We start from the raw sequence: 61422 nt of genomic DNA on the forward strand, positions 1-61422 counted from the left end.
TTGCAAATGCCAGACGCAAAGGTGGCCCACGTTGCTTTGGTACAACATGATTGATGTCGCTTGTGACACCTCACATGAACAGTCGACTGGAAGGTACCCCGACCCTACCAACCTACATCACTAAAGCAATGGGAAGGTGTGGAGGGACAAAAAGTGCTCCGATCTGGCAACAGGAAAGAAGCACACAGCAGAAGAGAAAGAGGTGCCAGTTGGGTCCAAGAAACAAAGATCGCAAAGCCACTGATTGCTGCTTTGTGACAGCTGCACACAGTGAAAGGAGATAAGATGTTTGTGTGTGTATATATACGTGGACAGGGTTATGGTCTCTGGACCTGTTGAATGTTCTCTGTTCGTCCTCCATATAGGGACACACAAACATGTTTTGACACCTAATTGACCTGATTGATGATTAAGTGCTAAAATGTGAAGGAAAGGAAAGAATTTACATGTCAAGTCTGCATGAAAGAATTTAAAGGAAGTCTAGAAATGCACTTCAGGACTCACTCAGGTAAGGAAGCAAAGGAATCAGTGGAAAGTGTCATTGTTAGGCTGCTTTTTTTATTCTTTACATCACTACCACTTTCCCACGCTGATAATCTCAATACTCTCCTTATTGAAACATCATTAATATTATGATATGACATAACCCCAATCACAGCTTGAACTAAATCCTTAACGTTTTGCTTGGTTTTGGAAATGAAGCTCTCTGCTACATTCTTATTCCAAAATGGATTTATTATTAAAAAACACAAAACAAAAACACAACATGTACATAAGTGTTTACTGCCTTTGCCAAGACACTCAAAACTGAGGTAATGATTTATAGGACCAGGATCAACAAAAAAAAACCCTTAACCTAAAAATTATAGTTCATACAAGTTTTTGGTTTATTGTCAACATATATAAAGTATTGTATAAAGATTTGAAATATCATGTGACCTCATGTGACCATGTAATGGATGATAAAATGTATTTTATCTCAGAATCTGTCACAGACACCCAGTGTTTGTTATTGTCTGACTAAATGCATTTTTCTCCCACATATTAAACATGTAACCAAAATTGGATTTTATCATCTAAAGCAGGGGTGCTCAATACGTCGATCGCGATCGACCAGTCGATCGCAAAGGTAGTATTGGTAGATCGCATGGCATTAAAAAAATAGATGCCAGCCTATCATCCATCCCGTCACTTGATTGATACAGGGAAGCCAGTCAGATGACATCAGATTTTTTCTGACGCTTAGGTCGCTGCGCATGCGCAAACAGCGGCGCGAAGTGTAGTAAAACTGACAAGCTAGTCAGCGAGTTAACTCCAATTTTTAGCTCTCGGTTTTTTCTCTTAAACCTGGCCGTCAGCAGCTACTGTCCGGACTATGCATCCCTGGCTGATTCAATTCAGTGCAAGTCATCAGAGTAAACTCAGGTAATGACAAAAAATTTACATAGTTAATTGTGTTGTGAAATATTGGATATTGCGGTTATGCATGTATATACATTGTAGATATAAAGAATCCTCAATATATTTATAAATAAGTATATGTTTTGGATTTTTGTAGTGGGTAGATCATTTTGACTTGGTCATTTTATAAGTAGCTCACATGCGGAAAAAGTGTGAGCACCCCTGATCTAAAGAATATAGCCAGAGTCCCGCCTATTCTCTCTCGGGCCAACATGGAGATGCTGATGCATGCTTTTATTACCAGTCGCATTGATTACTGTAATGCCCTGCTCTTTGGTCTTCCTAAAAAGAATATTCCACCTTTACAACTTTTACAAAACCCGGCAGCTCGTGTGCTGACGAAGACCAGAGGGCGGGCCCACATTACACCGGTTTTAGAATCGCTGCACTGGCTCCCCGTGTGTTTCAGGATCAATTTTAAAGTTCTTTTATTGGTTTTTAAATGTCTTAATGGTTTTGGGCCTTCTTATCTCTCAGATCTGCTTTTACCATATGAACCCTCGCGGACCCTGAGGTCCTCTGGTACTGGCCTTTTGATCGTCCCTAAAGTCAGGACACATACTCACGGAGAGGCAGCTTTTCAGTGGTATGGTCCTCGTCTGTGGAACAGCCTGCCGGAGGAGCTCAGGGCCGCAGAGAACGTACATGTTTTTAAGAACAGGCTCAAGACCCACCTTTTTAATTTAGCTTTTACTTAACGTTTATTTATTTTATGCTTATTTATTCTATCCTGTTATTCTATGATTAATTTAGGCTTTACCTAATATTTATTGATTTTATTCTTATTCATTTTTTAATCTTCTTACTCTATTTATATTTATATTGTATCCCGTTCTTATTTATTTTATCATTTTACTCTGTATATATCCTATTGTGTCATATCTCCAGTGTTTCCTCGGAGGGCGCTCTCTGTACCGGGGCTGTGACCGACCGTGGCTGCTGTGGCTCTGGGGTCCTTTCAGCCTGGCTGGGGGGCTTCTTTGCCTCCCTCCTGCTGTGTGCCCAGCCTGGAGGCTGTGGTCTGTGACCGGCTCCCGGTGCAGACGGCTCCCTGTTATAGTGTTTCCTCACTTGGCTCATGCGTACCCAGCCCAATTTTACTCTTTAAGTGTGCATGTGTGCGTGTGTGTGTGTGTGTGTGTGTGTGTGTGTGTGGGGGGGGGGGGTATGTGTGCATTCACATCGCTTATGTTAATGAGAGTGTGGGGAGTGAGTTGGAGGGGGGGGGGGGGTGGGCTGCTTTTAACCATGTAAAAGCACTTTATAAATAAAGATTGATTGATTGATGAGGACGAGGTGGACAGCAGCTTTAAATGGTCTAGTTTCAATTACAGATTGTTTAAACTGTGAAGGTCTGCCTTTAAGTACCAAGGCCTCAGAGAAGAGCTCGAGAAGATGTGGAGGGTGAACAGTGGTCCGTGTAGTAATCAGAGCAGTCCATGCAGCGACGCCCAAGCTAGACGAGTGACTTTGGCAGATCCCAGAAACAACATCTGAGATCTGTCCAGAAGAGCGCAGCTAAGATACTGCACGAGACTCTCAAGCCCTTGTAGAGCACCCGAGCTTGAAGGATAAAGACCGCCCGGCCTTTTATTAGTGTAATAAAATGTGTAAGAACCTTATTAAAAACACTCAGAAAGTGAAAGTTAAACGGTAAAGAAATGTAAAACAAAGAGGGGTTTTTTCTTTTCTTTACTGTTTTCCTATAACTTTGATCAGAATTGTTTGAGAATTCAATATTCCAAATATTTTAAAGTGGTAATGTTTTTTTTTCTTTCCAAACTTTGTTTCTTAATCAATAAATGACAACTGAAAAATAAATAAACAAAAGATGTGTTTTAGTTTGTAGGTGTATGACTGTCTGGAGGCTCCAGAAAAGAAAACCACATGTGAGAACTTTCAGCAACTTGTCACCCTGAAAAGGAACACCCTGAAATCAAGAGCAGCAGGAGTAATGATAGTAAATACTGAGACTTTATTCAGTTCACTGGTGTTTGTTTCATATATGAGCACACAAATCATTTTCTCTCACACTCTCCAAGATGACAATGAAGATGTGATGATGTGCTCATATGTCAGGTGTCTCCTTTAAAAGCTCCAAGGTGGTGATCAAATCCTCAGCTACAGATGTGCTTTGCACCTCTGGTTAGAAGAAAATATATTTTGTGAATAAATTACAAGTGTAAAAACAAAAAACAAGAACCCCCCCCCCCCCCCCCCCACCACCACCACCAAAAAAACAAACAAACAAAAAACCAAGATGTGTTTCTTCATATGAAAGCTCTTTAAATGACAGATCAGAGCAATAACAGCATTTCTTTTAAAGAGGAACACTCACCACTGCATGTTCCACCCTGTTACAACCTGTAAACAGTGATGCAGAAGCTCAGTGTGAACACTTCAGTTACTTAACATTTGCAGGTGAGGTGTGTTCAGTTTTCTACATGTCTACAAGCTGCTGACAGTTTTTATCAGGTTTGATAATTTGTTTAATCGACTTTACTGGGATACTGTTTAAATCACTGCATGAGGCAGAAGTTTCTATAGAAGTGGATATGGTTGTTTACTAAATAGTCACCTGTGTTTACACGAGGCACAAAGTAAACAACATATTTATCAGCCTCATTAAAGGTGATCACACAGTAAACTCTGTTTAAAGCTTTTTTGCATGTTTTAAAGAAATACATATTCATCAGGTCTATAAGATCTATTGTGATTCCACTAGAAATTGCCAAGTGGAAAAGGCAAGGATAACTTCAGGTTTAAATCATCACAGGCATTAGTGCAGGGAAAGGGAAGCTGTCAGGGCTGCAGCACGTGCTACAAGGAATCAGTGAATCAGCAGAGTTGCTGTAGTTTTTTCTGTGTTTAAAGGAGTTTAAAGTTGTAAAAGCTTGCTTGAATTTGACGACACTGAGAGACATTAAGTGCTCAGATCTTTTAAAAGTAGTTGTTATTAAAATGATTCATGTTCAGTTTTATTATTTGTTAAAAAAAATTCTTTCTTATAGGTAATAAAAACGTGTTAACATGTAGGCAACACAGCACTGAAAACTTTTCTGACTGACACGTTCAAACATAGAGTTTACAGTAATACTTACATTCAGTTGCCTCCACTCTTCCATTGATGCATCGAACCTTAGAATAATATTCAAACGACCAGCTGTGTGGTTTCACACACTCCACTCTCTCTTCCTCACCATTTTCTATGTGCACAGTTCCCACAGATATGTATGCAGGATTGTCATCAGTGTTGACAGCACAGAAGTTAGCTGGACACAAGAAACAACCATCAAATTAAAATTTCTCCCCAACGCTTTAAGAGATCCTTAAAAATGATTATCATTGATGTGTTTATACCTCTGCACTCAGGTAAGTCTGACCACGTGCCACTGCTGATACACTTCACTCTTTCTGGACCCACTAATCTGTACAAACGTTGGCATCGGTATATCAAATAGTATCGTGAAGTTTGCTGAGCAACAGCATTTTCAATAACAGGGAAGTTTCCGCAACTTTGAACTGAAATGAAAACGCAGGAATATTTCTGAAAACATACCAAACTGTCGCTGAGGTAATGCACTTAACATTCTGATTGGTCAGCATGAATAAATTCAAGGAGAAAATAATGTACTTATTTACTTGTTGTATAACGAAGACGTGTGTCTCCCTCATTTGAAGATCCTGAAAGATACAAAACAGTTATTTTGCTTTGAGATTAGGCCAATTTGAACATTTTCTCTATTATTATTTTATAAAGTTTGTCAGTCATTTTTATGTTAACAAGGTTCTACACACACTACATATGCATCCAAGAACTTTTACTGCTCAAAAACACCCAGAAATAAAAGGATAAAGTCACTGTAATATGTATTAAATATCTGTTTTTTTTGTATTTTTGTATTTTATTAAATTTCACTATGAACAGCAGAAAAGACTGTAAACAGACACTGACAGTCCACTTCCTGTTTAAACGTGCATCATTTGTAGACTGTAAACTTCGATTGATTGCAGACTACTTATTATTTTTTATTTATTATATTTCTGACCACCTGATCATTCACTAAACATTCTCATTCATTTGTGCACTGATACAAGTGTCATGTAATCAGTTGTTTTTAAACTTACTGTGGATTATTGCCAATTCATAAAAAGTAAATACATAAATGCAGATCTCAGTAAACAGTCAGCTTACTGCAGGTCGGGCCTTGTGTCCAGCTTCCTTGTGTACAAACAGATTTTGTGTTGTGTGCTCCCTCTGCAGTGTATCCATCCTCACACTCATACTGCACTTCTGAACCTGCAGCAAACACTTCCTGGTAGTCCTGATGAACGATGACTGCATGGGGGATTTTAGGAGGCACGCTGCACGCATTCATGCTTTCTGTAAAATTAGATTTAGACTCAAAAACGTTATTAATCCCAGAGCAGGGCCGTTTGTTTGTAGCTTTTTCACAGGATCAAACCCACAAAACCTACAGTCCTTAAACACTAATCATAAAAACTCCTGTGAGTTGAGTTATGGATCAAAGAAAAGTGAGGACCTGCTACTGTAAACAAATTACATAAAATGCCTTTATTAACAGCATTGGTCTCAAATTTGTTCTGTGTTGACCAGTATTAATTTGGTTGACCAATAGTTTTCATCATAGTGTGCAGACTGTGGTGTCCAACCGGATACTTACAGATACTTTGCAGTTAATCCAAATTGCTATAGCAAGAGTACTATCATCATATGTCTCCTGTATCATCTTCCCTTTATTGGCTCCTTTAAAATGCAGAATTAAATTTGACACTCCTCCTCTGACATAAAAGGTCTTAAATAAAGAGTTAAAGTTTCTAAAAGTAGAATGGGAGGCAGCACTTTCATCTATCAGGCCCTTCTTTTGTGGAACCTGCTCCCAGTTTAGATTGAGGAGACAGACACCCTCTCTACTTTTAAGATTAGCAGTTTAAGGATCTTGGAAAGAAGGCGACCAGATTTCTTTAAGTGGGTGAGCAAAGAAAGAAGAGCTATTGGCAGGACTTACCTATACACTGTAGCTGATGAGACCATTTTCCATTGTGACATGTGCTGGTTGCCCACCAACCCTTCATTGCTAGCGTACGTCCTTCGTTGCAGGTGTAGCTCAGCTTGGTGCCCTGAGAGTAAGTCTCTTGCTTTGGGGCAAAGAAGCCACCGTCCAGTGTGGGAGCATCACAGGCCTGTGTGGTGCTCTGTGCTGAAACACAACACTGAAGTAAGTGCAAAACATTATCAACCAGTGTAAATGTTTTTCTGTGAAGTTACTTGTTGTTCTCACCGTGCAGCACTCCAGGAAACCAAAGAAGAGCAAATGCAAAATATTTGATGCACATTTTTAAATCGTCCAACAACAAAGCAGCACCAGCAGTTAAAGGTAATCCACATGAGAACCAGCTACTTATCACAACTGTCACCCGAAAGTTTGTGCAATCACCTTGGCCCTTCCCATTTTGTGGGATGGAAAAAAGTTCGTACACATCCAAAACAACTTTTGAGAAAGAACGTGGAAAAAAATACTGTTTTCCCACAAACGTTTACTCAAATATGTGGTCACATTTTTTTTATTGAAGTTGTTTTTAAACATGAATAAAAGAAATATGGGAAAAATCTCAGCAACATCTATTTTTCATTGATTTTATTCGTTACACATTGGTTCGTATGTTTGGAGCAGTTCTGAGCATTTTCCCTGAAGCCAACCAGAATCATTTACTTTGAAACATCAAATCAATGAAACTATTTACTGTCCAAATTTCAAAGTCACTTCCCGGACTCGATGGATCAGAGGCTGTATGTTTGACCTGATTGTGCAATTCATTCAGCTGCTTCTAAAGGTATATCTAACATTGCTAACATTTTTATGGTTTCCATCAAAGTTTACACACTACTTGAAATGACTGTAAGAAACATATCTGTGTAGTAAGAAGCAACGATATGTGGGTGATATATTCACAGTGTACATGACTCTAATGTGAGGATTAATGCAAGAAGTCAAAGTGATGCAGTTGAACCTTGGTGAGGTAAATACAGTCACATTACTCCACCATTTTATTTTAAGCGAGCATCATTAAATTGCTAGGCTAGCATCGTGGTGAATGGAGGTGTAAGACTGGACTCATATTCTCTGCTCTAATACATCCCAAAGGTGTTCTGTCAGATTGAGGTCATGACTGTGAAGGTCAAAGTTGCTCATCTATGTCTTTATGGACCTTGCTTTCTGCACTGGTGCGCAGTCCTGTTCGAATAAGAAGCCTGTTCCATGAAACCTCTACGTGCTGTTCTTGAGCTGATCTAAAGCCGTCATGAAGGTTGGAGGTCTGTAACGATAAACTCTACAGAAAGTTGGTGACCTCTGCTGACTGTGTGCCTCAGCATTTGCCGGCCCTTTCTGTGTTTTTACGTGGTCTACCACTTTGTGGTTGAGTTGCTGTTGTTCCCAGTTGTTCCTAATTGTTGAATCATGAATCTGAACTCAACTGAGAAGTGAGACCTGAAGTTCTTAAGATGTTGTTCTGGGTTCTCGTGTGACTTCCTGCAAGGAACATAAAAACAGAGGGGAACGGGGACAGTGAGAAAGGACACTTAAAAAGAAAAAAAAATCTCCCGGATCACCTGTTGAGAGAAAAAGAAAGAAAAAAGAGAACAACATAATAAACACAGCACTATTGCATTAATCTAGCTAACAGTAAATAAGAGTAGTGCAGCACACAGGACTGACAGCGCACAATGTGCTTTGAGGTAGCAGCCAAGAAAGGTGTAGTTTGTGTCTGTGAACACCTGTGTGGATCAGCACACTTCTATTCAAAAGGTTTCTCCATGTAATGATCTGCTAGAGGGTGTGGGGAGACATAGACCCGTCCCCCAGGGCTTGAAGCAGGTATGGAGGAGATCCAGGCCCCATACATCCAGAGGTCCCAGAGTGCGAGAGCCCAAGGAGGACCACTGGAGGGGCATCCGTGCCACCCTCCTGCGAAGAGCTGAGGAGAGCCCCAGACGAGGGGTCACCCAGCAGCCACGGAGTAGAAGTCAGAGGGGGCTGCAGTGGCGTGCCCGCAGGCTCTGCCAGAGTGAACTGAGGCACAGGCCCAGAGGCCTGAGGGCCCCCACAGGCCAGAAGAGGCCTGGCCGGTACATACCTGAGCGCCCAGCCCCAGACACCAATAACCACCAAATTGGAGTAAATCTTTCCTGTGAAGGTTCACCCGTTTCTCAATTTCTAGACAAACCTTTTCTAGAAGAAACAGCTGAGAAACAAATTCACTGACATCTGTTTCTCAGCTGTTTCATCAGATCAGGACATGACATGTTTCTTGTCAGCCAGGTTCTATTTCAGTGATTTCTCGACCTGGTAGTAATCAGGTAAGTAGGCTGTGGCTTCTTGAAACTGAATTCACCTTTTGTGGTTAAAATGTGGTTAATTACTGTTTCATGGTTTAACAAGAGGAGCAATTACTCTTTCACACAGGGGCAGATTGATTTGAATAGCTTTATATCCCTTAATAAATGAAATCGTCATTTACAAACTGGATTTTGTATTTATTCAGGTTTGTTTGTTGAATATTACAAAAAACCAAAAATACTTTGTCAAACCACTGTTCCTGCTTTTTTTAAACAATACAGTAATCCAGGGTTTACTCTAATAAAATTCAACCTTTATGCTGAGTCTAAGAAATCATTGTCCTGTTAACATAAATTACAAATTGTAAATTAATGTCAAAAGTGTTGGGAAAAGTGATTTTGTTATGACTTCTTCTCAAATGAGATACAGCAACTATTTCAGTCAGACTTCAGAGCTTTTCCTGAAAAAGATTTGTTGAGGGTGATCAATTATTTGTGACTCACATTAGATTCAGGAGATATCACAGCCCTCATTCTTTTGGACATTAGCTGCTTTCTGCTTTTGATATTGTGAAGCACAAGAATCTTTGGGCTTGGCTCAAATGCTGGGTTGGATATAAGAACTTTCTCTGTGTCTGATGGTCAGTTCTTTAAATCTTCTGCCCCTGTTTTTTGTGTGTTTCTTGGACCAGGACACCAAATGAGGGTTTTTGTGCCGTCACAGACTGTTTGAAAATGTCAACCTGTGACAACTGTTAACTGTGTAACAGTGGATCAGTGTGTGTATGACACGTTTCTCTGTGATACTGTGGTGCATCAACTCATCATCACCTCATCTGTAAAAATGAGTTCAGCCAACCTTCAGACGAAGCTGTTTTCTGCAGCTTGTATCCACAATCTCATTCTCTCGGTCACTAACCAAAGCCAACACCATCATGAAGTAAAACAAATCAATAAACTTGTGCTTGTGTGCTTACTATAATGTTTCCGTTATTGTTATTTATTGAACAACATTTTGATGTGCATAGTAAAAGAACTGTTCTACACAGTTAGTAGACAAAGCAATACAAAGACGTCTCTGATGATGAAACATTTTATTCAGACCTCAGCCAGCCATCGACACTTTATGGATTCAGTGTACACATCATGTACTGAGTGCATGAAAAGTTCAAATCATTTATGGACAGTTTGGGTGTTTAAAGAACAATCAGCCCCAAAACTGGACAAAGAAAAGAAACATGTTTCATTGTTGCTCTGCAGGTTCTGGTTGAAGTGTTTCAGAAAGGTTGTGTTGTCAGTAGGGTCATTCTTCTGCAATCAGGCTGATTAAAACACAAACAAACAAACAACAGCTGAGTGAAAAACATCAAGCACATTTATTTCAAAGAAACTATATTTGTTTGAAAATAAATCAAAGAATAACACTTACAAAATGTTGAAATTCATATCCATCACAGCCTAAACAAGAAGCAGATAGTTTGTCAGTTAGAAGCTCAGATCCATAAACTTTATCAGTGAAGACTGATTCACTGCATTCAAAGATAAACCTACAGAGGAAAATCCTCTCTGTTCTTAAAGAGCCAGACTGCTTTTATTCCTCATGTTTTACTTTTATTCCATATTAACATTTGTTGAAGTTACTTCATTGTGTGTTTTGTAACCATAACAAACTGTTTTGTGGTGATTTGGGGGCAACTGGAACAAGTGTGGATGCTGCACACTAAATCACTTTGTTCCTGTGATAAAGAGTGAATCTCCTGCTTTGTGTGATGTGCTGGGACGAAGGCAGGTAGATGAGTTTGGCTGTTGGAAGCTGGGGACAACTCTACATAATACAACATGAAGTGAATGTGTCATTCCTATAGACAAACATCAGCTGCAGCTTTTAACAAATCAGCAATGCTCTTTCAGTGTGTTCCTGTGTGGGAAATGTTTATTTTTTTTATTTTTCTTTCACTATTCCTCTCGTTTGTGTATCAGGTCCCAGAGAAGAAATTTTCATACATGTTTGCTGCTAAAGGAAAATAGAAACTGAAAGAGTTAAAATGTAAAGAGATAAATACTTACATCTGCCCAAATATATTCTTCTGTTAGCACACTGAACATAAATATGTCTGTCTCTTCCAGTACAAGAAAAATATTTTTCTTCTCCTTCCCGCATGTAAGCAGGTTGAGCTACTGCAAAACCATAACCAGCATATCTAGCAGGATCCACCACACAGACCGCTCCTGCAAAAACAACAACAAGTAAAAAGAAACATAAGAAGAGTCTAAGGAGCTTGCAAAGAAAAGCGTCTGGAATTATTTAAGTTGCTTGAAGACGTTTCACCTCCTCTCATCCAAGAAGCTTCTTCAGTTCTAAGGTCAAATGGCGAAGAGTCCCAGATTTAAACCCAGTGGGAGTTTCCCCCCAAAGAGGGACAAAAGGACCCCCTTTGACTACGATGACCTGGATGACTGAGAACCTTCACAAACATATTGCCGTACATTTTGGGAGAAACACCCTTCAACTGCAGGAAATTTCACACCTTGCTTTCAAAAACACACACCCCTCATTCTGAACCTACACAACTCAGGGAAGAAAACACACCTGAAGACAGTCAGGAGAAATGGGTTAAGAACTTTTCAGACTGGAATCTCACTGAACCTGAAAAGAGAGTATTAGCCAAAGGACTCAATTTTTCCATTTCCCCGCAACAGTTGCCCATAGTGGACCTCATCACAGCCACAGAAACCGCCATACGGATTAATAAATTATCACAGACAGAAGCAGAGCAAATCAGGATGAAAGTCTCCGCCACCCTCTCCAGTGCCAAAGTCCCTCCGTCCACCCTCACAATACAGGAAAAGAAGGGCGTGAGCAAAGACCACAACATCACTGTTTTAACAGCTGATAAGGGAAGATGCACCGTGGTCCTAAACACTACAGATTACCATACAAAGATCACTACTCTCCTCAGTGACAACAATACCTACGAAGCCTTAAAGCGAGACCCCACAAGCAGCTACAAAAAGAAAGTTATAGCTTGCCTTCAAGAATCATTGACCGCCTTACATATCACCGCCTTTACCCAGGGGATGCCATACCCTGCATTTACGGACTTCCTAAAATCCACAAGGAAGCTGTCCCACTCAGACCCATAGTCAGTAGCATAAACTCAGCCACTTACAGCATTGCAAAACACCTTGCTACCATCCTTGCACCTCTCGTGGGGAACACCCCACACCACATCAAGAACTCCACCGACTTCACCGACAAAGTCCAGAAACTTACCCTGGACCCAGATGAAACCATGGTGTCCTTTGATGTAGTCTCTCTCTTCACTTGCATACCCACCACGGAGGCTGTGGAGACTATCAGAAAACGACTACAAGAAGACAGCTCCTTGGAGGACAGGACCAACTTCACACCCGATCAGATCTGCACACTGTTAGACCTCTGCCTCACCACTACATATTTCAAATACAACGAGGCTTTTACAGACAAAAACATGGCTGTGCCATGGGCTCCCCCGTGTCACCTATTGTAGCCAACCTTTACATGCAGGAAGTGGAAAGGAAGGCTCTTGGCTCTTTCAAAGGAAGAGTACCCAGCCACTGGTACAGATATGTAGACGACACCTGGGTCAAAATCAAGACACAAGAAGTGGAATCCTTCACTGCGCACATTAACGCTGTGGATAAGAACATCAAGTTCACCAGGGAAGACACAAAGGACGACTGTTTGCGTTTCCTGGACTGCGCTGTGCACATTGAAGAGAACGGCAACCTCAACATCGAAGTTTACCGGAAGCCCACACACACGGACCAGTACCTCCTGTTCGACTCCCATCACCCTCTGGAACACAAACTTGGAGTAATTAGGACCCTACACCACCGGGCAGAACATGTTCCCTCTAAGCCTGAAGGGAAAAAGAAGGAACACACACATGTAAAGGAAGCACTTAAAACATGCGGTTATCCTAATTGGGCGTTCTTAAAGTCAGCAAAGATGCACAGAAAAGAAGACCAGACACCAGCGAGGGAGGATAAGAAGGACAGACGCAACAACATTGTCATCCCCTATGTAGCCGGTGTATCAGAGAAACTCAGGAGAGTTTTCTCCAAGCACGACATCCCAGTGCATTTCAGACCCAGCAACACGCTCAGACAAAAACTGGTTCACCCGAAAGACAAAACTCCAAAACACAGACTTAACAATGTGGTGTATGCTGTACAGTGCAGCGAGGAATGCCCAGACCTCTACATTGGAGAGACCAAACAGCCACTTCACAAGCGCATGGCACAACACAGAAGAGCCACCTCCACAGGACAAGACTCAGCAGTCCATCTGCATCTTAAGGATAAAGGACACTCTTTCGAGGATGCCAATGTTCACATTTTGGACAGAGAGGACAGATGGTTTGAAAGAGGAGTGAAAGAAGCCATCTATGTCCACTGTGAGCGACCATCTTTGAACAGAGGCGGGGTTTACAACACCAACTCTCTGCCATCTATAATCCAGTTTTGAGATCCCTTCCCAGACGCCTTAACACCCACTCACATCCTGGGCCATCTGATCTCAGGAATTCGCATGATAAGGTGGGGCCAGGTTTCACAATGAACTCACCCGAAACTCTGGCTGATTGGGACCCACACCCAGTTTCACACCTTGGCTCATGTGATTAGAGGATCATCAGGGGGTCCTTTTGTCCCTCTGTGGGGGGAAACTCCCACTAGGTTTATATCTGGGACTCTCCACCATTTGACCTTAGAACTGAAGAAGCTTCTCGGATGAGAGGTGAAACGTCTTCAAGTAACTTAAAGAAGTCCAGACGCTTTTCTTTGCAAGCTCCTTTGACTACGATGACCTGGACGACTGAGAACCTTCACAGACAGATGGAGAGTAATGACATGATAATTTAGAGCTTCCTCAGATCTGTGATAAGGGTTGGGGTGAAAATTGAAGCCAAATAATCTGCAAAGCATTTGAAATTTACTAGTTTCCGTTTTCTTTTTTAATGCATGTCTTGCAATTCTTGTTTCTAAATCAAAAATGAGAGTCAAAAATAAATATCTGTATACAAAAATGCTGCAATAATCTGAGAGATGAGATGACTGGATCCACTAATTAATATGCTTCACTTACCCTCCGGTTGTTTACCACTGCCAGCTCCACTTTCTCTTCTGTCTAAATGAAAAACATGCTTTAGATTTAAAGTATACACAAACACAGAGATGAGGTGCACGGACAAAAGATTAAAAATGTACCTCCCCCCTCAGGCTGGACGTCTGTGTCTGATGCAGGGGGTCCCTGATCTGCTGATGATTCGTCTGCAGAACCGAAGATATTATTGAGACTATTCAGCTTAAAAGCAGCTTTAATGCTAACGTGCTCTGTCACATAAACTGTTGTTTACCTGCTGACTTGCAAATGAATTCAGAGCACAATTCAAGTAACAGTGGCAATCCTATCAGATTTATTCTCAAATTTTATACAAATTTTCAAACAAGACAAAAGTCCTACATCATCTCAGTTACTGCTGATAAAAGGTGTGGTTGTCATCCTATAAAAACTAAGCAGCCCATGTAAAGAAGAAAAAAGACCCAAAAAAAGGTAAATCTTCCCTGTTATGATGCTGACAGACTGTTGCCAAAGTAAAGTTTAATGTCTCTCAGACCTGGACTGCATTTAGATAATTATATGGATTTTTATTTTTTCCACTTTCAATTTAGTGAGACCTTGTTGTATTTATTATGCAGCTTTTGTTTTGTTTGTTTGTTTTGGATTGCAGGGTTCATTTTTATTGTCATAAGCAGAAATAAATATTCTTGCAGGTCATTTGTCATCTTGCAACATTTGATCAACCTGCACCAGGAAAAAGTAAACAAAAAGCTGTCCCAAAGTGCAACTGCAATTTCAAAAGCCAATAATTCAGTTTCTACACATGCTGTGCATGAATCTCTTCTGATGAACGTATACAGAAACTGGTTCCTTATAAACTTTTGTAACATTGTTTTAGGTTTTAGAAAGGTGAGAAAAAATAAAATTAAAGGGTATTTTTTACACACTTACTGCATGTTGGCCCTGCAGTCCATTGTCCATGTTCACAAATGATGATATTGTTGCCCTTTCGAGTATAACCTTCTTCACATTCATACTGCACTTCTGAACCTTCAGAAAACACTTCCTTGTATTGATGAATTATGACTGCATGAGAGATTTTTGGAGGCTCACTGCATGAATCCCTCCTTCCTGTGAGGAACAAATAAAACTTTCATTACAAGCCGACTGACGAAGGTGGTGAGAAAGTGATTTGTTTGTGTGGGATCTGGCAGACTTACTCTCACAGACAGGCAAAGGGCTCCAGGTTCCACTTCTACAGCTGGGACTACTGTTGCCTTTGCATTCATATCCATCGTCACATTGTACCAAAATAGAGTCCTGTTCTTTGTACCAACCGTCTTCTGCTTTATCATATTTCCCATGAGATATTGTTGGGGGGAGGCAGGCATTTTGATCTGAAGAAGATAAAAAACAACAAACTCATTTGATGACTTTCTTTAAACTGTATTTTACTTGTTTTCATATTATTCTTGTCCTCTAATTGATTCAAGATTCTTTATTTGTCACATGCATAGTTATACGACTACAACACGCAGTGAAATGTATCCTGACACGCTCCTCGATTGTTCTGATTTAGGACCCTGTTCTGTAAACAGAAGAAAGTAATATCACCCGTCAGACTCACACTAAGCTGTCAAGTAATTGCTGGGTTTGGTATGCATTACATTACTGTGTACTTTTAAATATTATACTACATATTAGAGTACAATTTAATAAAACAAATAACAAATAAGGATAATTTTTTATGGCTTCAAACTGAATGCATTACTTCTTTCATACAACAGCATCACTCCACATTGTTCTTTTAATGAACAGCTAACTGATGGTATTGAATAAAGTTCGCACTCCTGCAGATTTGTAGCGTCTAACTGAAACAAATTTGTTGAGATATTACTGAACACTTACCTATACACTGTGGTTTATGAACCCAATTCCCATCTTCACATCTGCTTGTCGCCCACCAACCCTCCACCACCGGTTTCCGTCCAGAATCACAAGCGTAAGTGAGCTCTTCTTTAAGAAAGTAAGTCTCTTTTTCAGGGACATAATAACCCTCATCCAGCACAGGAGCCCTGCAGACATTTTCATTTTGTGCTGAAAAAGTGATGAACAAGTAAGCAACTAGAGGAAAATGCACTTTTTAAAAGTGTGTTTTTAAGTATGAAAATAGCAGGAAGTGAATTTAATATTCTTACCATGCGTCACTCCTGCAAACCAAATCAGAAGCACAAATCCAAGATAGCGCGCACACATCCTGTCAGGAGCTCAAATACTGCAGAGTAACGCAACAAACATGAGAGCACAGAGACGAGATAAAATCAGAGGTGGTTAATAATTATTTAAGGAAATTCCCCCAAAATCTAACCATGCCTGTGGCATCATGCCGTAACTCTGCCCACATGCCCAAATGGAGCAAGCATCTAAAATCCAGTAAACTGGAGGGAAAAGTCAAACCTGTAGAGTTACATTTTTTCTTCCTTCAAATTGATTTCAGACGCACAGGAAAACTGTACGAGGAGGAATGTACTGACCAGCATTGCAAAAATACTTGCTTCTGTACAATTATAGTTGCAGACTCTCTGTGCACCTTTAGTTTGAGCTTCTAATTTCTAATTTAATGTTGACTTTTGGTTTTATAACTGTAATGCCAGCGTGTCTGTGTTTGTATGTGTGTGTGTGTGGTGGGCTGGGTTACTCTATATATCGTCCAGGATTCAGCCTTGTTTGGAACAGCTCTCACAACAGTTTGTTTAGAGTGCGCATTTCAAAATGATTTCCCGGACTGCCGTGATCAGAGGTCACGGTTTTGTTGTTTTGAAATACCAAACACAGCCAAGCCAAAGGTCAGGCTGGAGTAACACAGGTGAAAGGAAAAAAAGTGAAAACATGTTATAAAATAAGGAGGAATAATGATTTAGGGTTAGATTATTACTGATGACTGTAATGCGATCCTATAGTTTGTGTGTGATCACCATCTCCTGGATCTTCATGGGCTCTGCATTAAAGTGCTGGTGGGAAAATTGGATTTCTGGCTATAATTTCAAATGGCAAAGAAAACATAAAACATCCCATAAAAGAGCAAATATTTTTAACAGCGAATATGTTGACATCATTTTGTGTCACATGACATATGTAAAGGTTGTCCTGCTTTGACCTTATTCGCTGCTTCTGCTCCAACAAATTCAACTGATGTCATCAAATTAATCAGTTAAATATTATATATGTGCAATGCTGTAATACTTAGCTCAGGACAAGCATAGCAATGCTAGAGCTTGACCTGTAACTGCACACATTAGTACAAAAACTGAGGCTCAGCATCAGCCACTTGATGTTAGCTGACCCTGCAGATGCAATGATAGGATTTGTATAGAAAACAATGGCTGAATGAAAGCACTTTACCACCTTTACATTTTAATGAGGAGATTTTAGGATGGTACATTCTCAAAGAAAGGCAGGAAAATAAATGTATCATAATGTCATGCTCTTGGTTGATTTGAGTGTTTTTAAATGCAACTGTATTCTCGCATCGCCCTTTTTCTCCCTGTTGATGATCCAGGGAACATCTTCAGGCAACATTTCTGTTACTACTTTTGATTCTAATGAATCTGTAACTTTCTAATTTCAGGGCTGGAAAATGGCATACATGGTGTTTCAAAACGAGAAGAAATGAAAGAGCACAATTTCACTCTCTGAACTGCTTTTTTGGGATACTCCTTTATTTATTTATTTCATGGAAAAAGCTCTGCTATGATTTGAACATTACTTTTAAGTTCCTGAAACGGGTTCAAAGCTGCAGACAGACGCTGAGAACAAAACAACACCAGTTGCACAGAAGCATCGACAATGTGTGAAAAATATATTTGTATCCAGCGGAAACGGCTGACACTCAAAAACAACATTTTGCATGCATCCATCCATTTTCTTCTGTGCATCCGATTCAGGGTCGCTGACAGGCCGGAGCCTATCGCAACTGTCGCAGGGCGAGAGGCAGGGTGCACCCCGCACAGGTCACCAGCCAGTCACAAGGCCACAGAGGGGCCAACACGCTCAGATGTTCACATCTTGCCAATTTAGAATCACCAGTTCATATTTAATTGTCACTTTTGTAAAATCAATAAATAAAAATCATTCACTGTGAAAAAAAGAAAATAAATTGCGAGTAGAGTTTGATGGAAAGAATAGTCCAGACACTTCAATTTGATCCAAGGATCTGCTGGAAAATCTGCATCTCAGTGCCAAATTGCATGCATTTCCAGTCACAAAGAGACAAATTTAACTGGGATGGGAAGTGTTCCAAGTGTTCCAGCCTTTGCTGTCCAAAACGAACACTAGGGTGGAATAAACGGACTCAATAATCCTTTTCCTTCTAGTTGCAGCCACTCCTTCAGCCAGCACTCTATTCTCTGCCTTGTAGGCGCTTACTAACTATCACACATGTTCAAAGTCGAATAGCAGGAAAATAAGATGTTCAGTGTCTTGCTCAAGAACACTTCAGACTGAAGAATCAAATCACCAACCCTCCAAAAAGGTGGAGGAGCCACTCTACTCCTGTGCACAGCAAAACAATTGTTTGCCAATGAACATATAAGAAAACATTGGATTTTTCCCTCTGGATAGTTATGTGAGAAAAATCAGACTTTCAGTAGGATAATAATACTAATCTTAAATCCATGGCTCAAAAAGAAGAAAGGGAAGTTTACTGAATGGCAAAGGTCAAAGTTAAATATTCTAACTTGTAAGACGGCCTTGAAGGAAGTTTAACAAAGTGGTCAATGCAGATTGACTCCAGATGCCTCGTATTTGATGTTGTGTTACCACAGTCAGACAGAAACCTTTGGAGCAGCTCTTCAATCGCTCACAGTGTGGGCACTGGGTACTCTGACCGCTGCTGATAAAGTCCCCGTTGGTTCTCATTCACCTAGGAAGCATCCTCTATGTAGGTTTCATCCACCAATACAGCTGGAGGAGAAATACTGGGGTAGACAGGCCCACACTTAGTGGGATTTGCTGTAAATGAATTGCAGCTAGCCAGACGTTGAAAAAGTACAGAGATTCTGTATTTAAGTAGAAGTACAGATACTAGTGTTTAAAAATACTCCAGTAAAAGTTGAAGTACTGATTCCACTTCTTTACTCAAGTGAAAGTGAAAAAGTACTGAAATGTACTCAGAGTAAAAGTAGCTCTTTGAAACACATTTCTACCAGCTGCTTCTATGCAAAGCTAACTGAACCTTGTTTTTTTATTAATGTAATAATAAAATAATATTAGGAAATGGAAATACAAACTTTATTTTAGTCTAAATTTTAATACTAGTAAATATTCTCAGTTTGAATCAGTGAAGCAGAACATGAGCAGAGAAAAGAAATCTGTTTTCTGTTGGCTACGATGTAGAGGATGACTCTGCATCTAAGCAAAAGATGAGCACAGTCAGGGGCTGAAGTGGGATTGAGCACGTGGGGGAACGCTAAAATCGTTCTTAATGGCTCAGTGTGGGCAAAAGAATCACAGCACACAATAATTCTATTGAGAGCTCCAGTAGATTTTCTTAGTGTACAGGCTGTGATCAGCTGACACAAGGTGTCAGCAGATGTCTCGTGAGTTGTTCTGGCTAATTTCCATTCTCTATACAATACTCAGTTTATGCTGTCTTTATATTAGACACTATAAAGTTGGTATGAAGGTGGAATTCAGTGATTGCATCTCAGCATCATCAGTTTAACTTCATGAAACCTTAGCCAGTGTGCACCGGTCACACACTGTACTTTACTTTAAACCCATCACAGTGCAGCAAACCACAGCGAGTCTACTTCAGTTTGTTTTGCAGCAGGTTTCACAACATGAACAAAAGCATATTGTCACATGCACAAACCCGATATCCAATTTAAAAAAACGAGGACTTACATGTAAGCTTTAAATTTCCAACACCACTGATCAGTCCTTATCTTTAAATATAAACATTTCTTCTTTCTTTCCTGTCTTTGTCATCTTTCTCCATCTCTGAGTGAAGTCCGCGCCCTTTCTTTTCTCTCCCCGTGAAAACAGCAGCTGGACCTTTAGCTTGCAACACTGTGCTACAAACTGCACACAAACTGTTCGTGTGTTTGCTGATGTTTATTGATCTGATAGAAACATTGCATTTGAAATTGAATTGCATGTGAAGTCTGAAAGGCCGAGGGCCGTGGGAACGAAAGTGCTTTACTGTCAGGGGACCACGATTAACAGGCAGAGCCTAAAGAGGCGACAACTCAGGTCACAAAAAAAATAAATCAATGAACCTGTGTTTGTCCCACCTGAGATGGGGTTTTGAGTTCATTTATGGAGGAGTTTGAGTGGGTTTAACAGGATTTTTGTGAATTACGTGTTTATTTTTATGTTAAAATGTTAATGTAAAATAAAATGAAACCAGCACTTGTGTCACTGTTTTCTCATGTGCTGCTGTGTTTCTGCCCACCTGGTGGAGTCCAATACCGACTCTTCCTTTGAGCTCTTTGTTTAAGCCCTGTCAGAAATGTCGGGCTCTTCACATGTTAATAAAGCTCCTCTGTCGGCTCCTCGGTCCTGGAAGGCATGTAGGAGAATGTGAAAATCACATCATGAATGTGCATCTGATAAATCTGCAGCAACTTTGCGACGCTGTCATGTCAACATGGTTTCCGGCACCTCACTGAATCTATACCATGAAGAATTAAGGCAGATCTGCAGGCAAAAAGGGGGTCAAACCTTGAAGTACTAAGGTGTTCCTAATAAAGCGTCTGGAGATTATATACGATGGAACATGAGCAAGCATGCACTCTATCCAGTTTAAACATCCTCCAGTCCCAATGAGGTTATTCCTAATCCTTAGGAAGCCAATCACGGCCGTCACAGATCACTTGTTCTGATACTCGTGGATTTGTTTTAGTTCGTATTTTGATTATGAAGTCATCAAACCACGAGCAGATTATTAACTGCAACAGTAAAATGTGTTAGAATTGTTTATAGTAGCTACATTTCACAAGACATTATGTAACAGTGCTGGAGCCACACAGTAAAACTGGAGAGATATTTTAGGGCTCAGCTGCATCTGTGTTCAGCCTCATTAACCACACAATGTATTTCAGGTGACATGGATAAATGAAACTAACATTAAACTACTGAGATATCAAATCAAATAAGCACTACCCACGTTCAGCAGACTGCACACAAGCACTTGTTTCTCAGAGGCTTTATTGTCTATTTTCATGTGATGTTTTAAAGCAATACTCTCCATAATTTCTCTCATCTAGCACAACACCAAAAAAAAGGAGTTTAACAAGGTCATTGCATGACCAAGACGTGTGCAGAGCTGTCAAAAACTGAACTAGGGATTGACTGCTTGACTGAGATCATTTTAACTGAGTGAGAGCAGAGGAGCAATCTAACATATGAACACATTTACCTGCACTCCCCTTTCTGCTCAAGGAGTTTTGGCTCTCACAGATTTGATCACATATGTACATTCAGACCACAAACACCCAAAATTTAAAAAAAAAAAAAAAAAAAAAGAGAAGTGTAAAGAAAGTCTCTTCCTCAAACTCAGCACTTGCCTCAGTTGTACCCAGAGATTCTCACGTTTTCATCAGACTAAAACGCTCACATTTCCTGTTTACCGCTGACAAAAGGCAAGCATCTCCCTCTGAGCTCATGTTGCTTAGTATTGTGTTTTAATCATCTCCGCAGCATGTTACCTTTTATATAAAACTTATTTTGGTATTTGTCTTTAACTACCTGAAAACATTAGAAAACAATTACAACAAAAACACAAAAATCTCCTTTCTGATGTCCAAAGTAACAATTCCAGCAGACTGCATTAGGAGTCCTGGAGGAAGCCCTGGAATGATCGCTCCTCCTCTTCCTCTTAAAATGGGGATCATGTTGGAAGATGGATTGGCAGCTTGGATGAGGGAGTTGGACCAATTAGAAGGGGAAGGCTGACGAATTGATTTGTGGGATTTTCGGTGTCTGTGGCTGTGATCCTGGCTCAGAACCTGAGGTGAGATTTGTGTTTCACCATGTATCTGTTCACCAAGAAAGAAAAGGGAGCGAGGAAAAGAGTTTATTACAGAAAGTTTCGTTAACTACATATTAAAAACAAATAAAAAAGGTGCATCGAGGTGAAATTAAATTACATTAAGAAATTTAATTAAGTGCATAAAAATTAAGTACCTGTCAAGGGTCTCCCAAAAGCGCAGGAAGACGGGCCGGTCCAGATGGCGTCTGTGGCGGCTCAGCTCCAGGACGGTCACATCCCACTTTTGCACATTGGGATCAGTCGTTGCCTCATCGTATTTTAAATGAAAAGCTCGTACTGGAGGGGAAAATGCATTCATGCAACCGTAAGGATGTTTTTCAGTAATATCTCCTCAACGTCTTAGTTTATTCTACACATTCAACCCTCTGAATCCTTTTCCAACCTCATCTCTAAAATCCTGGAAGACACGGTGGCACCACAGCTCTAGTTAACAATAATTTCTACGAGCCATTTCAACGCGATTTCCGTTCTAGACAGACCACTGACATCCCTCCTGACATCACATGGCACTGTTCTCACCATCCTCATTCTCCTTGACCTCAGTGCTGCTTTGATACCACTTCCCACCCTCTTCTGTTAGAATGACGAGCCAGTGCTGGACTCCAGGACACAGCACGAGAATGGTTTACATCCTTCCTTTCTGACAGGATATAGTTCAAGGCAAGACTGTACGCTCTCTATTAGCCTCGGTCACACATGGGGTCCCTAAAGGATCAGTACTGGACCCCCTGCTATTTATAAATGATCTCTTTCTTCTCAGAAATATAGTTTCATTTTTACGTTGACAACTCCTTTGCCCGTCCTTTCCTCATTACCTGCTCGCAAGCCGTCATGAAGTTATTTTATTGAATGAAAGGACACACTATCTGATGTCTCTATAGATGGACAATACTCTCTTTGTCACCCACATCCAGTCCACCTAACATCTTCAGGCTACACACAAGTTCTAGTTCATGCCCTTGAACAGCATTCCAATAATCCATGCCTTTGGATTAATGGAATGCTATTCTCTCTGATCTCCACCCAAAACTTCTTAACTGGCTCCAAATTGTACAGAACTCTGCAGAGAGAATAATCACCCACACTTATCATATTACACCTATTCTCACCCAGCTTCACCGTCTCCCCATTTCCCAGAACATCCAATACAAGATTCTGCTCCTCACTTTCAAAGCTCTCCATGACCTGGCACCCTCATCTCCTCACACCTCTGCCCGTGCTCCACGCTCTCCTCACTGCTCCTCGCTTCAGACTTTAACACTAGAGGCTTTAGCTGAGACTCATCGTTGGAACTCACTGCCTCTAACTCCGTCAACCAAACTATGACACAGCTTAAAAGCACAGCGCAAAACCTACCTGTTAGTATCAGCATATCACCTATAACCATCAACGCCTTATGTTTTACATTTCTGAATCTCAAACTTAAATCTGTCTTTAATATTGATCTACTTGTTAATTTTATTGTTGTAAGGTAACACTGAGTGCTTTGAAAGGTGTCCACAGATAAATATGTCTACAACAGGCACAGAGTTCACAATTTGCTGATTCTTTGAATGAGTGGAAAACCAAACATCACGACTCCAACCATTTTTTACTGCTATCGTTTCAACACAGTGAAACTAAATAGTCTATTTAGACTTCACAATATTACTTACTTTTGGCAAAAATGTCGACAGGAGAGCCGTCGGGCAGCAGCCACGGCCAGCCTTTGAACTGCCAGGCAGGACCCTGCACAAACACAGCCACCACTCGATCCCTGAAGGAAGAAACAGGCTTGTCAAAAAAAAAAAAAACTGGATTAAACATTTCAGGGCTCTAGACTAACTTTTTGCCATGGGCGTACCGGTACGCCTAACTTTAAAAAGTTAGGCGTACCGGCACAAAAGTTAGGCGCACACAAATTTTATAATAATTTATATAATATAATGTGTTTTTCTGGATACACTGTGCTTTTTCAGCATTCAAAGATTGATGACACCGTGTCAGAGCACTGGCTATGAATTTCAGAAGGATCAGGCCTCATCAGAGAGGTCTCGCCCCTTACCATCTCTCATTGGTTTAGTCCACGATAGGGGCATAATATGTGTCTGTTGTTGGAAGGTTGCAGATTTTTTTTTTTTTTTTGCTAACCGAACATTTGGTCGCACAGGTGCAACCAAATATTTTTTTTTTTTAGTCGCACCACTGAAAAATATGGTCGCATTTGCGACCAAATTGGTCACACTCTAGAGCCCTGCATTTAAAGAAGGTGCAATAAGCTGTAAACACATTCACTGAACACTGCAGCAGAGGGCAAGGATCTCAGGTATCATTAATATGACAATATGTGTTTTCCTGATGTTGGATTTACAACCAAGGATGCCCGATGCTGAAATTCTTGATCGGCTGTAGGTCAAGTGGAGTGGTTCGGAAAACTGGTGGACTGATCCTCGGCTCCACATGTCCTTGGGCAAGTACCAGTAATGTGCTATATATGCCAATACCAGTGGGTGTTATACATGGGCTTAAGACTTGCTCCAGCAGAAGTGAGGAAGAGGAAACACACACCTCTCCCCCCCATTTCCCTCTGAAATTATTCAACAATCGGCCAGTACTGTGTACCCATTATATGATAACTCAGACTCTGAAACATAATCATCTTGTGGTTTCAACACAGGCTGCATGCATAATAATGAGTCATATTTGCTAAACACTCAAATATCCCCGTTAACAGCTGAGTCATCTGATGAATGGTCATTTCATGATAAAGGTACAGAGGGGAGTACAGGCTTGTTGATTCCATAGTGTTCCTGTATGGTGTAAAATGCTAATATAACTGAGAAAATACATATACTGACCAATCCTGGGGAGCCAGTTTGAGCGGCTGATCGATGACGCGGTACGGCACGGTGACACTCAGTGTTGTGCCACCAGGCTGGATCTGGTCTTTGCGCCTCTGTAGCAGAACCTCATTGTCCCGCGGGATGCCCTGCTTCTTCTTCTCTTCTGATGTGATAAACCTGGTACAGGCCAGAGTCTGGAAGTCATTTCACTGCTGCTCCTTAGGGTACAATTTTTACCTTTCTTGCCAACACTGCCCATTTTGCAGAGGTGCCAACATTAAATCCAGTCATTAAACCTCCAAACAGTTGTTGCTCTATGGCAACGACCACAGACAGTCACCGCTGGCACGCCAAGCTCTTTTTCAATCTCTGCCCTAAACTTAGTGTTGAGCAACTTGACAAAAAAAAAATCCACTACTGCGTGTCTGAAGAACATCAACCGCCAAATAACATCAATGCATGGAAGACAGTGCAATTGATTCATTGCACTGTCTTCCACTTTAGAGAAAGAAGAAGGGCACTAATGATTTGTACTTACTTCAGATCCTGCAGGAGATCCTTAGCATTGAGCATTGTGATGAGGGAGGTGGTGGCAGCAGGGATGATGATGATTGGTGTTCGGGATCCTGTGGAGAAAGCCACATTAAAAATGGTTTAAAACTACAGCTCAGTTGGTCAGTACTACTAAAAAACAGTGATTAACTCTGATCAAATGTGATGTACCTTTCTTCTGGTTTGGTGGAGGTCTGGCTTGTGAAACTAGAGAGAAAACAGTTAAAAGAATATATTTTTAAATAAATACAAACACGAATGTGGATATTGAGTCCAAAGACAAGAACAACAATCCTCAGTAAAACTGCTTCCTATGCGTCAAGTATTTGTTAAGTCACTTCCTTGACAAGAAATTTTCTTCATAAGCTCTAACAATAGTAAGACTTACAATATCCAACGACTGAACGAACATCACTAAACCTGAACACAGAAAGGGTTTTTTTTTTTTGGAATTTATCCTTAAAAACTGTTTGGAAAAGGGGAGGTACTTCCACATGATAGTTGGAAGAATCTGGTGTCTATTAGTATACCTAATGCTAACTTTAACCAATGAAATAAATGAACCCTTTAGGTCCAAAAGGGGAAAAAGAAAAAAGAAAAGAAAACGGAAACCCGACTTTGCCTCTTAAAGCTTGCATACACGGAGTGTGTCAAATGATAAAAAAAAGAAAAAGTGTTAGACTAAAAATACATGTAGCCGATTCTCCAAGTTCCCCATTTCATCAAACTGTGGTTCAGTTTCATGATGTTTAAGTTGGGACCTTGTTTAAAATCTAAGTAAGAACAGAATTTGCCATCAACCCATATTTCAATTACATCAAGTATTGAATCCTACATCAGACAGCACATGATCTGGTCTGCACTGGTGTTGAAAGAGGAGAGGATGCATTCGGTTTTTAATTTACATTTTATTGTGTCCCAACATTTTTGGAATTGGGGTTGTGGATTTGCAAGAACTCTGCAATGTGTTAAAGTAATAAATATCTACCAACCGGCTGAAGCAGCTGGAGATAAAACTGAAAGCAACACAAATGCATAAATCCCATGTGAAATACCACCATGGAGTGAGCAACTGGAGAACCGTTAGATAGTTTATAAAAGTAGTGGCAAAAATTAAAGAAAGACCACTAAATATATTTAAACGTTTAGTCTTTTGCTAATTGGAGTATAATTAAATAAAGCAGAAAAGACAGTTTGTGTCAGACTTGCAGTCACACTCAAAGACAAAGTTTTAGCTTAAAACCTCTGCTGCAGGTCAAATGGATCAAACTGGTTCTACTTTTTATTTCTTCCACACATGCAATGGGAAGTTGCTAAGCGTTTGTAGAAGAGTCAAACAAACATGTGATTCTTCTCTACAGACAAAAGGTTATTTTAGCGATGCCGCTTCATTCAGAAATCATGTGAATATTCTTTTCTTTTTTTATTAGTACAGTCATGTGTCTAAATGCCACGCCTGGAAACAGTCGACGTTGTGAATAAAAGAAATACCGTTATTATTACACAACGCTCTGATACAGTCCCTTTAGAAATTGCTGGTAAGAGACCCGAGTGACTGATATATGAAAAGAGCTGATCAACACATACTAACAGGCAGTGTTGGGAGCACTGAAAACTGAAAACAGTCATGATGTGACTACGTCAGGATTTGGGAGGAGGACAAAAAAATGACAGAATCAATTTAACCCTTGAGAAATGAATGAAAAAGGAACTAGCCCAGGCTCAGCTGGAGCATGTACAGACTATAGGGTGTTTTTAGCGGTTTTCCCTTGCTATATGAAAAATAAGGCACAGAAAAGAATATTGTAGTAGTACAGAGTGCAAGTCTGTCTTTGTTAAAAACATCACTCCAGTACAAACTCTCAAACAGAAACAGTCCTTACACTCTGTGGCACGATGGGCAAAAACTAAAAAAAGGTTTTTACTCTGTATTTATTCTTTATGCATGATTAAACATGAACATTTAGAATTCAACACTAACCTGGACGAGGTACAGGCTGCAGTGCAGGGGTCTGGGCCTTTCGAGCAGATGCTCCTTCCTAGAAAACAAGCAACACCTCAAGATTAAAAATACAAGGTTATATACAGTCCCATCATACAGTGTCTTCAGAAACTTCTGATGTTAACAAGAAATATAAAAATTGTGCAGCTTCGATTGTTGTGCCCAACAGGCCACTTGAAATAAATTGTTCAAGGTGTTTCATCAGTGAAATAACTGAACAGTGTTGAATATTTAGGCTTAGATAGCCACCTAGCAGGAGCAGCTGCTCTTGAAGCAGCTGGTAGTCATCCTTATCGTGATCTGTTATTTGTTTTCTAAAGTTTTCAGCATTTTAACACAACTACAATCAACCAACAGTTAAATATTAGTGGGCATCAAGTATCAAATATACTCCAACTCTGATCTGCAAGGTAACGTCTAACTGAAGCTCTACAACAAAGTGTGTCATTTACAGATAAATTGCATGTCTGGAGCTCATCTGCTTGAACTGAATGTGGGTTAATGTTAACTAGAAGGCCCCATCTGAGTGCGAGTGCAAGTTCCTTAAACCTCTCAAATGCTAATTACACTGCTGTAGTTTTTCTTAGCACTAGTATTTGTTTGTTCACAAGTTACCCTTGTGAAAGAGAGCTAAGCTTGTCAGGGCTAACCTACAAAACAAGACAGATAGCTGCTTTACTGACCTCACAAGGGAAATGTGGGTGTTAGAACAGAAACATAAAAAGTAAAAATAGTAGAGACCGCATTAAACAAAGAAATACACGATAAAAGCCTTATGCAGGAATTTATAGTTATAGCAGTGATTAAAAACAAAAAAGTAAAAATGTAGTTAAAAACAGTAATAGTAAGACTGACATTGCCTGAGAGAAAAGTGAAAATTGCATTAATTTATATGTACATTACATAAAAAAAGCAAATTAAAAAAACAAACAAACAAACAGCTGAATGAAGGTTTAATACAAAGTACATTTGGGATTTTATGCCTGACAGGTGTGTTCACCTGTCACAGCATGAAGAGTTTTAAACACAGCTTTATAGAGAACAGTAGGAATGATTTCCTCAAGGGTTCTTTGTGGCAGTGAGGTTGAATCAGTCTGAGGGAGAAGGAGCTCTGCTGCTTCAGAAATGTGGAGCGGAGCAGGTGTGATGGGTGATAACTGTACATTAAAGCATAGCTTACAATAAATCGATCTATTCTGTAATTCAATCTGCACCACCACTGTACTAAGCTATGGCAAAGGCCTATATGTTTAGATGAAACCAGAAAAAAGAAACATAAAAGTCCAACATGCAAAAGTTAGTGGAGTCAAACTTTCTCACAGGATGAGAAAAACTGTGATTATGTTGTAAAATTCAGAAATGGGATTTCTACTGCTGGAACAGTCATAAAAACATAACGGTCTCTTACAATTTTAGTTCACGCTTCAGCAACAGTACTTATGCCTTTGTGCTGCTAAGAATCACAGTTGTGGTTTGTCACCTGAAAAGTCACCGTTTTTTTATTTTTCTGTCATTACCAGACACAAATAAAATATGTGTATTGTAACATGGGCAAAGACGCGAAATATTAGATTTAGTGAGCTTAGTGTAAAGATAATTTTAATTAACTATATGCAAGACGTTTGTGTGAGATGACAGCTGGGGGTGACAGACTGCTGGGGTCTGGGTGGTAATGTCCACTGTTTTTCAGTCAACAACATGTAAGCTGATGTTTGCCACTTTTAAATCAGCGACCCTCTAAGATTTGTGGAAGTGTGTACACAATGGCCTCTCTTCCCTTTTCTCACAGCATGCCAATTGAGATAATGGTTTATTCCTCATTCCTCAGAGTGGGTGTGAATACAAATAGGTCAGTAGCCCAACCCCCTCCCCTTTAACAGAGCAGGCAGCAACAGCAGCAAAGACGGCGTGACGTGGTGAGAGAGCGTAATGCCACCGAGCCTAGAGCTGCCTTTCAGAGCGAGCTCACAACTCACAGCTCTTCCTTCCGTTCATCTTCCTCCTCCCCCGTTGCTTTCATTCCTCTAGCTAGAAGGAGCAGTGCGTGAGAGGCAGCTGAATAGGGAGGGGGGATAAGCATAAAAACCGAAATCTGAACGATCTGAGAAACACAGTGGACAGCGGGCATGTGAATCAAAGAGGAAGAACAAGAGGAAACGAGGATAAGCACAGAAAGGGGGAGCAAAGCTGAACGGAGACATGTAGGCTTATTTATCATTCAGATGTGAATCCCATCTCTGCGTGCCTGCTTTGATATACACAACATGACAGCGGGGACAGTAAAAGGACCCAGGGCTGCAGCTTACTGTCAACTACCGTGTCTCCTCTCTCTTCGGCCATGAGCAAAAGAAGCAGCACACCACAGCTAAAATCAAGCCTCTAGGGACAATGCGCCAAGGCAGATTGAGAGACTGCAACACCGGAGCGCTCAAACATGCTCTTGCCAGGCATGCACGCATGAACTAGCAGCACATTTGTGCACGCATGAGGCAAAAAGCTAGGATTACCTGGAAAAATTAATTTCCCTGGACTGACTACAGAAACCTTACCAGCCAAAGAAGAGGACAATTTGACATATGCTGCAGGAAAAAAAAAAAAAAAAAAAGTGAGGACATGGGGCTGTGTGCATTTATGATGTGGCCAAAAGCACCGCAGGAACAGAGACCGAGAGGCCAGTCGCAATGTGTGAAGACTAATTTATCCAGCAGCGATGAATACCACAGAGACAAGTTTTTAGACTAAAAAAGGTGAGTTTATGTTGTGAAGAATTGAAAATACAGACGAACATCGACATAAAAACAGTCATAACAGATGACTGATATAATTCACTCCTCTGGTTGTGGTTTAACTTACAGGATGTAAAGGGTGTGTCTTTCTAAAGGGAGAAAAACTTATTTCTACTGAAGCATGCAACAGTGGAGAGAATTTAAACTCTCTCAAAGTCCTCTCTGTTATGTTAGGCTCCTTTGTTTTGTAATTTTCTTAAAAAAAAGAAAGAAAACTCATCTGCAAAAACTACACCGTCTGTTGACATTCTACAATTAGCCACAACTAGCATTCTAGCATTATTACATGAAAACTAAAACCAAACGAGTGTGGTAGAGGAAGACGTCAAAGCAGGTAATTTGTAGATTTTAATGTCGATATAAAAGCCTACGAACTATATTTAGACTATAGAAATGTACCCTCATTACATTAATATGATATCAAATATGTTTAAAAACAACAGGATGGGCCAATCAAGTTGTGTATTTCTCCAAATCAAGAAATGAAAACGTGCTCACCAGATTGCTGCAAAGTTTTCTTAACTTGGCTGGTATTTACAAGCTTATTTACTGTAAACTGCAGCCTTATCAGAATGAAAACTGTGAGTATAATTTCGTTTTTCACAATGAAAATGTATACTCTTCTTTCCACTGTCTCCTAGGCCATCACTGGGTATCAACAAAGTGATTTATATTACTCATCAACAGGAGCTGAAACCCTGCTGACAACTGGATTGAAGCGTAACAACTGTCAAGACTAGAAGTGTCGACACCATGCAGTGGAAACGACGCCACTGCTGTAAACACACAGCTAAACTTCTGTATCTGCTCTCTCTGCTGGGTGTGCTGTTCTTTCTAGTCCACCAGGTGTGGCTGCCGAGGCTCACTGGTATGCCATGGTGGAGAGGGCATCCTCTGGTGTATGGAGGTGGAGCAGCTCACACCACCAAAGCCAAATGGAACACAAGCACCCGCCATTCACAGTGGAGGTTCGTCATCATTCCTCAACAGACTTTCAAGGCTGACGCCAACATCAGCTCCCGTGAAAATCAGGGAGTTTACCCAACTCAACCAGACCCAAATTTTCAGAACGTTCTGGCAGCAAACACAAGCCAAAGAGACGACGCAGACCTCAGCGCCGTGATAACCCACGGACCGTACCCTTACATCATTAACGAGCCTGATAAATGTGCAGACAACACAGCTGCGCCATTTCTGGTGTTGCTGATTGCCACTGAAGCTCGGCAGGTGGAGGCGAGGAATGCTATACGGCAGACGTGGGGGAACGAGAGTGTTGCTCCAGCTCTGGGATTTATCCGGCTCTTTCTGCTGGGGAAAAAAGATGGAGAACTGGGACTTCTACAACAAAGGATGCTAGAAGCAGAGAGCCGGAGGCATCATGATATCATTCAGCAGGACTTCCTGGATTCTTACAAAAACCTCACCATAAAGACACTGATGGGACTAAACTGGGTTGCAATGCACTGTCCGCACACCAGCTACGTCATGAAGACAGACAGCGACATGTTCGTCAACACAGAGTACCTCATTTTTAAGCTGCTCAGGCCTGAACTGGAGCCCAGGAGGAACTACTTCACAGGAAACAACATGAGAGGCTACGCACCCAACCGAAATAAAAACAGCAAGTGGTACATGCCCCCGGAGCTGTACCCAGGTGACAAGTATCCCACCTTTTGCTCTGGGACTGGTTACGTCTTTTCTGGGGATCTCGCAAGGAAAATCTATCAAGTATCTTTACGTATCCGCCATCTGCATCTGGAGGACGTGTTTGTGGGAATATGTCTGGCCAGCCTCGGAATCGAACCCACGCCACCACCAAATGAGTTCTTATTCAACCACTGGCGAGTATCTTACTCCAGCTGCAAGTACAGCCATCTGATAACATCACATGGGTTTCATCCCAATGAGCTCCTGAAATACTGGCATCACCTTCAGAGCAACAAGCGAAACGCCTGCATCAACGCATTTAAAGAGAGAGCAGGCAGGACACACTTACACAGAGTGACTGGAGAGAAATCAGCTGAGTGAAAGGACACTGTTACACTCACATGCTCACTGTTAAAAATAAAATAAATAAATAAATAAAAACAAAATAAAAAGAGATTTATATCTCAGCACATCCTCTTTTTTTGAACTTCATATCAAGGGACTTTACTTATAATCCAAACCCACTTTATCCACAACACAAAATGTGCATAAATGTTGGAAATGTAAAAATCAAATCAAGTGCTCTAGCCAACTTTGTACAAAAGAGATAAGAACTATTTCTACGTCTGAGTCAAACTACTGGAGTTTTATTTTATGAAAGAACACGCTGTGCTTCACTGTACAGAAATAAAGTACTTTTTTGTAATAATCAGAGCTACTGTATGACTTTTAGATTTCTGAAGCAGACAGTGCAAGTAAACATCTCCACATATTAAACTGTCCAAGAAGTTATTTTGAAAAATGGCTGTGACAGGTGACGTGTAAGGATGCGACATCATTACCTACACAGAGGACATGTATCCAGTTATCTGTACTTTGTGCTGAATTTCTTTGAAACAGTAAAATCTATTTAGAAAGAACAGCAGGCATCTGTTTTTCAAATGCTGTTACATACATAAGCACATTTAAAATGTGTTATTTAACTACTTGACAGACTTTATGACTCAACTTCCTGTGGAAAACCGTGCTTGTATACATGCGTCACAGGTTGAGGTTTTGGTTAGTAGTTATTGTGAAAAAAGTTATTTCTTACCGTCACTGACTTCAGGGTCATGCCGTGATACGTGCCCATAGTATCGATCTTGAAGCCCTCCGTTTCTAGGACAACAACATGCTATGAGTTGGAGCTCACTGGCTGAACAAAGAGGGTTTTTTTCTTTATAAGTATAATGAAATCTAATACCTGCATATTATGCAACGTGTTCGCCGCTTATAAGCCCAGATGTCCCAGTTTTACACTGGGACTTGAAAGCAGCTTACATTTGTGAATCTGTGTGAAGCTAGCAGCATTAAATTTGCCTTAAAATCTCAAGTGGGCATGTGACGTGGTCTGTGAGTATCAGGTGACTGGTGCTTACGCATTTATGGTTTTGTGAAGGACATGAGAGATGATTATTTTTAGATGTGTGCGCGCACAGAAATGTTTTTGAAAGAGAACATTATCTGATTCGTGAAGCTAAACTTAATAAAGTGTGCATAAATGATCATAAATGATCAGTATTTATTCAAGTTTGGATGAACGCATTTGTAAAATTGTTTCACGTGTGGTCAGATTGCTTGATATTTGTGTGTGTGTGGATTAAAGCACGTGCGTCTGAGTTCTCAAAAGTTACACACATATCATTGTACGCGTTTGTGAATCTTTAGTTTACGCTTGTGAATCATATCGCATGCATTTGTGGCAAATTTCTCTCCATACTCTGACCACATTTGTTTACTGATGCTGGGTTTAAATGTGGAAACTGTGGATCAGTGAACTTATATTAACTCAAACAAACAAGCACTCTTTTGCAAAAGGATTGATACTAAAATGATCAGTAAAGCATTTCTAAAACGCACCTTCTTTTCCCTTGAATCGCTCCTGATCGTATCTGTTATAGGCAGCTGGGACAGGTTGCTTGTTCCTTAGGGACGGGTCCTGGAAAAGATACGAAACAATAAATACCTGTATATACACAAACACACCGCTCTTCAGTTTAAACTATAGTGGATTTGCAACTAACTCAAACACCTACAGACTATTTTTGCACACATAACTTTGGACAAATTCATTATAAGATGAATATATGTCAGTTTTAACTTTGATTTATTTATGAGATGCAAACGTAACAGGACTAACAGCTAATCAAATTAAAGGTGTGTGCTTATTCAACCAACAAATCATCAACTGGTTCTTAATCGTCCTTATTACTCCTGTATTTTCAAATTGTAAAGAAATTAATTTACAAAAAAAGTGTGATTAAGATCTAAACCATGTGCAAATAAACACTTAATAAAAAAGATTAAGGTCCAATAAAAAATAAAAAATAAAAATAACGTAACGTAACGTAATTTGTAGGAAGTGGATATTTGTCAGTTTACCGCTTGAGTTGTGTTCTGTGCTGGTCTCTGCTCCGGAGCTCGCCCTTCTTCTCGAGCTTTCACGGACTGAAGGATGGCAAAAATGTTTTTGGAAAAGTTCTGAAAAAGGAACAAAAATAGGTTGAGCAGGAGTCGTTTCCTTTTAAAAACAAAAACGAGACTTCCCTCACAGAAGAGATTCAATTAAAACACATTTAAAATGTACAAGTTATTAACTCATTCACTGCCATTGACGGCTATAGACGTCAATGGCAGTGAATGAGTCAATGGGTTTAACTCATTCACTGCCAATGGCTGGCAGTGAATGAGTTAATTACTGTGTGCTGTTAAGTTAACAGTCTGTCTACATCTTTAGTTTGGTTTAGAAACGATGAGCGTCATGTGTGCGTATCATGCCCACTAGGGCTGGGCCATATTATACCGTTCACGGTAATACCGGTATAATGTTAGGCAACGATAGGAAAATGAAATATCGCGATAGAATGGGAGTAAAACGCGCATGCGCAGTGCCTTTGTTTTCATACGCACATGGCCGATTGTTGAGTGAAACAGATGAACCAGAATTGGTTTGTAAAAATGGTGCAACTTCCGTGATGTGGAACTGGTTTGGTGTTTGTCCGTCAGATACACAACAAAGCACATTTTTTTGCAGAACATGCAAGCGGCCGTTGTTATTGTCATATTTGTCGGACTAAGATGCTCTTAAATCTGGGAGTAATCTGGGTCCTAAACCCCGTATTTCTCAGGTCAAACAACACTGCAACATCACTGAGAGTTAAAAACTGTCTAAATTCTTTCATCTTTAATAAAACGATCAGCATTGCTGCTTTACCAGGTGTAACTATAAAGTTTAACTTCCAGGCATCCATGAAAACAAAAGTTATTACATTTAACGGAGTTAGAAGTTAGCAGGAAGCTAGCGGAAGTTAGCTCGCTAGTTTCGCTAGTTACCTAAGCATGATATTGCATGTTCTGACTGAGAGATTTCTGAAAAAAATCAAACGTACAGCTCTGCTATCACTTCCAACATAAATGAAGACAGGAAACTAAACAGCAGTGACGTTTGTAGGGTTACTGAAGTTGGGCTAGCTGATATATAATGATGTGCTACGTGATCGCTAGTGATACAGCTATGTTAGCATAACATAAACAGTGAAGCTGGAGGACGAACACTAACACTTTTCCACTTATAAAAGTTAACGTGAAGGTTCCTCATGGTTAGAGACAAATGCAATCGCATGGCAGGATGCTGTAAACGGACCAAACTTCAGTCAGGAGAACAACTGAGATAATCCATCCACAATACGAGGTTAGTCATTAATATACTGCAACAACATGGGAATAGAGCAGCTGCCAGAGAATTCAACATTAATGAATCAATGGTACAAAAGTGGAGGAAGCAAGAAGAATGAGTTTAATAAAGTTTGATTTATCTGACTGCTTTGTTTCGCTTAATGTGCCTTATAATCCCGTGCATCTTATGGTCCGAAAAATGCGTACTGCACACTGCAGTTTAATGTTGCAAAGCACCTCTTTTTAACTTCAGTGGATATTATATATGGTTATGCTCAGGATATGTCAGCCCATTTCTACTGGAAATGCCTTTTGGTTAAACTTTCAGCAAGGAATTTGCATTTGCAATGTTACATTTTTATAAAGCTTTAATGTACATAAAAACCAGCTTCTTGTTTAAGTGAAAATAAATGGAAGGTTGTCTTTTTGCGCTAGTAATGTTGTGGAGTTGTATTTTGTCTCGCATCAATTATATCGTCGGTTATATCGTTATCGCAAATTTTCAAATATATATCGTGATAAATATTTTTGGCCATATCGCCCTGCTCTAATGCCCACCTCAGTACAGAATTTCCCAGGTTAAGTTTGAACTGTGAGCCAAGAAAACTGAAGTCTTTGCATGTAAACAACAAAAAGAACATTCAAATAGGAGCTCAAATTTCACTAGTTATGGTCCATTCGCTGTTGCATATAAACAACGCAGCAGGTTCATTAAATATGTACAATAATTAAAATCAATATTTTGCATGATTCTGCAATTTCTCTCCTAACAAGCGATCCATCCACAGAACAGATGTTCAGGTGGAATTCCAAGTTTTGCCCTCAGTGTCTACAAAGTGAGACAGCTGCCTTACTTTGAACATTTCATTAAAGAAAAAAAAATTTCAACGGCACAACTGGTGTGAAGGATTAGTTTCATTTAACTGTGAACTCTAAATTCTTGTTCATGAATATTTGGTTTTTGTTTAGATTTTTTATCATTTAATACTCTGGATATCATAAGAAAAATATTAAACATGTGGAATCTGAACAGGCATTCATACTTAACTGAATACTGTGCACTGTTACCTCCCTATCCCTATATCTCTCTCCAGTTAGACATAATGAGACACATTAAATAAATTAGTTTATCGAGCGACTGACAAAACAAATCTATTTAGCTTTAAAAAGGTTAAACTAAGATAAGATCAGATATCTGACAACCTTAAAACAAACAAAACAAAGATGGCTGGACTTTAAATAAGATGGTTTCGTTTTTGATAAGCCAAATTTAAACTGATAGGTGAGCACATCTTTTCAACAATCTGTAGTTATCAGTTAATTCCTAACATTTAAATTCAGCTTCTGCTGCCATCTAGTGGTTCACACTGGTCCATGTACTGGTACACATTTATGGTGCTTTCATGGCTGGGCCATTTGAATGTTTTCTCAACCCAATGCACTGTCTCTTAGGGTTCCGGAGGCTAATGTATAATTTAGACTTCTGTGGGAAATCTATGTCATAACTCACAAGGTAACTAGAAACCCCTTTTTATGTTCCAGGCCATTCAGTTATTTCTGCGTCGACCCAAGTTTTAGACAGACTTCTAGGGAGGTGCACGTCAGGTGATGGCGTAGGGTTAAAAGGGGTTTCTGGTTACATGATATGATACATCTGGCATTATAGTGTCAAGTCAATTACAATTCATTTATACAGCGCTAGTTGACAACACACTTGTCTTAAGGCTCTTGCTTCTGAAGGAAAGTTTCATTAGTTTCAAAGTTTCATCAGAAAACAGTCTGGCATAAAGTGTACACTAACCTTTCCAGTGCTCTGGAGAATGGTTGTCCTAGTCCTCCAGACCCGCTCTCTGCTAACAATATCCCTGGTGACATCCACTTCTGCATCCACAAAGCTTCTCTGCTTCAGTGTTATGTCATCATCGAGATCTGTTTTGATAGTTGAACGCTTCTTTGCCATAATCTTTGCTTTAATGGCTGCAATTTTTTCCACAGACATGGCCTCAGACAGTGATCTGGAAGACAGGGACAAACGTTTTGATAAGCTGAACTATCTGTTAGGAGGAACTGGTAATCAGAATAAGGAAAAGCTCATAACCTGATCATACCTGATCTGTTCGATCTGCACGATGCCTTCTTTATGGCCCTCCAGACGGGCAGCCAGACGCTCCTTGTCCAGACGCACACGTTCCTCATCCTTGAGATTGAAAGCAGTTTTCACATTATTAGCAAATTGCAGGATAAAAAATGATATATCAAAAACCTTTAACTGCCCACACTGCTGAAATTTGTAAAAGTTAAAATACTCACTGTGTCACCTGCATGCATGACACAGTTACCCATTTTATATTCAGTTACACTAAACACTGAAGAATATTTAATGAGCTGCGTTTCCCACTATTTAGTTTACTAAGTTAATTCATTTAAATATTTTCCTAAATGGAATTATTTTTAAAAATGAATTATTATCATCATCATGATTAGTAGTGGTAGTATTTTCAGGTGTTGGGAGTGGTCCACATTTATTACAGTAAGAATATGTAAACAAATTCAATGTTAAGTATGTCAGAATAGGAAAACTGTGATTTCTGTGTCCTGTGTGATACCACACAGAAAACAACATGAGCCACATGTGACAGCTGAAGTAACATAATTTACCTCAACTCTTGGTTTTTTGGCTTCAGAGGATGCCTCATCAGCTGCTCTTTTAACTAAAAAACAAAACAAAAAAACAAACAACAATAGCAAAGAAAGAAAAACAAACAAAAAACATTGTATCACTATGCAAAACAAATTCCTTCATCCCACCTTCCTTTATTTCACTTATGCAAAATTGTTTTTGTAAAAATAGGACAGTGTATGTTGCATCACTGGTATCAGCTCTAGCAGTTATAAGTAGTAATTATTCCTGAAATTTACATTTCAGGATTAAGTTATGAAACTAAACTCCACATCATGTTGTAAAAATGTTGTTACTTTACCTTGTGTCCGGCTTTGCAGACCTATTTCTATGGGCGCACTTCTGTCGATGCTCGTTGACGTGGCTGCAAATGGACAAAAACAACATTTGAAGCAAATTTTCAGCGAACCAAAACCTGGAAGAAATCATTACAATTTTGGAAAATGCCAAAGGCTGTACTAGATGCCACAAAACACCCCCATCCTCAGCGCCCAAGCGCTACTTACAGCTCTCGCCATTAAGATATGACAGCAAGCCCTTTCGATCAGGTCGTCTGACAACAGGGATGTTCTCTGTCTATAAACAACACACAATCATAAAAGTCAACACTCTTTAAAGTTTACAAGATGCTGCATGTATGACAAAATGTGGGCTGGAATCAGGGGTGTCTCAAACAACACGTTGGTAAGCAATGAAGGATTGATACTGACAGATTCTGGGCTGTTTCATATGAACTCCAGAGCACTTACTGCAGCTCTTCGCACATAGGATGGATGCGGCAGGTGCACATTGTTGAGCAAGAACAAGATAGAGTCCAAGGTATAGTACTCTTTGGGCTGCCCCTCTTTACCAGTACTAAAGATCAAAACAAGCACAAAACATTTTTGAAAAAGCATGCAAGTGTCCAGTTTTACAACTAACAAACTTTAAGTGAATTACTGCGTGAAGCACACTTAAAGTGGTTTGATGTGAACCGCATTAAGGCTTGAATATAAAGCCAAAGTTACTTTATCAACCACTGTCAACAATTCTCCTGCTAGCTAAAGCACTGCTAGTTGCAACTTTAATTTCTGCGTCACATGCACAAAGTTTGGTTTTTGCACGGTGAAGAAAGACGTTTATAGTCATGACTGTAGGGACTAAAAGAGAAAAACAAACACACAGGTGTTTCAACTCGACTCTCTGAATCTCTGTCTCCGTGAAACAACTCGCTCGCTAGCTAGCGTCCATGATTAATTAGCATTACACAACACTACAAGTTTGGCTGAACCCCTCGCGAGGTAAGTTTAAAAGACATACATTGGCTTTCATGGAAGCTAGTAAAATTGGCTCTATAGTCTATGGAAGAGACCTCCCTGATGCACGAACAACAATTAAAAGGGTGCTTTAACTTTTGAGGAAAGTAGCTGGGTTAGCATTTCGTAGCTAGCGAGCCTTCCGTCGTTACTAGCAGCACAAGGCACAGATGAGCATCAGCTGCAGGCCTACTGAAGCACTTTGTAGATGTTATTAGCACTGACATACCCCCAGATTATGTAGTTGGTCTTGACATTCTTCGGCCAGGAGAACTCCCCAAATATAACTTCATCTCCTTTAGCAACAATCTCCTTTTTCTGGATGTTATACTGACGAAGAACACTCAACACATCCGCCATCTTCAGTTGTATGTGTGTAGTGTGTTTGCAAGGCCCCCAGTTATCAACATCGTGCGGCCTCTCTAGATGCCTGATCTGAATGACGCTTTAACTGCAAACTTTACTTTGATCACAGTGATGTATCAGTTCAACAACTCAGGCAGTTATTGGTAAAATGAAAGCGCATTTCCAGAGCAGCAAGTTGTTTATTAGGAAAGGCTTTACATCGCCGCTACAGTAGGTACATGTTAAGCAGGACAGATACAACAGAATGGTTGTGAAACACTTGAGAACGACCAAATCTCATGTCCATCTCCTAAAACGCTGTGTCAACAGTCATGTTATAAATATTTTATATGTTGGATGTTGCTTTAAAATTAAAAATGAAAACATCAGCATGTTGGGACAAACATCCTTCACAGTTACACGGTCAGTTTATTGTTCTTTTGTTTATGAAGACGAAATGACACCGTGATAAGTAAAGCTTATTACAGTACTTTCTTACAGTAAAATGTAAATTCTGATGCAGAGAATTCAGACTGAAACACAAACTTTTTACACACACAAAAAAAATCCCAAACATTGGCATTAGTGTGTTGTTAAAACTAAATTCAAATTTACTTTCTAAAAAGTGTCACCACATTTGTTTTAAAGTATAACCTCACGAGAAGAAAACAGAAAACTCAGCTTTAAAACAATAAACTGGGCTTAGGGTCAAACAAATGTTAGAACAACTAAAATTTGTGGCTAAGCTAAAGCAAAGACTGTGTAAAAGGAATCCAAGATGTTAATACTTGAAAAACACTTTTCTGATCTAAGAAATCTGTGAAATTAACACAATAAAAAGCAACTCCAAGTTTTACCATTGACTTTGTGTGCTTTGTTTCAGGTTTCTCTTTCATTGATGTTAAGTATCTCTACATCAAACCTGCTAACTCATACCATAGATGCATGTTGAAGACTACAGGTAATCCCCCCGAAGTAAACCTACATCTGCAAACACCCTATAACTGTGACTCATGCATTGTTCCCCTTAACCTGCCAACCTCTTGCTACAAATGTTGAATTGGCCTTCATATTCTACACTCATTACATTACTCAGGAAAAGTCCCAGAAATCTTATCAGATCAGATCAGCCAAATTACGAATGACACTAAAACTCCAAGGTTGAAGCCAGAGATGGCAATTCCAATGTAAGTCAGGCCACACATCACCAGCTTTGCACATTGCCTTCTTTATGGTCCTCTAGATGGGCAGCCAGACACACACATTCCTCATCCTTGGGGTGAAAGCAGTTCTCACATTATTAGCAAATTACAGGATAAAATGTGATATAATATCAAACATCTTTAACTGCCCAAACTGCAGAAAATTCTAAAAGTTAAGATATTCAGACTTTGTCAATTTCAGTGTCCTGACTGGGGGGTGGGGGATGTTTGAAGCATCACATTTCTAATGATACCACACAGAGAACAATATCAGCCACATGTGACATCTGAAGTAACATAATTTACCTCAACTCTTGTTTTTTTTGGCTTCAGAAGATGCCTCATCAGCTTCTCTTCTGACTAAAAAAAAACAATAACAAACAAAAAAGAAACAAAAACAAACAATTTCACAGCACAAAACAAATGCCTTCATACCACCTTCCTTTACTTCACTTATTCAATATTAAACTCCACATCATGTTGTAAAAATGCTGTAACTTTACCTTGTGTCCGGCTTTGCAGACCTATTTCTATGGGCGCACTTCTGTCGATGCTCGTTGACGTGGCTGCAAATGGACAAAAACAACATTTGAAGCAAATTTTCAGCGAACCAAAACCTGGAATGACAACACCTGTACTAGATGCCACAGAAAGCCCCCTCCTCAGCGCCCAAGCGCTACTTACAGCTCTCGCCATTAAGATATGTACGCAAGTCCTTTCGATCAGGTCGTCTGACAGCACGGATGTTCTCTGTCTATAAACAACACACAATCATAAAAGTCAACACTCTTTAAAGTTTACAAGATGCTGCATGTATGACAAAATGTGGGCTGGAATCAGGGGTGTCTCAAACAACACGTTGGTAAGCAATGAAGGATTGATACTGACAGATTCTGGGCTGTTTCATATGAACTCCAGAGCACTTACTGCAGCTCTTCGCACATAGGATGGATGCGGCAGGTGCACATTGTTGAGAAAGAACAAGATAGAGTCCAAGGTATAGTACTCTTTGGGCTGCCCCTCTTTACCAGTACTAAAGATCAAAAGAAGCAAAATACATTAAAAAGCATGCAGGCGTCCAGTTTTACAACTAACAAACTTTAAGTGAATTACTGCGTGAAGCACACTTAAGGTGGTTTGATGTGAACCGCATTAAGGCTTGAATATAAAGCCAAAGTTACTTTATCAACCACTGTCAACGGTTCTCCTGCTAGCTAAAGCACTGCTCCTTGCAACTTCAGTTTCTGCGTCACATGCACAAAGTTTGGTTTTTGCACGGTGAAGAAAGACGTTTATAGTCATGACTGTAGGGACTAAAAGAGAAAACAAACAAACACACAGGTGTTTCAACTCGACTCTTTGGATTTCTGACTCCGTGAAACAACTCTGAGCTACGTCCATGATTAATTAGCATTACACAATACTACAAGTTTGGCTTTTCCTCTCTCGAGCTAAGTTTAAAGGACATACATTAACTTTCATGAAAGCTAGTAAAATAGTCTATGGGAAAGACCTTCCTGTTGCACTAATAATTAAAGATTTTGTGTTTTATGACATACCCCGAGATTATGTAGTTGGTCTTGACATTCTTGGGCCAGGAGAACTCCCCAAATATAACTTCATCTCCTTTAGCAACAATCTCCTTTTTCTGGATGTTATACTGACGAAGAACACTCAACACATCCGCCATCTTCAGTTGTATGTATGCAAGGTTTACAAGGTAAACACAGCCATCAAAGGAGGGTTGAAGCATCACATTTCTAATGATACCACACAGAAAAACCACATAAGCCATCTGAAGTAACATAATTTACCTCAACTCTTGGTTTTTTGGCTTCAGAAAATGCCTCATCAGCTTCTCTTCTGACTGAAAAAAACAAAACAAACAACAATAACAAAGAGAAAGGAAACAAAAAAAAACATTTCACTGTGCGAAACATAAATTCCTTCACTTATTCAATAGAAAATATTTGCAAAAATATGACTATTAGCGACAGGACAGTGCCATTATTAATATCAGCACTAGCATTTATAAGTACCGTATTTTCACGACCATAAGGCGCACTTAAAAGTCTTAAATTTTCTTCAAAAAGTGCGGCGCGCCCTATAGCGCGGTGCGCCCTATGTGTTGTAAGGAGGACGTAGTAGAGAACACCATGAGAACGTTAAAGGGTGAAGTGTGGGCGTTGATCGTATATACCGGGACAATCGCACATACCTGTATAAAAGAACAGGTATGTGCATTATGCAGGACATCGTTGTTTTAACAACCCTGAAAATGGCAAAGAGACACGCTTACGAAGCACAGTTTAAACTGAAGGCCATCAGCTACGCGGAGGAACATGGAAATCGAGCAGCGGCGAGAGAATTTAAGATTAACGAATCGATGGTTCGCAAATGGAGGAAGCTGGAAAACAAGCTCCGGCAGGTCAAGAAAACGCAGCTGAGTTTCCACGGACATAAGGCGAGGTGGCCTGAGTTGGAGGAAAGACTCGAGCGGTGGATCATCGAGCAAAGAGCGAGCGGGAGAAGCGTTTCGACGGTCACCATTCGGCTAAAAGCAGTTTCACTAGCTGAAGAGATGAACATTGAACATTTCCAAGGAGGTCCGTCTTGGTGCTTTCGTTTTATGAAACGGTGCCATTTTTCCATCCGGACCAGGACTACGGTAGCGCAGCAACTTCCAGCGGATTACGGTATAAGGAAAAGCTGGCCATCTTCCGCTCCTACTGCAGCAAACACATCGGCGACAAAAACATCCAGCCCAGCCACATCACAAACATGGACGAGGTCCCACTCACTTTTGACATCCCGGTGAGTCACACTGTGGAGAAGAAGGGGACCAGCACGGTAGCGATACGCACAACGGGGTATGAAAAGTCTTCTTTTACTGTTGTGCTTGGCTGCCATGCTAATGGACAGAAACTGCTGCCTATGGTGATTTTAAAGCGAAAGACTTTGCCTAAAGAGAAGTTTCCAGCAGAAATCATCATTAAGGCAAATGAAAAGGGCTGGATGGATGAGGAAATGATGAAAGAGTGGCTGAGGGAGGAGTATGTAAGGAGACCAGGTGGTTTTTTCCACGCATCACCATCGCTGTTGATCTGTGACTCTATGCGTGCCCATCTCACAGCCAATGTGAAAAAACTAGTGAAACAAATGAACTGTGAGCTTGCTGTCATTCCGGGAGGCCTGACAAAGGAACTCCAACCGCTGGACATTGGTGTGAACCGCCCGTTCAAAGTAAGGCTGCGAGCGGCCTGGGAGCGATGGATGACCGGTGGAGACCACAGTTTCACTAAGAGTGGAAGGCAGCGCCGGGCGAGTTACGCCACAATTTGCCAATGGATTGTAGATGCTTGGGCTAACATGTCTGCTGGCACTGTTGTTCGAGCTTTCGCAAAAGCTGGCATCGTTTCCGAGGAGCCGCACGGCACGGAAAGTGACTCTGACAGTGAAGACAGTGAACCTGGCATGTTTGATGGAGATTTAGCGCAGCTGTTCAATTCAGACACAGAGGATGAGGACTTCGATGGGTTTGATTGATGATAAAAATGTGAGTACCAAACTTTGTTTTGCTCCTGCTTTATTTTTAAATACGCACACTTGTATGCTTGTGTGTTGTTGATGATGACGATTATTGGTAATAAAAATGTGAGTACCAAACTCAGTCTTGCTCCTGCTTTATTTTTAAATATGCACACTTGCAGGGACGTGCAGAGAGGTTTAAAGGGGCGGGTGCTCAAAGTTAAAAAGGGGCACATTGAACCATGCTGAATAACAACAACACACATTCATCAAGAATCTAATATGGGAAGGGCAGGGCTGTGTTGATCTGAGACTGTAGACATTAAAAAGTCCACAGGAGAGATGGTAGCTGATTAAACAAGTTTCATGAGATAATAACAAAATGCAAAGATTGGTGACAGCGCTTGGAACCATAAGGCAGCGAAAAACTGTGACATAAACTCGGCTCTGCCTGTGAATCACTCTTTGCTTCTCTTCTTCCTTCCTTCCCATCATTTCATATATCACTCTCCACTTGCTGTCTATCTGAGAACAAGGCACAACTTGCTATTGCAATAAACTATAATCTAATTATCCACACCTAACAACTCTTGCACTTAATCTATAATAAAATGATGACAGCAAAATGTTATAGCCCTGCCTTTAGTAGCCTCATACAGCTCCTACTGTTTCCTCCTCATGTCCTTACCAGCCATGTCTGCACAATGTTATATCATGAGTAATATTTTTTTAAATCCAGCTAAATAAAACACACACATGCACACACAGTGACATTTTAGACCTTCTTCAGAATACTGTATATACTATGGGCATCCTTACATTATTATTTATTACTAGAGCTACAATAATAAAGCAATGAGGAGGGGGAAGTAATAAATATGAAATAATGTATTTATGATGACTCCATTTGTTTCACTATCCACTCTGTGCAGGGCAAAGCTTATTACATTTTTAAACTGTAGAGATACAATCATTTTACTGCTGTAAAATCCAACTTTTGTCTTATTTAAAATATAAATCTAATATAATCTGCTTCTTAATGTATGTTCTTTAAAATACAGCGTGTTTTTTAATATATTATAATTATAATCATTATTATGTGGACATGCATATTAGATTGTTTTTTAGTGAAATATAATCCCTCCAGAAAGGCAGGAAATGCCCAGAAACTTACTTTAAAACTAAATATGTTCCCTAAAACGGTGACAGAGCTACAGACCCATGAAAGCCTTACACAGGAAGCCAGCAGCTATGACCAGCACTACTTGTGCAGTTAATAAAAGGACAGGTAATGTTTGTCACGCTGTTGCACACACAGCACGCTCGTTTGTTTCAGTTCGTCAGTTGCAACAAGACAGCTTACCAACGTGTACGTAATAAGCTAATACTCCTGGGTGCTATACACTACAGTGTGCGCTGTACACCTACTTACTGGGTTTGTCGCATCAGTCTGTGTCTCTGAGTTAACTTGTGTTTCTCCTACAGCTCCGGACCGCAACAAATGCGCGTGCTCTTTGTGAGCTCGTTCCCGGCTCGTAACCAGCGCGTTCTGCCGTCGAGGGCGATCATTGGTTAAATGTGATCATGTGACTGATGCAAGCCAGATCCTTTTATTTAGCAAAACTATGATTAATAGTTAAATATTATTGTTGAGGGGCACAGACAGGACTCCGCACGCACACACACATAAAATAAATAAATAAATAAATAAAAAAAATTTAAAAGTTGCCTCAACAAAAGGGCACTTTGGGCACTCATCAGGAAAGGGGCGGGTGCTCAAGCCCCTCTAGCCCCCCCCTCTGCACGTCCCTGGTCTCTATCCATCTAGTATTAAATCTTTCTGGGAAACAAGTATGTATATTATGCACACACACAAACACACATGCAGCTATTACCTATTTCTTGTTTTTATACCTAAGATGAATTATTGTTGAATGAAGACATTTTTCAAACAAATGTAAAATGTGGGCAATTGTGTTTATTGGGTAAAGGAAAAGGCAGAAGGGGGGGAAAGGATAGAAAGAATGAAAGAGAGAGATGAGAGAAAACCCCAACAATCCCCTCTGAGCAAGCAGCAGGCGACAGTGGATAGGAAAAACTCCTTTTAAAGTGAAAGACACCTAAAGGAGAAACCTATGGCAGAACCAGGCTCAGGAGGGGGCAGTCAACTGCCGGGACTGGTCGGGGGGTGAGGGTGAAAAAAGAAAAAGGAGGGAGGGGAAGGGGGGAAATGAAGATGGAATAGAGGTGGAGGAAGACGAGGTTACATCAGGTGAGAAGCAGCAGTGTCCCTCCTCCAGAACCAGTGGAAGCGTTTTTTCTTCTTTTTCAGATACTCTTCCACCAGCACTTTTTTCTCAATGATGAGGGTTTTCAGCTCATCGATTGTTTCTGCGTTTTCTTTCTCAAGTTTGTTGCATCTTTTCACCATGTCTTCTAATTGTTCTTGTTTTTCTTTAAGCTTGTCTTTCAGTTCTTTAACTGTTGCCTCCTCTATTCGCTTTGCCTTGTGCACATCTGTGTGCATGTCTTCCAGCTGCTGGTTTCTCTTCTGGATTTCTTGAAGTCTACACTGCAGGTCTTTATGTGTTTTCTGTTGTTCTTGCTTTTGCGCCTGGATTTCAGTGATTTTGTACTTCAAGGTCTTAGAAAGTTCCTCAAGTTCGGTATTTTTTCTCAGCATCTCATTGATGCTACTCTGCATCGCTGAGCATTGTTTTTCCAGCTTTTTCTTTTCTTCTTCCAGTACAGTTGATTTGTACTTTGTTTCGTTATACAATTCTTGGAGTGCTTGATTTTTCCTCTGGAGATGAAGTTTTTCTTCTTCCTGTTGTATTTTCTGTTGGTCTTTTTCTTGAAGAAGCTCTTTATTTCCGTGCACTTTTTTATCAAGCCTGATTTGGAGCGATCTGTGTTTTTCCTCCATCTCGTCAAGCTTGGAGTCCATTTCCTTCTGTTTCATTTCCATTTGCTTCTTGTCTTGAAGCAACTGTTGACTTTTGTGCAGAGTTTTGTCATGTTTCACCTGCAGCGCTTTGTATTTTTCCTCCATGGCTTGGAGTTTGCTCTGCAGGTCTCTCTGCTCTACGGGCTCTTGTTTCTTTTCTTGGAGGTTCTCCTTATTTCTCTCCAGAGCTTCATCAAGCATTACTCGCAAGCCTTCATTTTGTTTCTCAATGTTCCTCAGCTTGCAATCCATTTCTTCCTTTTTTATTTTCTGTTGGTCTATCTTGTGAAGAAACTCTTTATTTCTCTCCAGAGCTTCATCAAGCATCACTTGCAAGCCTTCATTCTGTTTCTTGATGTGCCTCAGCTTGCAATCCATTTCTTCCTTTTTTATTTTCTGTTGGTCTTTCTCGTGCAGAAACTCTTTATTTCTCTCCAGAGCTTCATCAAGCATCACTTGCAAGCCTTCATTTTGTTTCTCGATGTGCCTCAGCTTGCAATCCATTTCTTCCTGATGTATTTTCTGTTGGTCTTTTTCTTGAAGCAGCTCTTTATTTTTGAGCAGTGTTTCCTCAAGAGTTAGTTGCAGCATTTTCAGTTTTTCCTCCAAGACTTCAAGCTGGGAGTCTGTTTCTTTCTCCAGCATTTCTTGTTGCTCTCTCTCTTGAATGAACTCTTTATTTCTGTGCACTGTTTTCTCAAGCTTGATTTGGAGCGATCTGTGTTTTTCCTCCATCTCGTCAAGCTTGGAGTCAATTTCCTTCTGTTTCATTTCCATTTGCTTCTTGTCTTGAAGCAACTGTTGACTTTTGTGCAGAGTTTTGTCATGTTTCACATGCAGAGCTTTGTATTTTTCCTCCATGGCTTGGAGTTTGCTCTGCATGTCTCTCTGCTGTGTGGACTGTTGCTTCTCTTCTTGGTGGATGTCCTTCAGTTTTTCCAGAGCTTCGTCAAGCTTCTCTTGGAGCTCCTGATTCTTCTTGACCATGTTTTCCTGTTTTATGCTCTCTTTTTTCTCCTTTTGGAGCAGATCTTTATTTTTTTCCAGAGCTCCATCAAGCTTTTCTTGGAGCTCCTGATTCTTCTTGAGCATTTTATCCCCTTTAATGCTCTCTTTTTTCTCATTTTGGAGCAGATCTTTAATTTTTTCTAGAGCTTCATCAAGCTTTTCTTGGAGCTCGTGATTCTTCTTATCTTGGAGAGCCCATTGTTTCTCCTCAATAATACCTTCCCTTTCCTGAAGCTGGTAGGATAATTTTTCTAATTCAGCGCTCTTTCTCTCATTTTCTTCTGTCAGGATCTTAATCTTTTCTCTGTTCATGAGATTTTCCTTCTCCATTTCTTCCAATCGCTTTTCCTCTAATTCCACCTGTTCATCCCAAGGAAGAGAGCTGATGTAAGGGTCTAGGGACTCATACCATGGAATAGAGCTGGGGTCAGCTTCTTGTCTTTCTTGCTCTTTCTGAGACATGTTGGAGTCTGTATACCGTGAGTACGAAAAGTATCCAGATGTTTGAAAATGCTTTACTGGTGAACGTTTGAATGCTGCTAACATAAGTGCTGCAAATAACGGACTGAAAGTTGTACCTCCTCACCCCTATTTATGGATTCAGAAGCCTGTGACATCACAATTCCATAAGCCAATGAGGTTGTCACATGACATTCTAGAATGAGGTCATGTTTTTGTATGAATTTTTTAAATAACATCAACATTCCGTAAGCCAATGAGGTTCTTACATGACTTTTGAATGAGGATAATTATTTTGTGTTAATCGACATAGCCTGCTGCAGCTCAGAGCTCGTGAGCTCAAACGATCCTCCAACCTCAGCCTCCCGGTAGCTTGGATTACAGGCACGCGCCACCGCACCCGGCGAGAAGCAGCTACGTTAACAGGGCTTTTAACTATGTCTGAGGTGACATCATGACACTAACCTGCTGCCCATCATTAGCAAAGTTGTAATGATGGGCAGCAAAGATGAGGAATGAATGGTGCACAATTGTTATATGCAAGTTTTTAGAAAGCTCGTGGTTCAATGTCAAGAATAGATAGGAATATAGGGAATTATATATTTTTATTTAAAGACAGGACTCACATGTTTTCATTTCTAGTCTTTAAAACCTGTCTCTATCAGGGACGTGCAGAGAGGTTTAAAGGGGCGGGTGCTCAAAGTTAAAAAGGGGCACATTGAACCATGCTGAATAACAACAACACACATTCATCAAGAATCTAATATGGGAAGGGCAGGGCTGTGTTGATCTGAGACTGTAGACATTAAAAAGTCCACAGGAGAGATGGTAGCTGATTAAACAAGTTTCATGAGATAATAACAAAATGCAAAGATTGGTGACAGCGCTTGGAACCATAAGGCAACGAAAAACTGTGACATAAACTCGGCTCTGCCTGTGAATCACTCTTTGCTTCTCTTCTTCCTTCCTTCCCATCATTTCATATATCACTCTCCACTTGCTGTCTATCTGAGAACAAGGCACAACTTGCTATTGCAATAAACTATAATCTAATTATCCACACCTAACAACTCTTGCACTTAATCTATAATAAAATGATGACAGCAAAATGTTATAGCCCTGCCTTTAGTAGCCTCATACAGCTCCTACTGTTTCCTCCTCATGTCCTTACCAGCCATGTCTGCACAATGTTATATCATGAGTAATATTTTTTTAAATCCAGCTAAATAAAATGTCCCTGCACACTTGTATGCTTGTGTGTTGTTGATGTGACGATTACCGGCAATAGAAATGTGAGTAAGGTACCGAATTCAGGTTTGCTCCCGCTTTATTTTTAAATACGCATACGGTACTTGTATGCGCCCTATAATCCAGTGCGCCTTATGTGTGTGTTAAATACAGTAAGGGCACACATAACTGAGACTGCGCCTTTTAGCACAGTGCGCCTTATGGTCGTGAAAATACGGTAGTAATTCCACATCATGTTGTAAAAATGCTGTAACTTTACCTTGTGTCCGGCTTTGCAGACCTATTTCTATGGGCGCACTTCTGTCGATGCTCGTTGACGTGGCTGCAAATGGACAAAAACAACATTTGAAGCAAATTTTCAGCGAACCAAAACCTGGAATGACAACACCTGTACTAGATGCCACAGAAAGCCCCCTCCTCAGCGCCCAAGCGCTACTTACAGCTCTCGCCATTAAGATATGTACGCAAGTCCTTTCGATCAGGTCGTCTGACAGCACGGATGTTCTCTGTCTATAAACAACACACAATCATAAAAGTCAACACTCTTTAAAGTTTACAAGATGCTGCATGTATGACAAAATGTGGGCTGGAATCAGGATTGTCCTCAAACAACACGTTGGTAAGCAATGAAGGATTGATACTGACAGATTCTGGGCTGTTTCATATGAACTCCAGAGCACTTACTGCAGCTCTTCGCACATAGGATGGATGCGGCAGGTGCACATTGTTGAGAAAGAACAAGATAGAGTCCAAGGTATAGTACTCTTTGGGCTGCCCCTCTTTACCAGTACTAAAGATCAAAAGAAGCAAAATACATTAAAACGCATGCAGGCGTCCAGTTTTACAACTAACAAACTTTAAGTGAATTACTGCGTGAAGCACACTTAAGGTGGTTTGATGTGAACCGCATTAAGGCTTGAATATAAAGCCAAAGTCACTTTATCAACCACTGTCAACGGTTCTCCTGCTAGCTAAAGCACTGCTCCTTGCAACTTCAGTTTCTGCGTCACATGCACAAAGTTTGGTTTTTGCACGGTGAAGAAAGACGTTTATAGTCATGACTGTAGGGACTAAAAGAGAAAACAAACAAACACACAGGTGTTTCAACTCGACTCTCTGGATTTCTGACTCCGTGAAACAACTCTGAGCTACGTCCATGATTAATTAGCATTACACAATACTACAAGTTTGGCTTTTCCTCTCTCGAGCTAAGTTTAAAGGACATACATTAGCTTTCATGAAAGCTAGTAAAATAGTCTATGGGAAAGACCTTCCTGTTGCACTAATAATTAAAGATTTTGTGTTTTATGACATACCCCCAGATTATGTAGTTGATCTTGACATTCTTGGGCCAGGAGAACTCCCCAAATATAACTTCATCTCCTTTAGCAACAATCTCCTTTTTCTGGATGTTATACTGACGAAGAACACTCAACACATCCGCCATCTTCAGTTGTATGTGTGTAGAGCAGTGTGTTTGCGAGGCCCCTAGTTATCAACGTCGTGCGGCCTCTCTAGATGCCTGATCTTGACCCGCTTTAACCTCCTAGGACCTGGCGTCCACATGTGTGGACGGCACATTTTGGGGTATTTAGACCAAAATATTCAATTTTGCTCTACAAGGGCCTGATATCCACTTACAAGGACATAATACTGCTACTGTTCTATCGAAATTTTAATGAATATCCTCATATGTGGCTCTTATTTTTGTTAAAAAACAAAAAAAAAAAAAATCTGGTAATTCTTTGTTTTTACATTCATTGGGCCCCAATATGCCCAAATATGAAAGATGCATGCCGTGGAAGAGTTCGGGGTCTTAGGAGGTTAAACTGTAAACTTTACTTTGATCACAGTGATGTATCAGTTCAACAACTCAGGCAGTTATTGGTAAAATGAAAGCGCATTTCCAGAGCAGCAAGTTGTTTATTAGGAAGGGCTTTACATCGCCGCTACAGTAGGTACATGTTAAGCAGGACAGATACAACAGAATGGTTGTGAAACACTTGAGAACGACCAAATCTCATGTCCATCTCCTAAAACGCTGTGTCAACAGTCATGTTATAAATATTTTATATGTTGACCAAAAAGACTGTGGATGTTGCTTTAAAATTAAAAATGAAAAGATCAGCATGTTGGGACAAACATCCTTCACAGTTACATGGTCAGTGTGTATTTTTCTTTTAATTCTATGAAGACTAAATGACACCGTGATAAGTAAAGCTTACTGAATATTCTCAGTAATTATTACTGTTGACTAAAACGAAAAGCACCACTGTAATCATTTGTTTACATTTCCTCAAAAATTAACAGGCCCTGTCTCTAAAACTCTCTAAGCTGTGCACGTTTATTCTGTGTCTGGAGAAATATAAAACGTTTTTTTAAATTGACCATTACAGGTTTTATAAAAGTACATTCAAATAATTTTCACAATAATTCATTCATATCAAGTTTTCTGGAAAGGTAGCAGTTTTCAGAACGAACAATGTCACATTAAAGATAAGGTAACGGGTATCAGAGAGCTATGATTGGTCCTTTCCAGATACTTTATTACAGTAAAATGTAAATTCTGATGCATAGAATTCAGACTGAAACACAAACTTTTCAAAAAAAAAAACAAAAAAACCCCCAAACATTGGCATTAGTGTGTTGTTAAAACTGAATCCAAATTTACTTTATAAAAAGTGTCACCACATTTCTTTTAAAGTATAACCTCACGAGAAGAAAACAGAAAACTCAGCTTTAAAACAATAAACTGGGCTTAGGGTCAAACAAATGTTAGAACAACTAAAATTTGTGGCTAAGCTAAAGCAAAGACTGTGTAAAAGGAATACAAGATGTTAATACTTGAAAAACACTTTTCTGATCTAAGAAATCTGTGAAATTAACACAATAAAAAGCAACTCCAAGTTTTACCATTGACTTTGTGTGCTTTGTGTCAGGTTTCTCTTTCATTGATGTTAAGTATCTCTACATCAAACCTGCTAACTGCATGTTGCTGCATGCATGTTGAAAACTACAGGTAATCCCCCCGAAGTAAACCTACATCTGCAAACACCCTATGACTGACTCTTGCAGTGTTCCCCTTAACCTGCCAACCTCTTGCTACAAATGTTGAATTGGTTCATTTTTCCCCCACTTAAATCACGATCCATCAAAATCCACCAAAGTACTGAACAGCTGATCATATAGAGACTCTTAAAAACATTAACACATACCATGTCTTAATCACTTGCTATTCAATTTTCACGAAATATAGATGCATTTTACATTTCCAAAGTGTTGTCCAGCCTGCTGGACACTTTGTCGACTGAATGGTGAGCAAGAGAAAACAAAGAAAAACTGGAATTGAAATTGTCAGCATCTTTTGGATTAGTGCTGTTTTGGGACACTCTACATGCTAAATGAGCCTCATTGGTCCACTCTTTGCCTTCATATTCTACACTCATTACATTTCTCAAGAAAAGTCCCAGAAATCTTATCAGATCAGATCTTGGGCCAAATTACGAATGACACTAAAAGCTCCAAGGTTGAAGCCAGAGATGGTCAGCAAACCCCGGTCTTCTGTGTCTGGGATGGCAATTCCAATGTAAGTCAGGTTACACATCACCAGCTTCGAATTAGCTCCTGATGTCTGTTGAGAATATACACAAACCATGTTTATTGTAAAAATGTTACATTTGTCATCGTCACTTAGTACATATTTTAAGTAACCTTTTAGATAAAGGAGTTTAAAGGAGAACTTTTAATGCTGTAAAATTAACTGTGCCCTATCAGCCATCTATGGAACAATGTGAATAAAAATAGCACAACAACCCCATCCCGTTAATCTTTGCTTGGTATTGTATATGTTCAAAAACAATCTTTACCACACAAGGCCATTATTTAATTCAACCCCAGATGTGAAAAAACAAACATACTTCTCTGTGCTTCTTCAGAGACTCCACCAGGCTGGCAGTAAGCGTCCACAGTGGGTTGTTGCTCAAAGTGACGAACACATCTACAGCTTTCCTGTTCTCCGTGGCCCATTGAATGGGAACGGTGCAGTCTCTGCTCTCACTCTGGAACTGCAACATAAAGGCACTACCTGATGGCTGTGCACCCCTTTCTCTCGTGCTCTATGTGAGAGGACAATAAACAGATGGTAGTTGAGCTAACCAGCACTGCTTTGCAGTACTTTGATGTGAAGGTGGAAGAAGAAGAAGAAAAAAAATGCCTCTAGTTGCTCGTCTGCAACAAATATTGTATTGTATATTCCTGAAAGGAACTGTTCAGTCGCTCGTATTATCTCGTCACCTTTAATGTTCTGTAAAGCCTTACCTTAACCAGTTCATCGGTTGCTTCTTTGAGAGTCATATCAGCAGAAATAGAGAATGGTACCATAGCCTCTTCAGAGTAGACAAGCACATGTGTGTCAGCCTCCGTCCTTGCAAAAATCTGTGTCAAAGCCAAGGTCAAAAGAAAGCCATTTAGTTACCCTGACTAAAATGCCTTTATCCTGCATGCACATTCACACACAGTACACCACTGTTAGGGCCTATGCGCTAACATACTGAGAAAGGAATTTTCAGGGAATTCACAGTATGCGTCAACAGTCCCATGCCATCACCCAGGATCTCTCTAAAGATGGGGCAGCCTGAGCCCTGTTTGAAGATGCAGCTGTTCCAACTAACCAGATAGCATCATCTGGCTGTAGTACAGTCTTACCATGGCAATAGCGGCTGCAGCAGCAGCAGTGCTGATCGACGTTCCTGGGACAATGCTGCTCGGTGACCCGCTCATATCTACTGCCACAACAAAGCATTTACCCACAGGCTCCACATTCTGAGGACAGAGTTACAGCAGAACAGGACATTCACGTTAAAGAACTGCTGCTGACATCTTCTGCAACAACTGGAGAAAGTTTTGAAAATTACAACAACATACCATAAAGCTCTTGTAAAAGGCAGAGTCCATAGCTTTAAGGATGTTGCGGTCTGCTTCCCATTTCGGTTTACCCTGATAGCCATGGCCTTTTTTGTAGTTTTCTGTAGCCAAAAGTATACTGAAAGGGTGGATCTTTGCCTGGTGATTTTAGGAGACATTTAATTCCTAAATATTGAACTCTGCATAATTAAAAACAAAATAACATTTCTGGTAGAAGTTGTGAGCCTTACCTGTTTTAGTGCCGTCTCACTTTGAATTCTGTCACATAAAAACTGTGTTTCTGAGCTTCCAGGTTCAAGAACTTTGCCAGATGTCAGCCTACCTAACATCTTTACCACCGAATGGAGAGGCATTTCCTTCAACAAAGCGCTCCATACCTGCAGAAAACAACCACCACACATCCTGTTAGATGTAGAAAAATACATTCCCACATTCTTTACATTAGGCTTCAGTCTACCTGAACATTGCAGTTTTACAGATAAGAAATGTTTTGATTTTTTCCCCCTCCAGGGAACACTTTTCCGCAGTGAGCAGGAACTTACAAGGGGCTCACCCCAACCACCAAAAACTGGAAGGAAAAAAAAAAAAAAAAAAGTCCTAGCAGTTCAGGACGTGAGATAGTAAAGATCATTTATGATATTTGGTGTTTAGGTAGTAAACAAGAAAGCAGTTACTTTTTAAACCAGGGATGTTTAACTTATTTTATATCAGGGGCCAGATAAACAGAACTTTAATCCTAAGTGGGCCAGATCTAGGAAAGTCCCCTTTCTGTCAGTGTAACTACGTGTAGCTGCACATTTAATCCCTCCAATATTTCAATATAAATAAAGAGGTGCAATTTCAACAGGGCATCTCAGTTTTACTACATGATAAAGAAATTCTGGTAGCTCATTTACCAGACTGTCCTGTAATTATAAAGCAGAAAGTTTTGTTGTTTTATTTATTTTACTGTGGACACACTGTAAAAAACAGGAATTCTTTTATCAGTACTGAAAACCCAAAAAGAAAAAAGGAACTTTTCTGTTCATTTAATAATCTGATGTAGTGTGTAAGACTGTGAGTAGGAGGGCTTCATCAGCAGGACAAGCTGTAAAATTTATGAAAATACAGGTGGAAGTCCAGTGGGTCAAAGACATCCAGTGGGCCGGATTGGACTTTTTGCCAGGCTCTTCCAGGGTCTCGAGCCTCATGTTTGACACCCCTGTTCTAAATGCTCTGTTTGAATTAAAGATGCAATTTTCTTATTTTTTTTAGTGTGAACTGCTGAGAGAGATTTTTGCTGATTACAAGCTTCTGAGAACTGAAAAAATAAACTTTTCTATCATTTGTGCTGCTACTGGACTGGTTCTTATATAGCGCTTTTCTACTCATCTGAGCACTCAAAGCGCTTTACACAACTTGTGCATTCACCCATTCACACACATTCGCACAAGCACATCTTTCTAAGTGTTTTATAGCTAACATTCACACACATTCATACTCTGATGGATGCATCGGAGAGCAATTTTGGGTTAGTATCTTGCCCAAGGATATTTGGCATATAGACTAGGGGAAGCCAGGAATCGAACCACCAACCTTCTGATCAGTGACCTGCTCTACAGCCACCACTGGAAGGAGGTACAGATTAAAAACTAAACTGAAAATAAATTGCTGTACACCCCCCTTTACATGGCATATTTTACTTTACCAAACAACAGCAGGTACAATATATTTATTTAACAAAACTATACGAGTTGCTTTCATTACTACCCAGTTTGTTTTGAACTTCACAAGCCCTATCTGTTTTTCACTTGCCTTCATAATTTTCCTCATAATCATTTTTAAGCTTTGATTGCTCATACAGACGCTGCTAGCTTGTACCTTCTCTGAGTTCTGTATTCCTTTAGCCACTTTGCCTTTTCTAGCTTCGTATGTTCAGCTGGGTGAAAGTGATTTAAGTGATTAGATTTGTTGTTAAACATTTTTGTGGTCATCTCCCCGTGGTTTTCTGCGTTGGACACTGGTCTAGTCACTCAGTGTGAGCAGTTTCCCCACTTGTCAAACTGTGGTTATGAGTGTGCGCTGCTTTACGTGTTCTCAGCCGAGTCAGTCACCAGTTTGGGCTGAGAACACTGAAAATCTTCTTATTTCGTGTGCATTTCTAATCTTAATAAGATCCCAAGTGTAAAAACTGATTCATCTCATCAATTATCACTACGGTCTATGTTATAAACAGCAACCAGGTTAAAATGATTTAACAGACTCGCCTGTTTAAACTTCAGATGCTCGGTCAGCAGCTGTTCCCTCTCAAGCTTGTGTTCCTCTATTAAAGTGACGACCTCAGTTTCATCCCGACTGTGCTTTACCTTTTCCACCACTTCAAGATATGAAAGCACCCTGATAACCTCTTCGGCGTTCTCTTTGTTTTCATGAGCAACCTGGACCTCTTTCCACCCCTTTGTTACATATTTGCTGATCAAGGCAATAGCTGAAAACACAAAGAGATGGGCGTTGCATGTTAGCACTGACTAAAGTGAAACAAAATAAAAACTTACACTGTACTGATTAAAATTCAGCATGGGGAGTTTATAAATATGCACATATATGCTCAGAACAGAGAACATCCAATAAAACCCCAAAGAAGAAAGTTGGATAACTGCAGACGTTTATTCAACTGATTACTAATAACATTTTGCAGGCTAAATGACGTGGGTCTCTATACTTACCATCTCTAGCTGGTTTAGTGTGGGAGAGTCTGAGCAGATCCTGGTGTGACCAGCCCTCTCTCTGCTTACATTTGGTCACTGCAGCAGCTAGACTCATGGCATCTTGCTCATTGTACCAGTCAGACAGTGCTCTCCTCAGGGCACGCCCCCATATCCCACATTTCATGTGCTCTTTTAATTCCTTCTTGTACTTGATGAAAGAAAACAGATGGGCAGGCTCACGACAAACATCCTTCAGGGCTTTGAACGCTGCCTGTTTGGTGTTCACATCTGGGTTTTGGGAGCACAAAGCCAAGGCAAAAATGGAGGGCTCTAGTCTGACAGCTTGCCCATCCTGAGCGAACCTTTTTATTTCCTCCAACACCTCAGTGCCTTGTTTCTCCTGCAGCATGGACTGCAGGGCTCCAGTCTTCTCCACGCTGATGTGACCATTCTCTCTGGTACTGTACAAGGCTCCCTCTGAGCCATAGCAGAGGAAGCGACAAAGCTTGGCCTTGTCACTGATCTCCCATGAACCACCACCTGTTGAGTTCAGGGTATGGTTGCTAGTGGTACTTCCTGATAGCTCCATTGAAACACTTGAGGTGTCCTGAAACAGATTGTAGTAAAATGAAGCAATTGTAAACTTTATAATGAAATGGCACTGTAATTTGATTGTGGTATTTTATCTTATAGTATAGTGGAAATGAAATAAAAGCTAACTACCAACACTAATGGGACGTAAAGCGTCCCCAGTGTTAATCAAACCATGGTTCGGATTTGACAGGATTACGCAAGTGTTAATAAACCACCCAGCGTTTGCTAAGGTGGCGCTTAGCACACCTTACTTTGAACATATATTATCCAGCTACGTTGTTAAAATGCACATTAAAATGTTTGAGTCCCTGCAACAGCCTCTCGAGTTCAAGGCCAGCCAGCAAGCATGAAAATGTTAACTTCGCAAGCAAACATGACTTACTCATTGCCTCAGAGCGCTGTCAGAAATAGCTTAAAGCCGATTACAGAAGACGATCATACGCATAAGACAGAGAAGACACGCTGGTCTGTTAACAGGAGATGGTACGAGAAGTTACCTGCACGTCATTTTAAGTTAGCTGCGGAATGAGCTAGTCAGCCTTAGCTAACACTCCCGGTAGAGATTCGTTTGCTAAGTTAACTAGTTAAGCTAGCAAAGGAGGGCGGTCTGGGCAAGGTGAATTAAGTTACGCGGTTTTAATCATTTAACAATAAAGTTAGGAATATGACCAATCATGTAGCAACTCATAGCCAGACCAAGTCTCCTCAGTTTCCCCAGCCGTGACTTGGCTGCATAGTAATGATATTAATGTTAGCCGTCAGCACAAAACTATCAACTCCCCAATCTGAGCTCCGCTCTGGCTGGGACACCGGAAAGCACTTTGATACAGCTAGTCCAGGATGAGCAGCTTGCTACTAACATACGCTAACCCTAACAAAACTGTGTTGGTTTTACTCAACACATATACTGTTTGCGAGTTGAAATAACATGACATAGATATCCACTTACCATCAGGTATGTACACAGTGCTCAAGTTTTTTGGGTTGTTGTTGGTTTTTTTTTAATGTAGCTAGATGTGGAAAGGCCTCCCCGCTGACCGTCAATGAGATAACAGGGCGGTGCCGCGGTGGATGCCGGGATATGGAGTAAAATCACACAGGCACGTTCACCCAGGGTCCTCTCGCTTTCTCTCCGTACGTTCACATTCACTTTTTTTAGTGGTTCACAATCCACTGAAAAAGACTTGAGCCTCCTTTCTTTTTTCTATATTTTGCCAGTAAAACGGAAAATAAGTGCAGTGATTTATTGAAACATGCGCAAACATAGGTGGGAATACACATGTACAGTAAAAGGCAAAAACTATTCTATTGAGCTTCAAAGTCAATATTTGGTATGACCATCTTTATTTTTCAGCACAGCCTGAACTCTGTTTTACAAGCTTGTAATTTTTTCTTTAATGTCTTTAGGAATAGTTCTCCAGGCTCCAGGTTCCAGCCACAAACTGTGACATACACCATGGTTATTGGATGGGTATAAAAACTGTTGTACCTTTCTTCTAACCTCCTCCGTACATACTTACATTGATTTAAATCAAAAACTTTTGAATCATCAATCCATAAGACCTGTTTCAACAGATTTTAAGCCCAGCGTTCTCATGAAATTTTCTCCTTGTTTCAAATCTTCTTTCAGGCTGTTAGGAATGTTTATGGCAATTTTAATAGTTTCAGGTAGAATAAATGGGAACAAAGGGCTGTCCTTGTCACTCCTGTTCATAATTTTTATGGACAGAATTTCTAGGCATAGCCAGATGGCAGAAAGCCTCCACTTTGTTGGCCTCAGAATAGCTTTCTGCTTTTTGCAGATGATGTGGTTCCATTGACTTCATCAGGTGGTGGCCTCCAGCTCACACTAGAGAGGTTTGCAGCCTAACGTGAAGCAGCAGGAACGAGAATCAGCACCTCCAAGCCTGAGGCCAAAAAGAGTGGAGTGCTATGTGTCTATGTCTATGTCATGAGGAATAAATCATACATTTGGATGATTTTGATTTCTATCAGATGAGAAGAATGCTATTAAAACATATAGCCAATCTTCCAGATAGATTTACCATCACATATTTTCACTTTTCAAAAAACAAACACACTTTCATCCATCAATTCCAAACTGACCTTCAATGTATCCAAAAGGGCCACAGAAACGGGACACTTTTCCAACTTTCCAAACTTGTTCTATCCTAGGCTTAAGGCATTTTCTTTCCTTCCCATTGTCTCTTGGTAACATTTCTGTAAATCCGATACCTTTCACCCTGCAGATATTTCTTTTTTTAAATTTATATTTCACCTGTTTGTGAGTGACAGAAACGATGACATGTTTTTGCTTTTCGTGCACCTTCCCTCCCATTCCCTGCACATCTACTGCTAATATATATTGTTAATATAAATATATTAATAGTATATTGTTTATATTTTAAAATGTTATATTTTTTTCTGTAATACTAATCTGTATATGGAGAAGGTGTTTGACTGTCTGTTAATAATCTAGTATCTCATCAATTATCTACTAACAAATTTAGTAACAATCTAGTAACCAAATTATATATTAAAAACCTGACTAGTTTCCCAGCGGGTGGCAAAAATGTACTTGTTTTTCACTTTTATATTTAGTTTGTACAAAGCAAGAAATTCTAATGAAAATGTAGCATTTTTCTAACAGCCCAGTGTCAAGAAGTACCTTTGCCAGGATTCAGTGTATTTTGTATGGTGGAGTACATTCTGCAAACCCCATCAGTGTTCATCACGGCCATTTCCATCTTTTTCACAAGATCCACTACCTTCTGTTCTTCAGCATTGTTCTCCTTAACATCATACCTACCAACACCTCCTCTTCACCTCTGTTTTCTTCACCTCCAAAACACAAGTTTTTCCTTCAAGATGACACCTGCTCTATCTCTCTTCCTAGCGACAGCGGACTAGAGCATTAGTAGCGCCTGGCTTTGCTCCCCTTTCACCTGGTCTCTACCTCTCCTTACATCCTTGCCTTTCCGTCTTTCTTGATGCCTCTGAACATG

The 61422-nt window shown here is 40.2% G+C and overlaps 7 protein-coding genes across 14 annotated transcripts; 1 reads left to right on the plus strand and 6 right to left on the minus strand.

The window, feature by feature from the left end:
- Positions 1-3781: 3781 nt before the first annotated feature.
- LOC113010821 (complement factor H-like) lies at positions 3782-6930 on the minus strand. Its single transcript, XM_026150043.1, has 7 exons — positions 6765-6930; positions 6492-6683; positions 5657-5845; positions 5104-5145; positions 4822-4983; positions 4563-4733; positions 3782-3825 (listed from the first exon to the last, which is right to left on the minus strand). The coding sequence occupies exons 1-7, from the start codon at positions 6817-6819 to the stop codon at positions 3782-3784; spliced, it is 855 nt and encodes a 284-aa protein (XP_026005828.1). The 5' UTR covers positions 6820-6930.
- A 2968-nt stretch (positions 6931-9898) lies between these two features.
- Positions 9899-16222, minus strand: LOC113010630 (coagulation factor XIII B chain-like). The gene is made up of 9 exons (XM_026149801.1): positions 16124-16222; positions 15834-16022; positions 15146-15322; positions 14877-15056; positions 14072-14134; positions 13950-13991; positions 10889-11050; positions 10251-10279; positions 9899-10143 (listed from the first exon to the last, which is right to left on the minus strand). The coding sequence occupies exons 1-9, from the start codon at positions 16179-16181 to the stop codon at positions 10099-10101; spliced, it is 945 nt and encodes a 314-aa protein (XP_026005586.1). The 5' UTR covers positions 16182-16222; the 3' UTR covers positions 9899-10098.
- A 4895-nt stretch (positions 16223-21117) lies between these two features.
- On the minus strand, positions 21118-39914 carry cdc73 (cell division cycle 73, Paf1/RNA polymerase II complex component, homolog (S. cerevisiae)). The gene is made up of 17 exons (XM_026149729.1): positions 39706-39914; positions 38931-39036; positions 38688-38757; positions 38483-38545; positions 38160-38212; positions 37610-37698; positions 37303-37516; positions 34209-34307; positions 33687-33765; positions 32881-32945; positions 27334-27391; positions 25524-25559; positions 25339-25426; positions 24816-24977; positions 23634-23734; positions 22113-22254; positions 21118-21964 (listed from the first exon to the last, which is right to left on the minus strand). The coding sequence occupies exons 1-17, from the start codon at positions 39834-39836 to the stop codon at positions 21928-21930; spliced, it is 1593 nt and encodes a 530-aa protein (XP_026005514.1). The 5' UTR covers positions 39837-39914; the 3' UTR covers positions 21118-21927.
- LOC113010609 (beta-1,3-galactosyltransferase 2-like) lies at positions 28172-32501 on the plus strand. Of its 4 annotated transcripts, XM_026149771.1 has the most exons (3): positions 30456-30474; positions 30584-30670; positions 30782-32501. In XM_026149771.1, exon 3 carries the CDS (start codon positions 30894-30896, stop codon positions 32166-32168), a length of 1275 nt encoding a protein of 424 aa, XP_026005556.1. In that variant the 5' UTR covers positions 30456-30474; positions 30584-30670; positions 30782-30893; the 3' UTR covers positions 32169-32501. The 4 variants fall into 4 exon arrangements, with proteins under 4 accessions (XP_026005555.1, XP_026005554.1, XP_026005557.1 ...); XM_026149770.1 differs by having other exon boundaries at positions 28172-30670; XM_026149769.1 differs by lacking the exons at positions 30456-30474; positions 30584-30670 and adding an exon at positions 28172-30101.
- Positions 39915-40215: 301 nt separating the features above from the next.
- On the minus strand, positions 40216-59545 carry ro60 (Ro60, Y RNA binding protein). Of its 5 annotated transcripts, XR_003270368.1 has the most exons (10): positions 59367-59545; positions 57842-58430; positions 57383-57603; positions 55367-55513; positions 55137-55274; positions 54918-55034; positions 54531-54647; positions 54131-54328; positions 53192-53844; positions 40216-40743 (listed from the first exon to the last, which is right to left on the minus strand). XR_003270368.1 is itself a non-coding variant. In XM_026149720.1 (9 exons), exons 1-9 carry the CDS (start codon positions 59367-59369, stop codon positions 53692-53694), a joined length of 1632 nt encoding a protein of 543 aa, XP_026005505.1. In that variant the 5' UTR covers positions 59370-59545; the 3' UTR covers positions 52117-53691. The 5 variants fall into 5 exon arrangements, 4 of the variants coding, with proteins under 4 accessions (XP_026005505.1, XP_026005502.1, XP_026005503.1 ...); XM_026149720.1 differs by lacking the exon at positions 40216-40743 and having other exon boundaries at positions 52117-53844; positions 54131-54277; XM_026149717.1 differs by lacking the exon at positions 40216-40743 and having other exon boundaries at positions 52117-53844.
- LOC113010641 (parafibromin-like) lies at positions 40231-51742 on the minus strand. Its single transcript, XM_026149815.1, has 11 exons — positions 51530-51742; positions 50898-51003; positions 50654-50723; positions 50473-50535; positions 42838-42890; positions 42583-42713; positions 41951-42056; positions 41708-41777; positions 41527-41589; positions 41330-41383; positions 40231-41094 (listed from the first exon to the last, which is right to left on the minus strand). The coding sequence occupies exons 1-10, from the start codon at positions 51658-51660 to the stop codon at positions 41331-41333; spliced, it is 846 nt and encodes a 281-aa protein (XP_026005600.1). The 5' UTR covers positions 51661-51742; the 3' UTR covers positions 40231-41094; position 41330.
- On the minus strand, positions 46608-49673 carry LOC113010580 (trichohyalin-like). Its single transcript, XM_026149707.1, has one exon. It carries the CDS (start codon positions 49050-49052, stop codon positions 46815-46817), a length of 2238 nt encoding a protein of 745 aa, XP_026005492.1. The 5' UTR covers positions 49053-49673; the 3' UTR covers positions 46608-46814.
- Positions 59546-61422: the final 1877 nt, after the last annotated feature.

The sequence above is a fragment of the Astatotilapia calliptera genome, chromosome 18 (genome assembly GCF_900246225.1).
Source record: "Astatotilapia calliptera chromosome 18, fAstCal1.2, whole genome shotgun sequence".
NCBI lineage: Eukaryota > Metazoa > Chordata > Actinopteri > Cichliformes > Cichlidae > Astatotilapia > Astatotilapia calliptera.

Coding starts and splice junctions, on each gene's coding strand:
- LOC113010630 (XM_026149801.1), bottom strand. CDS start 16,181: ATGTGTGCGCGCTATCTTGGATTTGTGCTTCTGATTTGGTTTGCAGGA. Junction 15,323..15,833: donor TCATAAACCACAGTGTATAG/GTAAGTGTTCAG, acceptor TATCTTCTTCAG/ATCAAAATGCCTGCCTCCCC. Junction 10,144..10,250: donor GATATGAATTTCAACATTTT/GTAAGTGTTATT, acceptor TGTTTTAATCAG/CCTGATTGCAGAAGAATGAC.
- cdc73 (XM_026149729.1), bottom strand. CDS start 39,836: ATGGCGGATGTGTTGAGTGTTCTTCGTCAGTATAACATCCAGAAAAAG. Junction 38,213..38,482: donor TCTGCAAAGCCGGACACAAG/GTAAAGTAACAA, acceptor TTTGTTTTTTAG/TTAAAAGAGCAGCTGATGAG. Junction 23,735..24,815: donor AAACTGGCTCCCCAGGATTG/GTCAGTATATGT, acceptor TTCTTCCTTCAG/GGATCGAGTGGTGGCTGTGT.
- LOC113010821 (XM_026150043.1), bottom strand. CDS start 6,819: ATGTGCATCAAATATTTTGCATTTGCTCTTCTTTGGTTTCCTGGAGTG. Junction 6,684..6,764: donor GTTTCCTGGAGTGCTGCACG/GTGAGAACAACA, acceptor GTTGTGTTTCAG/CACAGAGCACCACACAGGCC. Junction 3,826..4,562: donor AAGAGTGGAGGCAACTGAAT/GTAAGTATTACT, acceptor CACTGTTTACAG/GTTGTAACAGGGTGGAACAT.
- LOC113010641 (XM_026149815.1), bottom strand. CDS start 51,660: ATGGCGGATGTGTTGAGTGTTCTTCGTCAGTATAACATCCAGAAAAAG. Junction 51,004..51,529: donor ATCAACTACATAATCTGGGG/GTATGTCATAAA, acceptor TTTGATCTTTAG/TACTGGTAAAGAGGGGCAGC. Junction 41,590..41,707: donor ATATCTTAATGGCGAGAGCT/GTAAGTAGCGCT, acceptor GTCCATTTGCAG/CCACGTCAACGAGCATCGAC.
- LOC113010580 (XM_026149707.1), bottom strand. CDS start 49,052: ATGTTAGCAGCATTCAAACGTTCACCAGTAAAGCATTTTCAAACATCT.
- ro60 (XM_026149717.1), bottom strand. Junction 55,514..57,382: donor AGCATCTGAAGTTTAAACAG/GCGAGTCTGTTA, acceptor TGTTTTCTGCAG/GTATGGAGCGCTTTGTTGAA. Junction 53,845..54,130: donor CTCTGAAGAAGCACAGAGAA/GTATGTTTGTTT, acceptor TATTCTCAACAG/ACATCAGGAGCTAATTCGAA.
- LOC113010609 (XM_026149770.1), top strand. CDS start 30,894: ATGCAGTGGAAACGACGCCACTGCTGTAAACACACAGCTAAACTTCTG.